Source organism: Mytilus californianus, unplaced genomic scaffold (genome assembly GCF_021869535.1).
Source record: "Mytilus californianus isolate M0D057914Y unplaced genomic scaffold, xbMytCali1.0.p SCAF_8, whole genome shotgun sequence".
NCBI lineage: Eukaryota > Metazoa > Mollusca > Bivalvia > Mytilida > Mytilidae > Mytilus > Mytilus californianus.
In genome coordinates, this window is record NW_026262734.1 from 43,050,872 (window position 1) to 43,122,960 (window position 72,089).

The 72,089-nt window shown below is 31.8% G+C and overlaps 2 long non-coding RNA genes across 4 annotated transcripts; one reads left to right on the plus strand and one right to left on the minus strand.

Annotated features, from left to right (window-relative positions):
• Positions 1-3,422: 3,422 nt before the first annotated feature.
• On the minus strand, positions 3,423-28,321 carry LOC127711051 (uncharacterized). 3 transcript variants are annotated; one of them, XR_007986452.1, is made up of 5 exons: positions 28,286-28,321; positions 12,780-12,912; positions 10,883-10,995; positions 7,121-7,175; positions 3,423-6,150 (listed from the first exon to the last, which is right to left on the minus strand). It is a non-coding gene; the product is annotated as an uncharacterized LOC127711051 (long non-coding RNA). The 3 variants fall into 3 exon arrangements; XR_007986453.1 differs by lacking the exon at positions 28,286-28,321 and adding an exon at positions 28,031-28,130; XR_007986454.1 differs by lacking the exon at positions 28,286-28,321 and adding an exon at positions 22,758-22,799.
• Positions 28,322-38,960: 10,639 nt separating this feature from the next.
• LOC127711902 (uncharacterized) lies at positions 38,961-40,695 on the plus strand. Its single transcript, XR_007986907.1, has 3 exons — positions 38,961-39,050; positions 40,187-40,270; positions 40,630-40,695. It is a non-coding gene; the product is annotated as an uncharacterized LOC127711902 (long non-coding RNA).
• Positions 40,696-72,089: the final 31,394 nt, after the last annotated feature.

Here is a 72,089-nt window from a genome sequence, read left to right on the forward strand (position 1 = left end):
AAAATCAACAAAATTTGGTATCCCGCTAATGATAATGAATCCACAATAACTTTAAATTTCTGGTTATTTACTGAACATACATGCCTACTATTGGTATCCCGCTAATGATAATGAACCCACAGTTACTTTAAATTTCTGGTTATTTACTGAACATACATGCCTATAATTGGTATCCCACGAATGATAATGAACCCACAGTAACTTTAAATTTCTGGTTATTTACTGAACATACATGCCTATAATTGGTATCCCGCTAATGATACTGAACTCACAGTAACTTTAAATTTCTAGTTATTTACTGAACATACATGCTAATAATTGGTATCCCGCTAATGATAATGAACCCACAGTTACTTTAAATTTCTGGTTATTTACTGAACAAACATGCCTATAATTGGTATCCCACGAATGATAATGAACCCACAGTAACTTTAAATTTCAGGTTATTTACTGAACATACATGCCTATAATGGTATCCCACGAATGATAATGAACCCACAGTAACTTTAAATTTCTGGTTATTTACTGAACATACATGCCTATAATTGGTATCCCACGAATGATAATGAACCCACAGTAACTTTAAATTTCTGGTTATTTACTGAACATACATGCCTATAATTGGTATCCCACTAATGATAATGAATTCACAGTAACTTTGAATTTCTAGTTATTTACTAAACATACATGCCTATAATTGTATCCAACGAATGATAATGAATTCACAGTAGCTTTAAATTTCTAGTTATTTACTGAACATACATGCCTATAATTGGTATCCCGCTAATGATACTGAACTCACAGTAACTTTAAATTTCTAGTTATTTACTAAACATACATGCCTATAATTGGTATCTCACGAATGATAATGAATTCACAGTAACTTTAAATTTCTAGTTATTTACTAAACACACATGCCTATAATTGGTATCCTACGAATGATAATTAACTCACAGTTACTTAAAATTTCTCGTTATTTACTTAACGTGTATGCATTATCATTGTCTAGATTCAGTTTACCCGAAAATGTCAGTATATAAAACTAGATGATCTAAAGAGCACGTCTCCTTCAACTGGATATAGTTGCACCTTTAACAATGGCCACTCTCCAACGTTGTTGTATATTATATAATTCTTGACTAACGTAACATTTTGTTTTGTTGATTTTGTCTTGCTGATCATTTTTGGCTGTTTTCTATACTCACCAAAGTTTTCCCCCAAATTGGATAAAATAATTAGTACAGGACAATAACTCCTATAAAGAAATGACGGAAACCTTTATATATTGTAGAGTTTGTCCTGCTAATCATTTTTGCAATTAAAGTTTCTATTTATCTATTATAGTTTACCAAGATAACAGGCGAAACATAAAAAATGGTAAATGTTATGATGTACGGGCAATAAGGAGTTGACTAATATTGTTGTACATATTGAAATGTATGTAGATCTTCTCTTGCTGATAATTTTTGTAATTTAAATTTCTTTCTACGTATTTTAGTTTTCAATATAATCATTCAATACGCTATCTATAGTTGACTTATTGATTATGGTATCCAAGAAACCGTGAACACTTAAACGAGGCAGTATCTACGAAAGTCGTGAATTTTTAAAAATCCGTGAAAATGCTGTTACATAGATATCAATGAAAACATATGTTTTGTGTACTTTTCAGGACCTTAATGATTGTAATTAAGTTTTAATGGACTTCCCTTTTTTGAAATTGCCTTGGGGTTCTGTATTTTTAATATTTTTTTGTAGACTCACAATGTCATATATTTCAGAATAGATTTAGTTATAACCACGTGCTAGTCATTATTCCGTTGCGTATGTGCTGGTGATGATTTTGTAACTTCGTTACCAATATTTTCATTGAGGCCTTTTAACTTCTCTACCGTTAACACCGATTCCATGTATTTTATCAATCAATATTACCTTGTACGCCTGTGCATTTATTAGGGTTTTCCAGGGTTATTTCAATACGGGGCGGGTGAACTAATGAATTTTGTTGAACCGATAAACGTGATAAAAAATCAGTTACCGTGAAAAGAACGCGAAGATTTGCATCAAAATAGCTTTCATTCGTATTCTATATGAAACATATACCATATTCTTGAAACAAAATTGTCAACCAATTTGTTAGTAACACAAACACAAAAAACTAACCAATGACCAATGAACCATGAAACTGAGGTCAAGGTCAGAAGAAACCTGACATACTGACATGTACACATTAAAATCATTCTTTAAACCAAAAATAGTTCGCCCTCTGCTTTTTTTTTTAGGTCGAGGTCAGGTCAATCTTATCTGACGGACCCTGCAAGGAACCCATCTACCAAATATATATATCCTATTACTTATAATAAGTGAAAGCACTGTAGGAAATTTCTTACTAGAAAATATTGCTTCCAGAATTACTTTGTTTCTCATGTATTTGCTATATGATGCCAGGTGCTCCATTGAGGCTCCGGTGAGATTCTATTTTATTTTACAAAAATAAGCGTCTATACTCGATGTGATATTTACGGAAACATTGAAAAAAAGTATATATCTAAATCAATGGTACTTAACATATTAACTTTCCTTTCACATAAAGATTTAAAATGATTATTTTGCTACCAACTTTTTTTAAACAAAATTATATCTCCACAAAAATGGCAACCCTAGTCAATTAAAATTGGAGTTGATTGTAACTTCTACAGCGGTTTACTTTCTAAAAATAATTGATTTACTCAGCTTTGCAAATGAGTTCCAGATATAGGTGATCGATCCTTTGACATACATTTTATTGAATTCTGATGAGAACTATATCATTTAGATTCCCAAGTTGCATAACTCCCTAAAACAAATAATTTGCCATTCCAAGTCTTCTTAGATTTTGTTTCTTAAACGACCGACAATTTAAGTAGGCAGGAGAGTGTTTGCAAGACTAAAAGAAAAGACAGAGAATGCATGGCAGTCTTTTTCCCTGATCTGTATTGCTGGTAGGAAATACAAAAAAAGTCTAAAATTATGGTTCATCATCATCGATTCGTTCGTGTTGTATGAACTCTGCTGACCAAACCATTGTACCAGCAAAGAGAGCTTGCGCGATAGTTTAAACCGATGCGAAAGCAATATATTCAAAAGTTACAATCATGGAGTTAATTGCTCATTTTCTCAGAATTCAATAATTTAAAATCAAATGGTGAGACGTTTATGTCTTTCCATAATTAAAAAGTGTTTTAGAACAACTTGCTCATTAATCCTTTTGTGGTAGGATTCAGCAGCCGAGGCTGAGACAACCAGTACCCCATCCTCATCATGTAATTATCTAAAATGCATGCGATTTATTTTTTGCAAATATATATATATATATAGCTATATTACGCTATTTCATCAAGTTAAAATAGATTCGACAAATATCTGATGCATACGTATACGACTATGGGTTTAATCACGTCTTTAATATATACAAACACCAGATTCAGTAATTTCAGATACCTTTGATATAATCAGCAACCTTGTCATTATCCAATATATTCATTATATAATCCAAATTTTTAATTGCCCTCATCATATATTATGAAGCTTGAAATAGTGATTCAAGTGGCTCCTCCCAACAACTCAGTACATTGTAATTGCCCCCTCCCCCCGAGACTTGCCGAAGTCCGGTGATGAACATTTTCAGTTTCATTCAATTCCCAGTCTAACAGATTGCTTTTTGCTAGGTTGGGTTCTTTGTGGCAGATTTCGGGGTTTATAAGTTCTTCATAATAAAATACAGTTGACAAGGGCGAAAATAATTGCCCTGATCTCATAAAATTAACATTTGAGATCATTTGACGTATTGACTCAACAGTTATCTCTCAATATTTATTCAACATTTTTTTTCTTTTTTTTTCATAGTCTTATAACAATATATTGCATTTTCTTTAAAGGTACATTATGACAAATTCAATATTAAAATCTAAATACTCAATTGAACACACAATGGTACTATCAATTTAACAACATTAATATTTACAAGTACACATAATGGCTATAATAATCTTACAATCTTAATATCTAAATAAAAACAAAATGGTTATGGCTATATCAATCTTACAATCTTAATAAACAAATGACCACACAATCTTAAAGTACACAGGATGGCCATATCAATCTCACATTCGTAAAACTTACAAAGAACACATATTGGCCATATCAAGCTCACAATCTTAATATTTACAAAACAATAGAATAGCCATTTCAATCTTACAATCTTAATATTTTAGATAAAAAAAAAAGGACTTCAGTAATCATGGTGATGTCCCAATAAATATATTCGAACTAACACTAAAAATATAAAAAAAACTGTTGTCATTCCACTTGCACAGATTTTACTGTTAAAGCTTTCTCGCGTTTTCAGTTTGTTTTTTTTTTCTTGCGATTTGTGCCTTCGCGCTTACACTTTATAATATTACAGGCTAAAAAGCGAAATGTCTCATCCGGCCCCTATATAACATAAACAGATCTTGGTTTATTTGAACTGAAGCATATAGTTTTGCTTCAATATTTATGTGTTCTTAATTATGACTAATTCTCTTTAAAGGATAATAATAAATAGTGTCCCACAAAATCTCCGTTCTTTCTGTCTTCTTCGTTTTAACATTTTTCTTTTTAATGTTTTTGTGACTAAACATATTTTATTTTTTTCATTAGTTAATTATTTTTATAAATTTATAAAAAAAAAATCGTATCCGTTCGATAAATGCATGTTCTTATTTGCAATCTTTATGAACAATCCGTGCAACAATTCTTTGATATTCGAAGTATCCTCTTCGCTGTACCAGTATTAATGATTTGGCTGTCTGCGACGGAAAATGCCAAATAAATGACAAACCCTTACAAAAAATCCAAAAGCAAAATACATTGGCCTTTCGAGAGGTCGCTCGAGGGGTTTCTTGACAGTTGCCTACGACAGTAGAAAACAGAACGCCGATATAGTCCTAATAATTATTTTATTCTTTTTTTGTTGTTTATGAAATGGATTATTTGACCTTTTAGGTAAGATTTTCACAGGGTACACTTTAAATGACTTCCCCAAATCAAAATATTGTTCAGGTAAACGATGAAATTTGATGTATTTTCTATTTTCTTTTTTTTTTTTCTTTTTTTCTTTTTTTTATAATTTTTTTTTTGATAATTTTTATTTTCATTCACATATATTTTATCTGTATAAAGTCTGTATCATCATTAAACATATTATAAAGAACGATTTTTTTTTTACAATTTTTACTTTTATTAGGATATACATTTGACGACCATAGTCCACATCATGTGCTGGTTATATATGTATAACCATTTTAAACTGGGTTGTACCAAACGGACTGCTCGCCATTTAAACGGACAGCTTGAACATTTATTTGAATGTTTGATGCATAGGTAATTTCGTTCGTACATTTGTTACAACCTAGTTTTGTGATCATAAGATTTTCATCCACTCCCTTTTAAATTGTAAGCTATTCAGCCGTCTATTTCTGGAGGACTGAAATAAGACAGTAGTTTGAATAAAATTATTTTCCAGTACTGTTTGAATACAATTTATACCACAAAAGACTAGAAAGTTACCATAACAGTAAATTCTACTGCCGTGCTTTAGAACAATCACTACCTGGTTTCCTCGACAACATATCCGTTTGCAATATTCGTTAATAATCAATAATTTGTTACCGGTACACAAAACATCTTCCGAGTATTTTGGAACAAATGCAATGTCCTTATAAGAATAAAAAGAATTGAAATGTTCATAAAGTTCAATAGGCAGTTGATGCAAATATATGTTGTAAATCAAAATTACATATTTCAATTTAGGATTTCTTTGAAAGGAAGTTTTTGAACATCTCTGATCTATTCTTTGAGATGCATTACAAAGTTCACATATGTATGGCAAAGTATTTTTAATTTGACTTTCGCGATCGCGAAATGCCAAACCAAAAATACCAACCTAGTGAACAAGCATCTGACAAGCAACCGCACAAGCAACGCCTCCGGATTTTCTTCTCATCTTCGTTGGAATGCTGAAGAAATACGTCATGCATGAATCAGCATTTTCGTGTGATAACCAATTATATAAATGACATTGTATCTTTTGTAGTTTCTCATCTGCCATTATGACACCCATTAAGTAATCTAAAAGTATATACATATATATTTACATATGCGAAATTATATCTATATTACTTATTATATCAAATATTTTATACTGTAGTGCAATATGTTTGTTTTCAGCAGCTATTAATTTGGGGGGTGAAGGGGGTAACAAATTCAAGAACAATATCTACACTTAAGAAACGAATGAAAGTCACTTCATAACACTTTCAAATATGTACCAGTGTTAATAGTAATTCCAATATGATGTGCTGCTTTCGCCTTGTAAACAACATCCTGATAAAATTTCAGATACATCTATAGTATCGCACGTGTGAAATTATCGGTTTTTATCTGACTGGGACCAATGTAATAATAAGGATTCAACACATTTTTCCTTGAGGTTATTTAAGAAATAGTTCATGTAAGTTTTAGATTTGTGGGACATTTTTCGTTTATCTTAAAGGAGGGGGGAATCGAAATAACTAATTCTAGTCATAGAGTTTTTATAAAAATAAGGAGATTTTGTATGATTGCCAATGAGACAACTATCCACCAAAGTTCAAATGAAGTTGTCAATTTCACATGGCCTTGACCGTTATATTCGTTAATTTTATCCCTCGCTTACGTTCGGAACAAAATTCGAAAATGGGTAAATTTACAACAAATCTATAATGACTAGCATGAATCATTTCTTAAACACAAAATGTGAATATTCATTTTGAGATCATCATCATTTTGTGAATTATTTTGAACATATGACTTCGTGTATTTGTATACTGTACAACATATTATTGTGCCTGTGCGGTTTTCAAAACTATGACAGTCATGGATTTGTTTATTTCTGTTTTACGAGGAGAATTATTTCAGAAGAGTACTTCAAGTTCAGTATTATATAGTCTTCGGATATATTGATATTGCTGCCATTGTAATTTACTCATTTATTTATCCTTCATTTATTATTCTTTGTACCAAACATATTTTAATTCCAATTCTGATTTAAAAATAATACCTTGTACATGTTTTAAGTTTCTGATGGCAAAACTTGCTTTGCATGTCTGTCTTTCCTGAAAGAGAGCAAAATTCTAGGATAAATACTCTATATCTAATTTTACGACCGCCTAGGATTATTTTAACTGATCTTCACTGATATAGGTTGAATAGTTATTGTTGCATTTTGAATAAATAGAACATCTAGATAATAGTCAACAATCATTGTGAGGAGGCGTTTGTCCAGTACAAATTTACAAATAATTGATAGTCATAAAAGAGATACAGTAGACAACACATAGTAGGGACCTTCAATATCAGAGGAGGCCGTACGCTAAGTTGTATTAATGACATGGTTCTTTACTATTTGACTCTTTGTAGAACGCACGACTTTGAATGTAGACTAATTTACAGTTTCGTGTGTAGTAACTACCACACTGTTGGCTACTTTGTCGACTGTAATGAACAGAAAACGCGTTGCAAGTACTTGGAGTTTGTTTTAAACCCTGAAAAGGCGCATTACTAACCCATTTTTAATGTTTAAATTATTTCCGAAATGTGATTTGAGAATATCCTCAATATTCAGACTTGTTTTGAAATAGGAATCATGGACTTTCTGTCAGATTTCTTTCGTTTTCAACTATTTTTACAATAGGATGAAAGAACATATTAAATGACTTGGCGACATTCTTTTCCATTTATTTTCCATGGAGAACATTGATAAACTTTCGGCGCATAAAGACGACTTTTTAGGGAACCATATAATTATATGATCATAGGGATCATATCTTAATTTTGATGTTTATAGAAGGATTATTTTTTAAACTAACTTCTGATAAAACTGATGTTTAATTAAAAATTAAACATAAAAAGAAGATGTGGTATGATTGCCAATGAAACAACTCTCCACAAGAGACCAAATGACACAGAAGTTAACAACTATAGGTCACAGTATGGCCTTCAACAATGAACAAAGCCCATACCGCATAGTCATCTATAAAAGAACCCGAAATGACAAATGTAAAACAATTCAAACGAGAAAACTAACGGCCTCATTTATGTACAAAATAATGAACGAAAAAAAAAAAAAAACATGTTACACAACAACAAACGACAACCACTGAATTACAGGCTCCTGACTTGGGACAGGCACATACAAAATGTGGCGGGGTTAAACTCGTTTGAAGGCGCCAACCCTCCCCTAACCTGGGACATACTTGTAAATTAAGAAAAAGGTTGTTGGTCATATCATTTAATCATTATATAATACTTGTTACCTATGAGATACTTTTTGTTTATTACAGTCAGTGTAATGGCATATTCAACAGTTTAGAATTTCCGTTATATGAATGGAATTTATTAGGATTTCGTTGTTTAACTGTTATCCAATTGATAAAAGCTTTTGAATACTAGTAATTTGGATCACAAGGTCAATTATGTTTTTAAAGGGAAACATCTACTGAAATGTATTCTCAATAAATGTTTTGTCCTGAAATAGTGAAATTCATCGTGTATGGTACATGTAGGTAGGTAGCTCTTGATATACATCTCATATGATAATCATTAGATTTAAAGATTACGTCTGTCGCCCGGGTATGTATTAAGGGATAAATAATAAGTGAATTCAAATGTTTTCACAACAATTTTCCTGAACATTTAAGCTATGTTCAATGTGTCTGTTAACTGAATGACAACTTTAGAGATGAATGATAACGGTTAAGCGTAACTATGTGATATGTATTAATACATCTCATTGACTTAAAACATTACTCTTTTGATTTTCTACTTAAAGCTCGTAATAATGTTATGTCTGTACTCGAAGACAGAAATAAACAAACTAGAGCGAAGGATAGCCATCCGGAATTTATCCGTCATCGGTAACACATAGAATAGATCTTTAGAAACACACGTCTTATGCAATGTAATTAAAAGCATACGTCTGCTTTACTACCATTGCTTGGGCCGGGATGTCTGCTGGTTGGGCGTAAGTCCCCAACGGTATCAAGAAGCCAGTGATTCGGAAATGGGCATCATTACAATATTATTTTTTTTTAAATATTATTTAAGCTTTAAAAATTTATTAATTGTTTTAAAACTTAAGTTGTAAACCCTGTAGCAAATTTGATTTCAGACCAACGTTCCATTTTTTCCCCTTTCAGCTTAATTGTATACAAACTTTTAATGTATTTGGTATCTGGTGTTGAGTGTGCCTGCTGTATTTGAGAAATACCTAAAATCAGCATTCCCTACATATGGATTTGAGAGAACAAGCTCGGAGGTTTTCCTTAAAGTACATATGAAACAGGTGTAGTATTCCTAAAAACTCAACAATTCATTCCCGACATTAGAAAAGGTACTTTCCCAAACAAAATAATAGAACTTAATTTTCTTCCTTAACGACTTATTTTTCAATATATTTATTGTAATATCTTTTTGAAAATCCTTATACTTGTTGACCTTGTGCGATAATGATCTAAACTCAAACACGTTTCACTTAATTACCGTTTATGCAATACCAATTAAATTATCTTAATTGCTGTTTAACCGAAAAATGAGATTTTCCTCAAATCATTCGTCTAATGTGTATTACACGTGAATGGTGAAAACGAATCTATATCCTGCAGTCTGCATGACATTTGTACTTTTTGAAATAGGATTATTCATTAACAAGTAAGTGTTTAAACAATACTTTTTTAAAATCATTATCCATCAAACCAGACAGACTTTCTCCGAAGTGTAGTCATATGTCTTATCTTTCCTGTTTCAGAATTACTACAAAATTATTATCCTTGTAATGTTCAAGCAGCCTCTTTATGCGCTAACAAGACTTGGGATGCCATTTTTATACACATGAGGACAGACGAAGCTTTTTGTATTTCCCTACCCACTCGGCAGTGTGTGAGAAGGAGGGAGTCAATAAACCCATATTGGATTTTTCCGAAAAGGTATTAACGAATAGAATGTCTGTTTCAAAGGTTTTGGTGTGAAACCATCAACTTGGGTATGACTATTATTATTATTATTATTATTATTGTTTGATCTATTTTTCAGTTAAGGAGTTACTTTATGATAATCATAGATTTCATAACGAGTGAGAATTTGGTATCGCTTGTTATCAACTCGAGTTATTTAATTTCATTATAATGTTACACGAGCCCTGGGCGAGTTTATTATTACAAATAAAATTAAATAAAGAGAGTTGATACCTCTCAGTAGTTGTGACACTTCTCTCATTTAAGGTTAACATTCTCAGTATGACGTCATATGTCGTTTTCCGTCGTCAAATTTTAAAATTAGACATTTTAAAACTTTTTGTACCTTCAGAATGTAATAAAATTGGACAAATATAAGATTATCAGATGAAAAGTGTTTGTGTTTTGTATATGTTTGTTATAGTGCAACCTGTATATATACAACACATACATATCAGTACAATATTACATTACAGCCAGCCAATGACGATGCGTTGCCAAATTGAAACACAATTATTGTATATTTTTGAAAAATAATATATCTCCATTGCCATTTAGGAAATGTACATCGTTTTGATCTACGAAAGTCATTAATGACCAAACAAATAGCCGATGGAAATGTTGCAATATCGTTTCATAATGCCGGATAAGACAACCAAATTAATGCATTTTTGGTATCACTTTTCCGTATCACAATCCGTGCAGTGTGGTACAGGAAATATAACTTCATGCAAGAAATAGATAACAGACCACCAGAGAATGTCGCATTACTCAGAAAACCGAAATAAAATGGATAAACTTTCATTTCGTACCTTATTGTTCATTTTCTGGTGTCTATTCCTGCATCGGGCAAAATGGCCTGCTCCAGGATCCCACATTTCATTTTCTTTAATGTCACACGAAACTACAGTTTTCGATGCATTTGCTGTAAAACGGTGTAGAGAAAGTTATAATAAGAAAAAAATACACCTCGTTTAGTTGAACAAGCAAGTCTTTCTGATTTAAAGTAATGCAAATTAAACATATCGCTTTTTTCTTCATCATTAATTTGATGATATAAAAATCAGAATTATAATTTGCTTTCCACCAGATTTGGAAAGACACTCCAATATAAAATTCATACCAAAATGTATATATATAAATACATGTATGCATATTCACAAATAATTTTAAAACTTTGAATGCTATATCTTTTATATCATAATTATAAATGATCATCTACACCTTTAAATTAATACAGAAGTATAAATCTCGAGTCGATTTTCTAGAGAATTTACTGACCTTATTTCAAATATTCAATCAAAACTCATTCTAAGCTAGCAAATTCTCTAAATATGTTTTAAAAGCTCGTTTGGTTGACATAAAACTATTTATAAACGTATTTTATTCTAAAACAGACCATGAAGTAATGAAAGTTTTTTTCAGTACCTTTATAGAAGTAAGGCTAACGTCCGGGCTTCTGGGCATTTTTGTTTACATTTTTGTGTTATATATTGATAGAATAATTTTGTTATGATCTTATTGAAATATAGGAAGATCTAGCTAATTGTGAAATGACCTGAATATATTTGCTAATTGTTTTCTCATGACATTTAGGTTTGGAGTGTTGACGGTCAACATAGCATTTAAGGTAAATTTATTATATTTTCATATTTTTCTTTCAAAGAAAATCAGGATCAAATCATACAAAGTCTAAAAACATCACAAGGATAAAGCTTCTAACAAAATATCTAAAAAGGAGAGCTACTAAATAAATTAAAATGATAACTGACATTCAGTTCCCAACTGATAAAAATAAGAAGATGAGAAGATGTGGTATGATTGCCAATGAGACAACTCTCCACCAGAGACACAATGACATAGAAGTAATTCATTTCTGACTTCTCCTTTAATTACTTGTTCTGCTGTAATTCAAGAAAAAGGTTGCTGTGTCATATAATTACTTATTACTATAGCCCTGATTATTACCTTTTTTAGTACAGTCTATGTATTGATATATTTAATAGTTTTGTATTTCCGTTAAATGGATTGAATTAATTGGGATTTCCGTTACTTAACTTGTATCCTATTGAAAATCGCGACACTAAAAAGTCAATTAACAAAAATACCGAACTCCAAGGAAAATTCAAATCGGAAAGTCCCTTATCAAATTGCAAAATCAAAAGCTCAAACACATCAAACGAATGAAAAACAACTGTCATATTCCTGACTTGGTACAGGCATTTCCTTATGTAGGAAATGGTGGATTAAATCTGGTTTTATAGCTAGCTAAACCTCTCACTTATATGACCGTCGCATAAAATTCCTACTCAATGTGATAAAAGGGATACAACTCAGACAAGTGAGAATTATTCTCAATCAATATTTAATCCTGAAAAAGTTTTAAATTCATCATATACTGGAGGTAGCTCTATATATACATATCATAGGGAAAATATTGAAAAAAAATTAAAAGAAACAATCTGTCGCACGAGAACGCATAGAAGAAAAAAAATAGTCAAATTAAGATGTTTTCACAACAATTTTCCAGAACATTTTATTTATGTTTAAGCAAGTTATCATGTGTGTACAACATTAAATTTTTTCAATGTGTTCTTTGAAACTAAATTAGAAATATGTGAGTTAACATTGTCATGATCATATCTACTACAAAAATAGTTTGTCTAAGTCACTCTAAAAACCTAAATATTATTTCCTAACTATCCATACCTGCAGTTTCTTGCATATTTAATATGTGTAAACCATGCAGACAAGAAATAATCTCTTTCAACCTATTTATCCTTTGTTTTTTTTGTTGATTACTTTAGATGTCTGTATTGTACGTTACCATTAAACACAAGAACTGAAATATAGATTATTAGAAATCAAAAAGGGTACAACTAGTATGATGCCGAATTGTGATTTTTTTTTACAGAATATGCCTTTTGTCTCTTTTGTTTAATGTTTCATAACACCGAATAAGCAGTATAATCTGAAAATTTATCTCTTGTGTCGTTTTCTAATGGTGACATTGTTTTACTGAATCTAGGTTTGCATTGCGAGTGATGCATGCATAAGAGAAGACCCTACTCTGACGACACTCCCAGTCTAATTACATTAGTTCTTTTTTGGGTTCTTCAGGTTTTTCCCTTTGTTGATATATTCCAAGTGATTTGAGCATTTGCTAACTACTGTTGGCTTTTATAAATCTTATACATTTCGTCTTTTATCGTTAGATCATGTTAATATCTTTTGTTATAGCCCCCATGAAAACTTAATTTGTTTAGTACTACTTGCTCAATGTCAATGCTGATGTACAATGAAATCACGAAGATCAGCTAGAATACTTACTCTTATCATTAAAAGGCGTCATCAATGAAATGGCGGTGTATTGAAAAAAATAGGGGTAAAGATACGACACACAGGCATTTCACATCCAAAATTTTTCTCATTCAGATCATCATCCTTCCTAAAATGATTTCATCTTCGCACGCTAATATGTTCTGTTCAGCTACTTGATATTAACGGTTTAGGAGACTCACAACAGCATGATATTCGTTCAAAATACATGTACAAAATCAAAAACTGTAAAACCTGTAATATTTTGATAGCAAATGCTCATTTCCACGGTAAATCAACGAACCATTTACTGTGTCATCAGCAATGCTTACCTTTTTTGTGAATTAGCCAATATCGTTTTCAGGCTAGAGTGTTACCTTTTATAGGTTAATATAAGTGTCGAAAACGAATCACAAGCTAAATAAACGGATCCGCAGGTATATATCAGGTATTGGTTACATTATTTATCAGCATTTCAATCATCCAGTTTTTTTTATGTACTGTGAAAGTACTTTTATTCTTCATGTTCTTGGGGTACCAACTTGTTTGGTTTTGGTGGATGGCTTTATCCACGAATTTAAGTGCCCGACGACATATATCAACTGTTCTCCAAATCAAGACATGGAAAGATTCCCATGTAGAAAGTAAAATAACAAATATACCGAACGCCAATGGAAATTCAAAACGGAAAGTGCTTTATAAAATGGCAAAATCAAAAGTTCAAACACTTCTAACGAATGGAAAATAACTGTCATATTCCTGACTTGGTACAGGCATTTCTTTATGTAGAAAATGGTGGGTAAACCCTGGTTTTATAGCGAACTAGGTTTGACTACATGGATACGGGCACACAATCTACTATGTATTAAGAATACATCGAATATCAGCAAACCCACTAAGAACTATATATACAAATTCAGACAGGATTATACCCATTTAATATACAAAAAAACCTAAACTGTACGACTTTTAACCTTTTCATGAAAATTTAATTTTGATGATGAAAATCAGATTTCCGGTGATGATTTGCGATGATAAAGTGTTCATTTTATCTACTCATAATTCCCATACGACAAAACAAATTAATTATTTCATAATGGGTTTTCTTTTTTATTTCATAAGAATTAAATCTTTAATTGTAAGTACATTTGTAGCATTTTTTTTTAAATGTAATCATTTTCTTTAAGTGACATGTTTATGGCCTTATTAACACCTTCTGATTACACGTGTGGAACAATTAAAATGTTTACGTTGCAATTTACTTCATTCGAGACAATTTGTAAACATAGATGAATCAGCTTATTTCCGAAGCAATTGTTTTATTGAAAAATTGATGAATATTGTCAGTATACAGAAGAAAGACGAACAAGTAAGTGAAAATGAACACCTTATTTTGCAATGTCCCACAAATTATTATAAAACAGAATGATTATTTTCAAGAATCTTCGTTTCCGATAACTTTAAATTCTTCACTCGATTTTTTTCAGAAAACTGAAATCCACGAATTTAAGAGCCCACGAACATGTAACTCAAACCACGAAAATTGATACCCAGGAATAAAAATACCTTCACAGTAAGTTCGATCATCGAAACCCTAATCAAAACCAATATAATACTGGATTCGAGAACAAGGAACTATAACACCTTATGTTTGTATTGCAAAATTTGATGACTGTATATATTCTTCTGTAGCCCAATAAATGTGATGTATGTTTTACTCTTGTTTTGGCCATTAACACAGTCATAATAATTGACCATGATCATATATGTACGCTTCAGGATGTGTCAGTAAATGACAAATTTGCACATATAAAGAAGGCTTTGGATGAACATCGTATTATCCCGAACTTTATCTTTATACGATAATTCAATGCACACATAATGTTTTTAAAAAACCTCGATGATCAATATCCGAATTCTAATTAAACTTTCAGCTATCATTTCGAACAAAGCCCATCCAGATTTTTCAGACATGCCATAATTGTTGAAGATGACACATGATGCTACTTTCTGAAAATTTCTCTTCCAACAAAGGTTCCAATGCTATTATTTACTACTTTAAAGAATACTACACTTGTTGCAAGATCTCAATATCAACGAATTAAAGTCTAAAACCGTCAATTATACATGTGCCATTCCCCAAATTTATATATAATCCGGCTGCTCACATTATATAAGGTCACATTGTCGACAAAATTTCTGAACTGGAAAAACAACTTTAAAACATGTTTGATATGATTTCAGTGCACACAACACGTTTTGTAGAATACTAGTAATCTGCATGAGTCAAATCGAGATCAAAATGATCCTTTAAGAGAGAGAGTTGTAAAATTACTGTTATAAAAATAACAATTGGTTACATAACATTTTAACTGGGAATTACAACAAAAATGTATTAACAAGTTTGAATCCTGGTAATTCCAAAGAAGAAAAGCGATGGTACCGTCGAGACCTCCATTTCACTATCAACAATACTGATCATTTTGAAGATAAATACGAATGATATACTTTCTGTGCTACATGTATTTCTTAAATAACTCTAAATAAGTAAGATCGAAACCAAAAGTTTGATAGCCAAAAATATTTATATTTGAGATTCTAAAAAGCAAATGTATCTGTAAAGGCAAAAAAAAAAAAAAAAAAAAGATACCAGGCTTATAATTTTATACGCCAGAGGCGTATTTGGTCTTCATCATACTAATCAGTGGCGCTCGAATCGAATCAGTTGAAAGGTCAATTGTAATACAAAGTTTAAAAAAACTCATCAAAGATATTAGGCTTATAATTTTGAACCCAATTCACGCGTATTATCAAAACAAGGCACCCACCATGTTGATCACGGTAAGTTAGATGGTAAGTCTCATTCGATGTTGTTATGAAAATAAGTTGATATTGGAATTAGATATTGATGGCGTGATAAAATGATTAAGTAATCAAGTATTGACAATTCACCTGGTAACCTTATTTATACTCCGTCGACGCTAACTTATGACGAAGACCCGGATATTCAAAAATATTTTTTTTTAAATCGACAGAGCCATCTTTCCATATAATACAAACAGTTAGTTGCCCACAAAATACAACATAAAACACAGAAAACTAGAACTAAACAGTGAGCAATACAACCCAATCAAATACCGGGTTAGAGTCAGAGTAAGCATTAAAAATGGAAACCTAGATCTTCCCCTTACTATACTTAATACCTAAATTACATAAGTGTCCTGACAAATGACGTTATATTCGCCAATTGTTCCACGAAACACTTTTCCAATTTACTGGCAGCGTGTCAATAAGCAATACAATGATCTTGCATAAACTTATACCCCGAACGCCAGACGTGCGCCTCTTCTTCAAAAGACTCGTCAGTGACGCTCAAATCAAAATAATTAAAAAGGCCAAATAAAGTATGAAGATGATGAGCATTGAGGACCAAAAATTCCGAAAGTAACTTTGAACCTACTTTCAATAAGTGCGCCGTGAATCAGACGTGCAATAATATAAAACAAGAGGCTGAAGTAATTCTATATCACTCAGCTGGGTAAGATCTAGAGTTACCAAAAATGCATATGAATCAGATTATGTTAAAAACGATATGGATGTCAGCAAAAAACTGTACAAGTTGCTCAAACACATTATTTACGCTCAATGGGACGGATGGACAGGTGTAAACAATATGTCATGTAGGATGTAACAAAACAATTCTTTGAAATTGCATTGGTTTTCTAGATTCATATGCACAACTTTATATCATAATAAGAAATATTGCCAATTAAGTGTGATGGTAGTTTTATGCAAGACACAGAAGTCTTAGCTTTGTCAGTATTTTGTAATTGATGGTCAGACGTATATCACAAACATAGTATATTGACTTGTCTTTGCAATAATAAACAATTCAGTAGTTTGGTTTTTATCATATTGTGTAACTTAACAATTAAAATTTCGGTTTAAAACTAGGGTTCATTCGGAATGAATATAGTACACTGATTTATTTATATGAAATAAGAATTTTTGTAGACGATTTCAATATCATTCCTATTCTGGCGATCTATCATGCAAAATATTTTTTTTTATCAAAGACGACAAATAGGTTGTCTACACAAAACATGTATTATGTTCCACATTAGGCAACATCAGAAAAGAGGCAAGAGTCTTGTAAAAGTGGAAAACGACCAAAAAATAGCCATAAAATTATCAAGTTCATTGGTGGCAAGTCAAAATCTAAAATATGACTAAATTCCACCCGAATAAAACAAAAGAGTTGTTTACACAAGATTTGTGAAAGAGGGACATTACTGTACACTGCTTAATCTGGCGGGTGGATGTATACTTGTTGATAAATATTAGCCATCTGGTTCCAGAGAAGAGAATTTAAATGTGATTTTGCATAGGCTTCAAGGGAAACATATGTGCCACAGTACCCACCATGTATGTCACACAATCAGTACCAAATGAAATATGTTTATGGAGGTTCTTCCAAATTATCAATTATACAAAGTATGAACAGATTTCGCCTTGCAGCTCCAGAGGCGAAGAAATAAAAAAAATTATGATAAATAATTGACTATTTCATAGACACCCTTGTTTCAAACATTATTCCTGCAAAATAGGGTTCAATATGACCCAATATTGGATAAAAAACAGTCGATACAAATGTCTTGTTTTTGGAAGGTATAAATCATTTGTTAAACCCCACTCTGTTCAAAACAAGAAGAGTTTAGAAACTAATTTTATGATATGTACTGACATGAGCAACACGTTGGGTACCACATGTAAAACAGGATCGTCTTACCATTTCGGAGTACCTGTGAACACTTTCGCTTTTTTGTGAGGCACAGTCTTTAGTTCTCTGTGATGTGTTTTGTATATTGTTGTTTGTCTTTTGGTAGTTTATCGGTTTTTTGCCATGGCGTTGTCAGTTTGTCCTCAACAAGTTTGAAAATATCTCTAGTAAATTCCGCCCCTCTTTTACGTCAACATGCTTAAATCATTTTTTCCTAGAACACATTTAGTTCGTTTGATGGACCTCTTTAAAAACAAAAGCAAGACAAAAACAAAAACAAAAACTAAAAATAGTTTCATGTAGCAATTAACTGAGCCCCGCTGACTTAATTCTTTAAATTATAGAATGTACAGTTCATTCATAGGCTTTAAAATTAAAAAGAAAAAGCTAGCATATTTTTGTTTGTTTGAAGTTCCGTTATATTCTTTTGCGGAAAAGTATCAAAATAAATGAAACTGAAAAGAAATCTAAATTTCCGATAATCTGAGAAATTATTTACTTATGTTAAAAAAGGGTTGTGTTGTTTTCTTTCAACTTGCCTTTGCAACATTGTCAAATAATATTCTCTCAGCTGAAAACAACAGCAAAAATCGTTATTGCACAAAGAAATAACAAAGAGACAAAAAACAACAATATAATTTGGTTATAATAAACCTTTCCGGAACCCGGGCATGGTTTAACAGCATAACATAAGAACAAACTATTTAAATCACTTTGAAAATGCTTGACTCATTAGAACTACACGAAACACAAAAACAACAAACAAAATGACAAAAGATAAAAAAGATGTCAAGTACCAATCTAAGCTGTTACTAAAAGCTTGTTCATAGTAAATAACAACTATTGAATAAATATTGTGTTTTCTAAGAATAAAATATCAATCTTGATAAAAACAGATTTAGTTGAAAGACGTCATTAGAAGTCAGAGAAAAGCAACGACATTGTGAAATGCTAAAAATATATGAATTGACCTTTTTTTTTAATTATATAGTAAAATTGAGAATGGAAACGGGGAATGTGTCAAAGAGACAACAACCCGACCAAAGTGCAGAAAACAGCCTGAGGCCACCAATGGGTCTTCAACACAGCGAGAAAATACCGCACCTTGAGGCTTGCTTCAGCTGGCCCCTAAACAAAAATGTGTACTAGTTCAGTAAAAAATGGACTTCACACTAAACTCCGAAACATATAAATGAGCTAAAATTTAAAAAAAAACATACAGGACTAACAAATCACATGGAAAATGGTTGACTCATTAGAACAACACGAAACACAAAAACAACAAAGAAAATGACAAAAGACAAAAAGATGTCAAGTACCAATCTAAGCTATATATATATTACGAGGGTAGACATATATATATATATGTATATATAAACAAGTCTAAATTGAAAACAACGTTCAAACCTATGATTGCGTTGGATAAAAACCGCAATTTTTATACGTGTGCATGCAAAACAAATTTCTTGTTAGAGGGGTCTAAATACAGCACAAACAACATTTTCCAAAAGATCAAAAAAGTGAAAAAGTATATTTTAACAAAACGCATTCGACTAACAGGTCGAACAACAAATGTTCTTAAACCCTGCTGACTGCCATTGGCGATTGCCAAATAAACGGATCACCGATGTAATAAATGGATCTTAATTATAAATTTAATACTAAACAGAAAACAATAAACTTGCGGAAATGATGGTATACCGCAAACAAAAGGTGCAAAGGTTTTTGTACACCATATCCGGATTTCGACAATTAATGTCTCTTCAGTGATGTTAGGAATCGAAACGGTATTTGGAAAGCCATACAATTTACCTCAATTTAGGATAGACTCTTGAATTTTGAGGAGTCAAAATAGGATGAACGGATCATATAAACCCGAAGGCAAATATAATACAAGCCCAAACGAAAAAATATAAAGAAGTCTAAATTGAAAACAACGTTCAAACCTATGATTGCGTTGGATAAAAACCGCAATTTTTATACGTGTGCATGCAAAATAAATTTCTTGTTAGAGGGGTCTAAATACAGCACAAACAACATTTTCCAAAAGATCAAAAAAGTGAAAAAGTATATTTTAACAAAACGAATTCGACTAACAGGTCGAACAACAAATGTTCTTACACCCTGCCGACTGCCATTGGCGATTGCCAAATAAACGGATCACCGATGTAATAAATGGATCTTACTTATAAATATGTATATATATATATACAACTCGTCTAAACATCAGCCCAACAATGTTAGATCGGTAAATTTTTTGTTCTTCCCTCATATATATATATATATATTACGAGGGTAGCTGCTCACAAAGAAACTATTTAAACAAGAGTTCCCTTCGTAAATTTTACGGACGCCCTAACGAGTTGGTTGACCGTTATGTAATATCTGTTTCACAGATGACAACGAATATGTTCCAATAGCCGTAACTACAATCCCGTCCCCTTTTCCCCAAATGTTACATACCGAATTAGACTTATCAAGTTTTTCAAATAATTGCACAGGAACAGGAGAACGAAAAAGCTCTCCAGTTTACTGCTGACAAAACAGCATACAGTGAAGATAGAATTGAGGAAGTTCTTCATTTTCTAGCATTACACGTGAATATGTGATAAGGATATCCAACTGAACTTTTACTTGAGAATCCTCCTGTAGAGGCATTGCCTCCTTTTACACAATTATGAAAACTGCTAAATTAAGAAGGTGAATTCTGCATGACGGCAATCAAATTTATGTTCGGAATGCGGTTTTTTAAGCACGTGGATACTCGTGATAATTAAAATAAAACTTTATAGTTTTAATGCGCCTGATTTCTGGATTTACCTGTATCAATGAAGCCCAGAACACAAAAAAGTGAAAAGAAGGATGTATAAGAACCGTAACACGTAAAGAGCTATCGTGATTTATAAACAGTAGACAAATTTATCTTAGTTCAACTTTGCCTGAAGGATTTGGAACCTTAGTTTCATAATTATTTCAAATTTATCCACGGAGAATTTAAGAATGGTACGATATGAATCATGTCAGTACCGCAGTTGCGGCGTATTTTGTAGATTTTTTCGATTCATTACAACTTGGTTGTTAATATTAATAAAAAATGTAAGAAAGGTAAAAACTCCTCAAAGATACCTGGCCTTTAATTGTGTACGCCAATGGCGCTTTTTGTCTACATATGACTCGTCAGTGACGCTCGATGGGAATAAAACAGTTTGCATAAGTATATGTACAGAAAATTAACATATCAATGATATTCATATTCGCAAAAAAGTGCTGACTACTACTTGTGATACCTTCTGGGACGAAACGTCCACCAACAGTGGCATCGACCTGTTTTTGAACAAGACCAATACCGGGTCTGGACCAGCGTCGCTACAAGCAATTGATTTAGGTAACATGTATAATGAAGCATAACTGATCATTCCCTTTTATTCAAGTCAAAAACAAATGTAAAAATGAGTGTTGGAAACTTTCAAAATAACAGCAAACACGAAGTGGCTGCATGGTAGATGTTGATATTGATTACTCGTTACAACTGAACATACTCAAGCTGCAGACAAAAGAAAAATCATTTCCTTCAATACGAGCCAAGAAAAGTTTGACGAAGATTTTCCTAGTATAATGAGTATTGTAAAATTTAGACTATCCGCTAACAAGAAGTGAATGCACGGCTGATGTACAAAATTCTTATTCGCTGCAACTCAATATCATCAAATTGCAGACCAAATATTAAACAGTTCGCCTTGATAATAGCTAAGAAAAGAGTGACGAAAATTTTCATTATAAAATGAGTGTTGAAAATTTCATACGATCGGCAAACAGTAAGTATATGCACTGCGGATATACAAATGGCCTTTCTCTCTACAACTCAACATTATAAAGCGGCAGACCAAATATTAAATCAATTCATTTCATAAAACCGAAGAAAAGTTTCTTCGAAAGTTTTCTACCCAAGGTCTTACGGACGGACGGACAAACGAACAGCCTAAGTTGAGCAGTTGTTAGACCTGAGTGTGACTTTGGCGACGCTTGTAAAAAGACCAAAAATCACATCATTGATTTAGGATTCATTACAAAAAAATAAAACAATAGTTAGTGCAGTCTTAGAGGGTTCTTGATAAAACCATAGTAGAATGTATTTGCTTTAAAAGAGGGACGAAAGATACTAGAGGGACAGTCAAACGATCGTTCTCCACTAGATGATCATTTAGAAAACAATTCTTGAAACTTTATTTCATTCTTTTTTTTAAGAATATGGAATATCCAAGACAGCTGTAATCAAGGATGGAGGAGATAAATTAAAATTTCTAACATGGATGGGGTTTGATTCATGATTTACGTAACTTGTCGACTGTATATTCACATTTTTAATGTTTAGTAAAACAATATCGATTATGACATATTCAAATGTTCTTAAGTAATGGAGAGATGTCGGTTCAAAATGAAAACATTTGTTGTCCTCCAACATACACTGTACCCCTGTACAACAGAATTTCGTTGTTTCCTAGTGTGGTTGTGAACAAGTAAAATATTGAAATGTAGGTAATGATTCAATGTCTCAAAAAACTTTTTATTATATTAATCATATACCTTACCTTCAAAACCAATCAATTCTTCAACACCGATCTTCTTAAAATTCCACAAAAGAGTTAATTTATTTATTTATTTATTGAAACTTTTCACATTAAAATAGTTTTTTTAAAGTCCATAACTTTTATTTTTAGATAACGACCCGGGTAGGTATATAATAAAATCAAAACTGTTTTTCAACAATTAAAATATTGTAAATGAAAATACACGTTATGAAATTCTTCCGTTCGAGTCACTTTTCTGACACGCTCAAACCTTAACATTTGAAAGCCAGGAATATATCAATACGGATAGCGTTAGGCGCTTTATATTAAAAATTGATCTAAAAAGTCATCTAGGGTCAAGTTTATCTGAGGGAGTTGAAACCTTACTTCCTCAATAATTTCTGAATTGATTTACGGGGAATTTAATTTGCATTATGACAAAAATGAGAAGTATTTTAGACTCTCACGATTTTGTCGCAAAAAGATTCCTAAACATTCTGTATGATGAAGTCAATGCAGTATAGTCAAATACCGTTTCTACCAAACTATATGCTGCTGACCATATCATCATTTTGAGTTCCAGAAATCAGATTACTGTCCTCAACAGGTTTGAGTAATTCAGAATAACATTAACGGTACCAATGTTTCTGCACCAGATAAATGTCTCTTAAGTGATGCTACAAAAAATATATTTCTGAAATTTTACCGACGGTGTCCTATATCTGATTGTTAACTTAGTGTAAATCCGCATGGCGGAGATTCATGCACAGCAGGAGACGCTTTCCCTTTCGGTGCACTTTGTCTCTCACCTTTTGGAGTTCCTGAAAATTTTTAAGTTTTTGTTTGTTACATTAATTTGTCTTTTCTTAATCGATTTGAGAGAACATCGGTGAACTACTGTCGCCTTAATAAAACCAAAGCGTGGTCAGCTGAACCTCCCGCGTACCATGTGTATGAACTCTGGTAAAATCAACAGACGTTGTTTTCATCATTAAGAATTATTTGTATACCGCGTTCAATGTTTGCTTGGTCTACCAATAACTAGTCAGAGAGCATCTCATGGTAGTAGACCTGGGATCAATTACATGCCAAGGTAATTAATTACATTTCAATTACATTGATTTTTTAATGTAATTAATTACATCAAAATCACAATGAATTTCAAATGTAATAAATTACATTACAATTACATTGCCAATGTTATTAATTACTTTTCAATTAATTACAATTACATTGTCGAAATAAATGTAAGAGCTATATTATCATGATTATATAAGATAAAAGAATAACAATGAAAACATGCTAGAATGAAACTTTTAACAGTGAAAACATTTGTACAAGTTCAAATTCCAAACATCATCATGATCATTGTAACATTTAATCATCATTAAAATTTCAATGCTGATTATTTGATTGCATTTCTTATTTTATGAAAAAAAAAACGTTTTTTAAAGATATACTAGGCAAAATATGAAACATTACATTGGTTTTTAAATTGTGTCGAACACTATTTGTAAACAAAAAATCGCATTAAAAAAATTGAAAAAGTTGCAAGTAAGTCCATGCCCCGTCTACGCCAAAATGAGAGAGAACGAGCTATTGGGATGTTGGCAGTACAGTAGGAATGACACAAATGCAGGTTGCAAATCATTTTAATGTCTCTAGAATGACTATTGCAAGGCTTAAGACTCGTCTAAGAGATACTGTCAGGACAAATGATCATCCCCGTAGTTGCAAGCCACGTGAAACGACGTTACGTCAAATCAGGCACATCCGCATTATTCATTTCAGTAATCGGTTTGTAAACTCGTCACAAACAGCACGACAAACCCACGGAAGAAATAACAACAGAAAATCTGCCCAAACAATTCGTAACCGATTGCGTCAAGTTTGTCTAAGAGCAAGTCGTCCGTTGAAGGGACCTATCCTTACGCATCATCACAGGGTGGTGCGACTTCAATATACTCGGGTACGGATTCGATGGAATAGGCTAAAATGGAGACAGGTTCTTTTTACCCATTAATCGAAATTCAACTTGAAATTTAGCGACAGCAAAGCCTGGGTCTACTGGAGGCGCAAAGAACGATTTTCTGATGCGTGCGTACAGGAAACAGATCGGTTTGGTGGTGGCAGAATTATGGTATGGGGCGGAATAACCTACCAGGAACGCACCGAGCTCAAAATCATTGATGATAACCTTAATGCAACAAGGTATAGGGACGAACTTCTGGCTCCAATTGTTCTCCCGTTTCTCCGAAGTCATCGCTTTAACCATGTTTTTCAGCAGGACAACGCCCGTTGTCATATGGCACACATTTCGATGATCTTTTTTTTGAGAATAGTCACATTCGTGAGTTGCCATGGCCAGCAATTTCTCTATATTTATCGCTAATCGAACTTCTTTGGGACGAACTTGGACGACGTTTCAGAAATAGCCAAAATCCACCGGAAACGCTCGCCCAGCTTCGAACAACTTTTCAGTGAATGGAACAACATCCCTCAAGACTTTATTCAGCGTCTAATTGATTCAATGCAACGGAGGTGTCAGGCGGTCATAAATGCAAGAGGTGGTCATACACGGTATTGACATGTTAACTTGAATTTTGAATTCGTCCTGTTAAAACTGTCCGAAAATGTGCAATATTGTTTCAAATAGAGAAAACTTGTTGTTGTTCTCTTCAAAATGATGTAAACTAACTATTCTATTAACTTATTGTTATCAATTTTTGTTATAAAAGATAAAACATGAAACGTTTCTTTTTTTGCCTAGTATATATATATATATAGACATCTTTTCCGCAAGTTTATTGCTTTCTGTTTGGTATTAGATTAATAGTTAAGATCCATCTTGTTACATCTGGTGGTACGTTTATTTGCAATCGCCAAGAACATCCGTTGTTCGACCTGCTAGTCAAATGCGTTTTGTTAAAATATACTTTTTCACTTTTTTGGTCATTAGGAAAATGTTGTTTGTGCTGTATTTAGACCCCTCTACCAGGAAATTTGTTTTGCATGCACACGTATAAAAATTGCGGTTTCTATCCAAAGCAATCATAGGTTTGAACGTCTTCTGCTATGCATACATCTCCCGCCATGCGAACTTACACTCAGTAAAAATGTGACAATCGGCAATAGGACACAGTCGGTAAAATATCTGATCGGACGACTTTACAGGTATCTGAAGATCTAAATCCGCGAAAACATTTTGCTAGTGAGTTGTGATACTGACTCGTTGTATCAGTCAACCAATTCGTACGTGATGGTGACCGTTAAATTTATGTTGTGTGGATTTTAGTCGGTCTTCCTCACAACCAAGTTGGTGCAGTTTTGTGTAAGCAGTTTATGCGATAACCTAAGTACTAGTATTTTGTTTGTTACCTTGATTTGTATCTTCTTAATCGATTTATAAGATCTGAACAGCGGCAAATTACTGTAGTCTTGGTTTGATATAACCCTATAATGTGTAGATTTTATTTGGCTCTTTACTTTAATTGACAAATAGGCATTAATTGGCTATTAAAAGTGTTGAGTAAATTGAGTAAGATTACAAACAATAAAGAAAATCTATTTTTTTTTTCATAAAAATGTACTCTAATTTTACCTCCAGATAAATAACGCATTACATACAATCATATTTTTCTAGTAAAAATTAAACGCGTTTAGAAATGCATGCATATTCAATATTTTACAAAATATGTTGCTGAATAATTTCATCACAAAATAAACCTTACAAGGAAAATTAGGGTCAGATTGAACAAAATTAAAACTACAAGATATAGCTGGTACATTTGAACAGCAACCTGCTGTGCCAGACTTGGAACCCGTTTCACAAAGAACTAATAAACGAAAAGTGTACTAAAATGTACAGATAAATTACTTTTAATTGTTTTCGTAGGTTTCCAAAAACGGAAAAGAGACACTTTATATCCATTATCTGATCAAATTAAGTACATAGAAATGTGATGAATGAGAGAACAATAACATACATCTGAATCAATCATTTGAAATAAAAAAAAACATAATACGTTTGAATTCAGATGGTTGCTTCAATAGAGCAGACTCCTAAGCCGCCTCATAAACATACATTCAAACAATAAATAATATCAGCGACTGAGAAGAAACATTTTTTTAATATGCCGAGTGTGTATTTTATAAATTTCCTCTTGTAAGTTGTCATTTAAAATCAGAACTTTGCAATTCAAATACATAATTTAACTAAAGTACGAATATATGTAATGGACATATTAAACACCTTTAAAAATTACTTATATGACTTAACAATGTAAGCACAAATATGTCGGGAAGACAAACTTATTGTTACATTGTAATATGTTAAAACAGTAATGCGGTCAGAAATATGATCCAACATGCAGATATGTGTATGATAAAAAAAAGAGTGGCCTAAAAATAAAGTTGGAATATAAATAACTAGCTATGGTAACAAATATTGATTATAATTATTAATACGTCAAAGATTTCCATGTTTTATTTTTAAATCATTGCTGATAATTACAGGTAGCTCACTAAACTTGTAAATTTTATTAATGCCACTATTCGACATTAAAAATATATTAATAAAACTCTGATACACATTAAATATCGGGATGAACAAGCATCAATTATGTTACAATCAATACATGGTAAATGCTTCTGTTATTTAAATAATTATACTAAAAAATCATCAAAGAAACCAGGCTGATAATTTGTACGCCAGACGCGCGTTTCTTTTACAAAAAAGAAAACTCATCCATAAGGCTCTAATCAAAATTAAAAAGTCAAATCAAGTACATGTCAACCAACCATTTATCAATAATTAAATCAATTGTTAAAGTTTATCATTTGCTTTTAGACGACCGTTGCCTACTTCAACGACTTATTTAGAAAAAAAATCTGAAAAAAAAAAATTTGATTCTTTCTTTTGTTTTAGAATATTAAATATCGGAGACAGCTGACAAATTTTTCTGACATGGTTGGGGTTGATTTACTTGTCTAATTAATGTTCATTCTTTTACTGTTGAGTAAAAACAATTTATTTGAGTACGTTTTAAATGTTTTTAAGTAAACGAAAAAAATCAGGAATAAATTGACACATTGGTTCTATTTCGGCATTCGCTGAATCAACATTATTTCGTTGTTTCCTAGTGGGGTTATGTAAAAAGTAAAATATTGTGCACCTCAATATGTAGGTAATGACTGCCTTATTTACATCAGATAACTTTTTATTATATTTATCACAACATTATCGGTTTTTTTTTCGTAGTTTTTCCTCAGATGTTAATCTTAAACATTCTTACCTTTGAAAATTTATCGCTACTTTCACACCGATCTTACTAATATCCAGAACATGGGCTTTTAGTAATAAACAATATTCGTACGCCTTTATGATAAAAGATATCATTTAACCTGATAATAAGATTAATTCTTGTGCATGTTAGGTTCATCTATTATATCATGTATATAGCATCACAAAATTTACAGACAAGTATTGCTTCATTTTGTTTAAATCATTTGAATTATTTGAATTATTTTGTTTAACTCATTTGAATTACCTTTTCTCAGTCATGATACGTTCTATTTTGTTGTGGAATGTTAACATCAATCACATTTACCTTAAGACAGAGATATTTATCTATTGATTTATTGAAAATTTTCAAACTAAAATAATTTGTTTAAAGTCCATGTCTTATATGTTTAGGTCACGACCCAGGTAGGCATATGAAAGAAACAAAAACAATGTTTTATCAACAGTTAAAATATTATAAATTACAATACACATTTTAATTTTTGTGCGTCTGAGTCGTCTTTCTGGAACGCTCAAACCTAAACATCTGAAAGTCAATCATGTATGCATACGGAGTCACGTTAGATTTATCTTTAAATGGACCTAAAAGAATAGCAAGTCATGTAAAAAGTAAAATAACAAAAATATACCGAACACATCAAACGAATGGAAAACAACTGTCATATTCCTGACTTGGTACAGGCATATCCTTATGTAGAAAATGGTGTATTGAACCTGGTTCTATAGCTAGCTAAACCTCTCACTTGTATGAAATTGGCATAAAATTCCATCATATTGACAACAATGTGTGAACAAAACAAACAGACATAATAGGTAAAAATGTCATAAATAGGGGTACATCAGTCAACATTGTGTTATAATCTTAATCACTATAAAAACCAACATATATGTCAACAAAGAAAAACTAAATGGCATATAGACAAAACAAATAAGCAAAAAAGGAAAGACAAGATTACAAGAAATTACCACAACACAACAACACAAAGTTGGGATGCATAAATTTCGAGTCACGCCAAAAGGATATTACCCAAAATTAACAAAACAGTAAAGGTTAATAATTTACAAAGTTAAATAAAAGAACACTATAACCCGTAATTAAGATGATAAACAACGTCAGTACCTAGAATCTATACTTCAAGACCATCATATATTACTTGTGAAGCTGATACGGTATATTTGTAATCAAGGTCTTGCTATCTTCCGATGAATATTTTTAGTAAAAGGACGAGACGTTCTTTGACATAACACTGTTCATCAACTTTCTGCTCAGCCACTGTTGACGTTTTATAAAGTCTGAGTAGCAGCTGCAAGCTCTTGAATACCGAATGAGTTTGGAAATGTATATTCCATATGCAAATGAAGTCGATATATTGCTACTAAGGTGGGGAAAATGATAATTTCAAAATTAAAATCGTCCCATTTGTCATAGATTCTGGTACTGAGATGACCGCTTATGTCAAATTCGAGGTGTAAGTCTAAAAATGAGGCAGAGGAAGCCATGTATGTTGTTTCTTTAATTCTAGTTCTGGGGGATATATTAATGGAACCCAATCAGAAAAGTTTGGATTGTTAATGGAAAGAACATCATCAATATATCTGAATGTGAAATTAAATTATTTGGCTTCTTTGATCTTCTTGTTTTTGACTAGTGTCTGAAGGAACTCCGACTCATATGAAAATAAGAAGAGGTCGGCGAGGAGAGACGCAAAGTTCGTTCCCCAAGGAATGCATAAGGTCTACTTTATCTGTTGTGCTGTTTTCTATGTCTGTTTTATATACATTAACCAATTTGCATTAATAAAAGTTTTTCAGTAAATTGAGTAAATTTGCAACAAATGAAAAAAATATCAAATCTTTTTTTGCATAAAAATGTTCTCTATATTCACATCCAATTAAATAATGTCATTACATAGACTAAAATGTTCTAGTGAAAATTAAACGAGTTTAGAAATGCATGCATATTAAATATTGTACAAAAATGTGTTGCAGAATAATTTCATCACAAAAAAACAGTTAAAATATTATAAATTTCAATACACATTATATTTTGTGTGCGTCTGAGTCGTCTTTCTGGAACCTAAACATCTGGAAGCCAGTTATGTATAAATACGGAGTAACGTTAACTTTAAATTTAAATGGACCTTAAAAGAATAGCAAGTCATGTAAGGTCAACTTTATTTCATGTGTTGTTTTCTATGTCTGTGATATATGTTTGCACAGTTTTGGCTGCAAGTTTCCTATTATTGTCAAATTAACCTATTATGTTTGTTTTGGTTGATCACCGAGTTTTGTCAATACAATGGAAATATAAACAACTGTCATATAAGTGGGAGGTTTAGCTAGCTATAAAAACAGGTTTAACCCACCATTTTCTTTTATAAATGTCTTTACCAAGTCACGATAATGACAGTTGTTTTCCACTCGTTCCGTTTGTTGATAAGATTTGATTTTGTCAGTTTTTATGGACTTCCCCCTTTTTGAATTTACATTGGAGTTCGGTATTTTTATCTGAGGGAGTTGAAACCTTACTTATTTAATAATTCGTGAATTGATTGATGGGGAATTAAATCTTATTTTAACAAAAATGAGAATTATTTTATAATCTTCATGATCTTGTTGCAAACGGTTCACTTGTGCAATAAAATTCCTAAACATTCTGTATAATGAAGTCAATGCAGTATTGTCAAATACCGTTTCTACCAAACTACATGCTGCTGATAATGTCATCATTTTAGATTCCAGCAATCAGATTACAGTCCTGGACAGATTTGAATAATTCAGAATAGCATTAACGGTACCAAACTTTCTACAACAGATGCGAATTTCGACAATAAATGTCTCTTCATTTGATGCTCTTCGGAAGTGTATACTTTTAACAATATTATTTATATTACCATAGGTCCATTACTAGGATAAGTATGTAACCTTTTTTACATATAATAAAGTAAATGACAATTAAAAAAAAATGAAATTACATTTGAACTCCGACTTAAATGTGACTCTGTGATCGATCTTAAAATCCAAATAGAAAGATTGAATACTTCTCAGAGTAATTCGTCAAGCACGTCTCGATTATTACAGCTGTTCGGACTGTCAGATGACTTTCTATGATAAGATGCTTCCAGACTAGTTGTGGGTGGACCAAATACTTGTATATAATTGGAGAAAACATTGAACGCAGTACACAAATAGTTAATTATGAAAACATCGTCTGATGCTTCTACTAGTTTTCATAGACATGGTGTGCGGGCTGTTCAGCTGACTCAGCTTGGCTTTTGATTCAGACGGCAGTAGTTTACCGATGTTCAAATCTCTCAAGTCGATTAAGAAAAGACAAATTAATGTAAAAAAAAAAACTTGAGAACTTCAGGAACTCGAAAAGGAGAGAGACCGAGTACATCGACAGGGTTAGCGTCCCCTGCTATCCACGCATCTGCCGCCATGTGAATTCACGCTCAGTCAAAATATTACTATCGTAAATAGGACACAATCGGTAAAATTTCAGATCAAACAACTATACTAGTATTGAAAAATATAAGACCCCGAAAACAAGTCGCCAGTGAGTTGATACAGACTCGTGATAACGGTCAACCAATTCATACGTGCTGGTGACCTTAAAACTTATATAGTGTGAATTTTAGTCGTTCATCTTCATGACCCTGCTGGTGCAGGTTTTGTGTCAAGATTTTATACGATTCCCTCAGTATTTGTTTTTTACCTTGAGTTGTATCTTCTTAATCGATGTATAAGACCTGAACAGCGGTAAATTACTGTAGCCTAAATCTAATGTAGCCGTAGAATGTGTAGTTACTGATTTTATTCGGTTTTTACTTAAAAGAGAGGCGAAATATAATAAAGGGAGATTCAAACTCATAAGTCGAAAATAAACTGACATCGCCATGTCAAAAAAAAAAAAGAAAAGAAAAAGACCAAAAGACAAACAATAGTATACGAAACACAACATAGAAAACTAAAGACTGAGCAACACGAACCCCACTTAAAACTGGGGGTCATCTTAGGGGATCCGGAAGGATGAACAGATCCTGCTCCACATGTGGCACCAGTCATCGTGCTCATATTAGTAACAACCCAGTGATAAGTCTCACTCGGTTGGTCACATTCGGGGAAAATGAGAATGGGATTGTGGTTACGACGATTGGAATATATTCGTCATCATCTGTGAAACTGATATTCCATTACGGTCTACCAACTCGGGATGGCGTTCATAAAATTTTCGAAGGGATGAATTCGACTTCACCACTTGGAACTCTTGGTTTAATAGTTTCATTATGAGCAGCAGCCCTAAATCAAGGAAATCATGATAGAAAACTCAAGCCCTGGAATATCGTATTAAATGGGAGATAATATACTCCATGTGTAGGCGTTGATGGAATGTTGCTACATAGGAGTAGAAAGTTCAAAATTAGGAAGCTCAAATCATCTCTTTTGTCATAATATTTTGTTCTCAACCGATCATCATTGTCATTTTTATATACATTAACCAATATGCATTTATAAGCTAACAAATTGTTCAGTCAACTGAGTAAGATTGCAACAAATGAAAAATATCAAATTGTTTTTTGCATAAAAATGTTCTCTACGTTCACACCCAAATAAATAATGTCATTACATAAACTAAAATTTTCTACTGAAAATTAAACGAGTTTATAAATACATGCATATTATATATTGTACAAAAATATTTTGCTGGATAATTTCATCACAAAAAACCTTACAAAGCATTATTAGCATCAAATTGAACAAAATTTAAAAAAAAGTATAACAAAAATACCGAACTCCAAGATTAAAATGAGAACATATAGCTTGTATATTTAAATGTAAATCCACAGTAATACAAACGGAAAGCGTACTAAAATGTACAGATAAATTACTTGAAGTGTTTTTCATGGGTTTTAAAAAACGGAAAAGACACATTTAATTCCAATTTCTGATAAAAATAAAGTATATATAAATCCGACGAATGAGGGAACAATATCAAACACTTCAATCAATTATTTGAAAAATAAACCTAATATTATTTAAATTCATATCGATGCATCGATAAAGCAGTTTCCTAGGTTAATCGGAAGTAATTAAAAATGACTGGAATAACCTAGTTTTTACATCCAAGATAATAGGTAGATGTAGATTTATTTTCTGTTGTCCTGTTAATTAGAAGAAGAAAATTGAATAGTGAGAAATGAGTGTTGGCTATTGATGTAGAAATAGCAAGAAATTTGGAGAAAGCAAGGGGTGTTCTACATTCATACTATTTCGAAAATTCTCAAACCATAGAGTACCCTAAAAAAAAATGCCCATTTTCTATAAAAAAAGCTGCGGCACCATATGTGTTTTGCTGTTTTATTTACATCCAAAGGTGTTGAAAATTCAGAATTTGGCAGTTTTTTTAACGGATTTTTTATAGTGAAAAAGCAGAACCCAAACGGGCTACCATTGTCGCCTTTGTAAATAATTTCTTCATTTTAACCCCTAAGCTGCCTCACACACAGTAATTTATTTGATAAATAATGGCAGCGGTTGAGATCCAATCTAATTAAAATTAAATCTCAGCGCTTGCTCCTCGTTGTTTATATGTCGCGCGTGGGAGATCTCCCACGCGCGACATATAAACAACGAGGAGCAAGTGCGGAGATTTATTTTAATTAGATTGGTTGAGATCATACTTATTTTAAATAAGTAGAGTGAGAATATTATAAATTTGTTTTTGCAAACGTGTCGTTTGGAATCAGTACTTCGCAATTCAAATACATGATTTAACTAACGTACAGAATGTAATGGCATGTTGGACATATAAAACTTTAAAACGTACTTATTTGACTTAACAATGTAAGCTAAAAATATGTCGGAAAAGACAAGATGATTGTAACGTTATAAAAAGACTGGCCTAAAAATAAAGTGGGAATTTAAACAGCTATTTATGGTAACAAATATTGATTATGGCTATTAATACTTTAAATGTTTCCACATTTTATTTTTAAATTATTGCTGACAATTACAAGTTCCTCACTCAGCATGACATATGTTTATTTAAGTAATGCCACTGTTCGATATTAAAAAAAAATATTAATAAAACTCTATATACACGTTAAATAAAGGAATGAACAATCAAAATGGTAGGCAGGCTTTCATTTTTTCCTTTTTTCCCCTTCAATTGACATACTTGCGAGATGAAGAGTGCATTAATAGGATCGCAATTCGATGTAATCTATAAACTAACATATTCCGTGTATGCATGCAGACATCTTATACGTTCAGGTATTTCACATCCAATCTTTTATGGTAACATTCTTAACAAAGCACAAAAATGTCGGCATTCACCTCAAAAGCTAACCAAACCTTTAAACAGACTTATTCAGAAGGGATATATAGTTACGATACTGTTGTCAGGTCATTAAAGATGACATATTTTGGTATTAATATTGATTCACGTATTGGGTCTTTGCATCGGAAATAAACACATTTATTCTAAAACCAGTTGTTGGCATAATACGGGTTATGTTCTTCTCATATGTTTTATGATGGTATAATACTAAACCCCTAACGTGAGGGATTGTGCTTGATTTTCATATGATGAAGACATAATCTTTCAATCAGTTTAATTGAGGTCTGGAGCTGGCATGTCAGTAACTGCTAGTAGTCCTTTGTTTATTTATGTATCATTGTCATTTTGCTTAGTTTCTTTTGTTACCTATTCTGACATCTACATTGGCTAGAGGTATAGGGGGAGGGTTGAGATCTCACAAAACATGTTTAACCCCGCCGCATTTTTGCGCCTGTTCCAAGTCAGGAGCCTCTAGCCTTTGTTAGTTTTGTATGTTATTTTAATTTTAGTTCATTTATATGTTAAGGAGTTTAGTATGACGTCCATTTTCACTGAACTAGTACACATTTTTGTTTAGGGGCCAGATGAAGTCCGCCTCTGGGTGCGGGATTTTCTCGCTGTGTTGAAGACCCATTGGTGGCCTTCGGCTGTTTTTTACTCTTTGGTCGGGTTGTTGTCTCTTTGACACATTTCTTATTTCCATTCTCTATTTTATGTATCGTATCTAAATTTCAAATGGCAATTAACCTATTTGTTTGCACATTTTGCATCTGAGTCCTATTTTCAATTGAGCTTTTAATATCATTCTTGGTCAATCTTTTGTCATCAAGCATTTTCGAAATACCCCAAGAAGAATACTAAGTTACAAATCATATACTTGTATATGTTGCGCAGATTTATCTTTTTCGACATAATGTGATGGAAAATTTGACGATAATGATATATTTCGTTTCCCTTGTTAACAGGTGGCCTTGCGGATAGGATGATTTAGTTTGTTTGACTATAATTGAAAAAATTAGGTACTGATTGCCGTTGACTTCCAAACAAATTCTTTGTAATATAGAAAACATGGATATTACCGACAGTTGACTTTTGGCGGCAAGTTCCTGTCCTGAAATTGTAATAGATCAATTACAATTTCGGGACAGAAACTTGCCGCCAAAAGTCAACTATCAATTACAATTTCGGGACAGAAACTTGCCGCCAAAAGTCCACTTCGGTAATATCCATGTTTTCTATATAGGCTGCGCTCTGACGTCACACTACACCACCAAATCTTACAAAAGTCGTCAGGTTGTCAATCGTCGTAGAAATCTTAGAAAACAAAACCACTTTATTTATTCGTACGAAGCGCGTTTTGGGGATTTACCTTCATCAGGATTTTTAAGTCATTTGTTTGGGTGAATTGAATGATGTCACATACTCATAAAATCAATGCAGTTATTTAGAAATTTGCTTTCTCTAATGGTAGGTGCCTGATGTCCTTTTACTTTATGAAGAAATATTTCTCGTATCACACTAAACAATGATAAAAATGTGTTAATTTGGTTGACCTACGCTGCAATGTGTTACGCAATTGTGACGTTTCCAAAGGATATTCGTTAGGTCAATGACTACTTCCAGAGGTCATTTTAGACATCTTTCCCCCGTGAGAACGGATGTTTGTGATTTCTTCAAAAATAAACAAAACGCTCACATGTTTCACCTGACAATAATCTTCTTTTTGTCAAATTTGATTCCATTCTAAATAGGCATTCCAGTAATCGCGTAAGTGGCGCTCCAAACGTACGATAACTCTATTACATTCGAGATAAATTCTAGTCTTCTGCCATGCATTTAAAAATAAACAAAAAACAAATCGATATAAAACAAGGAACAAATATTATGATGAAACGATTTTATCGATTGCTTATAGTAGACCTAAATGTTCTCCCATAGTGAAAATGAAAGACATATATTGTTATGCTAGATTTTCCCTTTTTTTTTTATCAAAAAGTAAAATAACAAAAATACCGAACTTCAATGAAAATTCAAAACGCAGAGTCCTTCATCAAAAGGCAAAATCTATAGCTCAAACACATCAAACGAATGGAAATCAAAGGTCCTATTCCTGACTTGGAACAGACATTTCCTTTTGTAGAAAATGGTGGATTAAGCCTGGTTTTAAAGCTAGCTAAACCTCTCACTTGTATGCCAGTCGCATAGAATTCCATGGTATTGACAACAATATGTGAGCAAAACAAACAGACATGATTGGTAAAAATGTCAAAATTAGAGTACAGCAGTTAATATTGTGTTATAATCTTAATCTCTATAAATACAAACAACTATGTCAACATAGAAAAACAAAACGGCATAAAGACACTCTATAGATAAAGCACATAAGCAAAAATGAACGACAAAAATACAAAAAAAATGACACAGCACAATAACACAATGGCGGGATGTATAAATACCGAGCCACGCAAAAACGATATTACCAAAAATTTACTAATCAGTAAAGGTTAGAAATATACAAAGACAAATAAAAAGAACACTAAAGCACATAATTAAGATGATAAACAACGCTAATACCTAGAATCTATACTTCAAGAATATCATGTATTATTTGTAAAGTTGATATACTATATGGTATATAAACGGAATATTTATCAACAAGGTCTTTTTATCTTCCGATGACTCTTTTAGAAAAAGGACGAGACGTTCTTTGACATTACCGTGGTTAATCAATTTTCTGCTCAGACACTGGTGACGTTTTATAAAGTCTGAGTAGCAGCTGCAAACTCTTGAATACCGAATGAGTTGGGAAATGTATATCCCATATGCAGGTGAAGTTGGTATATTGCTGCTAATATTGAAGGAATTTAAAATATCAAAATCAAAATCGTCTCGTTTGTCATAGATGGTGGTATTGATTATGTCAAATTCGAGGTATATGTCTAGAAATGAAGCGGAGGAACCCGTGTCTGTTGTTTCCTTAATTTCTAGTTCTGGAGGATATATTAATGAAACCCAATCAGAAAAAGATTGTTAATTGAAAGAACATCAGCAATATATCTGAATGTGAAATTAAATGATCTGGCTTCTTTGATCTTCTTGTTTTTCACAGGTGTCCGAAGGAAGTCCGATTCATATGAAAAGAAGAAGAGGTCGGCAAGGAGAGGCGCACAGCTATTTGGGTAACTTCAGAATTTAGTTCGAATGCCCATACAAAAAGTTTTAACACGTCCAATGTGATGGTTGCCACCGGAAGCATGACTTAATACTGTTTTGGTACAGTAGACAAGAACAATGTTTCCTGAAATTTTCTTTTATTACGCAAATATAACTTTTAACCATAAAAGAAATAGGGTTAGCACCTCGTGAGAATTTGGAAATTGCCTGATATTCACTGTCGTTATTATTATATTGAAATTGAATAACTCGAAGTGAAATCAAGTCATATTCAAACCTCACTCGTTATTAAACCTATGAATAGTATTCAATTGGCTGAAAACTGAAATGAATATTTTACCACAACTTGTCTTTTTAATTTCATAAGTTGGAAAAATTGTACTAAATATTAAATTCTTCTATCGCACTTTCTTTGATTAATAGGAAATTATTCTATATCAGAAAAAGTCAAAATTAATTTTAATTCAAGATATGACAAAAGAAGTGTATGTAACTTCCTAACAATTAAAAGCTGGATATACTTAATATCTAAGACTAAAACTAATCCATAAACTGTAAAATAATATCTTGTTGGGCAGACGTCATGATAAATTGGTTGATTATTGGGTAAATGTGTTGCTCATTGATCATTTTAACAAAAACTAAATTTAAATTTATCGATTGTGTCAAATACGTGATATATGACAGAAATGACACACACACAAATATCTATGTTATATATATTGCAGATAGATCATTTATCAAAATTCTACACTAAAGTGACATGATTTACTATGTTATTCATTGATCAATCGGATTAACAAAAGTATGAACCAGGAAACACACGACGTCCTTGCGACGTTATGTATTGGTTGCTGGAAGGTCATGACTGACGTTACGTTAGTACGACGTTGTTGCAACGTTGTGAGAATGTAATTTTACGTCACGTCAGATACGACATAGAAGAGACGTCAGGACAACGTTGTTATTGTTTTTAATAACGTCCATCTTACGTTGTTGCAATGTCATATTGCGACGCATCTGTCACGTAACTGTAACGTTATAGCAACGTCGTCATATTTTTGGTCGATTAAATATTAAGTTGATTTTTACGCTGTTATTAAAGAGGAACTATGTATTTGTCATCAATAATACATTGCAATAATAAAAAAATAAGAAATAAATAACTGCAATATGTACTGTATCCGATCAAATACATCACGTTATTAAAACGTTGTTGCGACGTAATTATCCACATTCCTAAAATTTACAATAGCAAAATTTCTTCTTTTACTGTTTTTTTTTCTTTTGTTGTACTCGATATAAATTTCACTTTTTTCTGTTCTTTTATTGAACTATTGAACGATATTGATTAGTTTTAAATCTATATATATATATATGCGCATCTGTTTTGAATTTTGACCCAGATAATGGGTGCGACTGTGTCACGATTGTGTATGAAATTTTAGCGCCATTCAGCAAGCCACGTCTCTTTCGAACTGCACTCAGATTCAATGTTAGTAAATTTATCTTTGTATTGTTTCACTGTTGTTTTTTCTCTCACTTTTTAGAAAGTTTCTATTATATAGGAACAGAATAATTAATATATACTACATGATAAACATTTATCTACTATCGTATATAAATGAACAATAAACTATTCAAAACTGAACCCATCTTAAATGTATCTGACCTACATTGTTCTGGTTTTACACGTGCATGATGTAATGTCTAAAGCCATTTTAGAAAATAGGAATTTAATTGTGTTTTACATATATATCTTGCTTTATATTATAATTTTATTAGTGTAACACTCAACATTTATTCATTAACTTTTGTAAATTTCGTCTGCAGAAACCTTATACACGTGCAGCTAATTTGTTTCTAATTGAGGTCAGGATAGCAAGCTATCACAGTGTTATTTATTTGTCAGGTCATGTTTCCTTTGTAACATGTATAAACAGACACAGTGTATTTACAAGATAGGTTTATCTTATGCATTGAACTCTTAAAGGATCGATAAAAATTTAGAATGAAGGAACACAAAACATAAATGTTCCCTTAAGAGACTTTATGAAACTGATAATAGCAACCTGACTTATTTTTTTATAAAATCAACATTATATTTTTGGCAAGTGACAATGTAATTTACAAAAAATTAATACCGCTGCTCCTCTTATTATCATATGGCAAATTTGTAAATGTAAAACGTACATTTATTGATCTTAGTTTTCAATTATATTTAAATTCTTATACTTTGGCAGTGACTATTTTGCCGGCGAAACATTAATTATGATTTGATTATAATATTTTTTTTTTATTAAAAGTGAGCTATAAATAGCATCATTCAATAGCAATTGTTATTTTTCCGTCGCCGGCTTTATTGTGAATTTGTTATTTTGCCGGTTTTTTGTAAAGTTTATATATATATAGTATATCTGATATATCACATTGACGCTGGGACTATTGGTATAATAGTACCAGATTGACGGTCCTTAATGTATATAAGAATAACTGCTGTTTATTTTATTAAAAGTATTTACTTATATTACCAATAAATAAATATATTTTGTTGTTATAATTGATAAGGTTGGTTTTTTTAAATTATGTTAAATATCATTATGTAAATTTTATCAATGTCAATTTTTGTAGAGGCTTACATGAAGAACTACCCCTCAGCAAGGGCATCAGATGTCGAGGAATTGATTGGGGAAACCAGGCGGAACACGCTATAAGGTAAGAATGCCCTCATTTACCCCGTATAATAGTGCAACCTTCAATTTGGGATTATGTTGAAAATTACAGTTGGTTATTTTTGAATTCAGTACGAAATTGTTATTATAAATATGTATTTGTAACTAGTATTGTGAAGATCAAGACGTTCTTTTTAGACAATAAAGGGTAACATTAAACGCACACGACGAATTTAACTGAATATATAATTATGTGGTTTATGTGTTCTTCAAAGAGATTTGGAAAGCCACGTCTGACACACAGCTACATCTAGTATTTATTTGCATTGATGTTACTAGACCTATAGAATAATTACAATTTCATTTTTTTGTACAAATAAGTTTTTTTTATTGTCATTGCAGGAAATTGCTATGAGGGTACAAGAAGCAGTGCCGGACATGCAATGGACCCAAAAGCAACGTTCAGTAGTTTAGAATAAACAAAGTTAACAATCATTTCTTCACTTTTTGATATAATTTAGTACATGCATCTTTTATTTTTTATTTTTATTTTTTTTTTATAAAACTTTCATGGGTGGGTGTTTAGCTAGTCAGATACATATTCAGAACGTGAACATGCTAAATGAGAAATTGATACTAATCAAAGGCGGGTTTAGGGGGACAGGGGGAACATCCCATTTATAGAGTAACATATATGACAAATGCATATAATTTTTACAAGCATGAACTACCAAGAACTGCATACGAACAGGCAGTCAGCTATGGATGGCCCCAAAACACAATACAATTCCTTTCTGTAATATCCAAATTACTGAAACAGTAATCCGATGAAAGCTACACAAAAAAAATTGTTTTGCTTATAATACAATAAAAACAGATGATGATAATGCCGGATATACAAATTCCTTCTGAGAATTGACACCAACATGTATCATCCTGCAGAGGTCACCTCATGGTCACAAACACAGTTGATACTATGTATGTATATAGATGATCATTTTTGGGCCAATTATATAGTATAATATAAAAGTGCAAGTATATTACGTCGATATAACGTGATATGAACGTTGTTGTCAGGAATAACGTTGTAAAAACGTGATTTTACGTCATCACAACGTTGATGTATGACGTTGTGACAACGTCAAGAAAACCATACACTTTTACGTAAATACAACGTAATAACCTGACGTCAATGCGACGAAAAAATTACATTGTCACGACGTAATAATGACGTAATATTGTTTGCTGGGATATATATATATATATATAATTAATTTATTACTAGATAAGGATTTTACTATTCTATCACCTTTGAGGGCAAAATATTAAGATTTGTTAAAATCGTGCTTTTTTCATATTTTCGCTGTTTAGACCTTTTATAATGTGATTATCTCATACACTTATATCGCTCCCTATACGTTTGGTCTACAACAGCTGATGACAGTGATTCGAAACCATGGGCCTGCGCAGTGAAAGCAGTACCATAGGTATATCCCAAATCCACTCCTTTCCTCCAGACTGTCATTATTCTCAGTCGTCAACTTCAGTCAAGGTTACTCGTGACTAGTGCCATTTTCAAGTGAAAAGGAAACACATCAGTCGATTATTATTTTTTTTATTATGATTATTGATACGTTAAATGTTTCCAAATTTTGTTTTTAAAACTAAAATATAATTCTCACCCTGTAATTTAACATGATTTAACGTTAAGTTAATAAATAAATTTTGCAACTCCATCTGGCCTAAACTTTAGACTGTATCAATTTGACTACATAACATATGCGCATTTCGGACCGAGTTTGGCGATGTGCTGGGCCAAAACTCCAAATGTTGTACAATGAAAACAACAATTATGAAAACGTCTAGTCCTACATCCTGTCGATATAACGTACTTATATTTTGACATTGCACATGGTAATGCTTTTCTCAGACTGCTTTTGCCCTCTTTACTAAATTCCTCAGATATGTATTGGTTGATACTTAAGTCTAGGAAAGCATGATTTAATTATTAGTAGTTATTGGCTTTGAACTATCTTTCATTAACGGCGAGTACTCTTAGATTGGTAATTTTTGTCTTAAGGTTTTGTGTATATATATTTTTTGTGCATTCTGTATGTGCTTGTCCCAAGTCATCAACCTGTAAATCAGTGGTTTTCGTTGGCTGCTGTCTGTTATATCTGTTTTTCTTTCATTTAATGTTTTTGTTCATAAATCAGGCCGTTGGTTTTTTCGTTTAAATTCTTTCACATTTTGTCATTTCGGACCCTTTGATAGTTGACTATACGGTTTGGGCTTTACTCAATGTTGAAGGCCGTATGGTGACCAATAATTGCTTAAACCATGTAATTTGGGCTCTATCGGGTAGTTGTCTTATTGGCAATCATGCCATATCTCCTTATTTATACTTAAAAATTTGCTGCGTCCTAGACACTTTTCTAGATATCCCTTCACCAGGAACGCTCTAATGAAAACAATTGAAAAGTTAAAAAAAAGCTGAACACGTCAAGAGCTATATGCCTAAAGGGGGTGTAAAAAGAATAGTCAAGTACATATATATATACGGTCCACATTCTAAGAGGAAGTTGGAACCTATATATCTTAATAAAGTATAAATTTATCCACAGAAAAGAGAATTAAATATTACATGAAATAAAAGTCTAAGTTTGTATGTCGATGCATGCGAATTGAGAAAATGACAAATAATGAAGTTATGTGAAGAAAAATAAGAATTTCTAAATCACATTTCATTTTTTGGGCTGGTTGATCTACTTGAAAAAAGAATAATTCAGGTATTTGTTACAAATAAAAAAACAATGACAATTTTCGCTTCCGTTGTTAGAAATTCCTGTAAATATTTAGCTGTTACATAATAGTATATTAAGTAGATACTGATCGCATTTAAATTTGACTCTGATTGACAAATTACGCAGATAACAAGACAAAATCCGGTCCAATTTCCAAGCTTACATTTAACTGCCGAAATGAAAGTGATAAATAAGGCAAGATTCATGTTCACCGGTATTGCCCTTTAAACGCAATTTTTGGTCGATTTTTTCACATTTTAATCTTGTTTGTAACCACTCAGCATATTTAACCAAATTCGGCAGGACAGATTTTAATCTTTGTTTCATTGTAATATGTAAGGGAATTAATGTGTTATTGGTTACATGGCTAAAGCCCAACTGGGTAGATATATTATTATTAACAATAATACAGAAAAATATGCCGCGTCTGTCTTTGACACAAAATCGCCACTGGCCAATCGATAGAACGACATTTACATCGCTGTTCCTCACTTTAAAGTGAAAGCGAGGCCTGAATCATTTGATAATGAAATGTTGAAAAACTGTAAAAAAAAAAAAAAAAAGGGTTACCAAATATCGAAATAAAGAATAGATTCAGGACTGTTTAGTGCTTGGCATATTGAGTAGATACGTATAACCTTCAATTGTTGAAGCTTTTATGTTTCCCAAAGGTTATTTTTTTTGTTGTGTTGATGTCTTATCGACGACTCCACATCTTCCTTTTAATCACAGCCAAAAACATCATTAAGGTAGTTCGGGGCTTTAAGTTTTCGCGCCGTCTGCGCAGTGATATCGTAAGTCATGCGTATTGTCGTAACTTGCCATAACAATAAAATTTGATTATTTAGATACATTGAGGAAGATTTGGACAATTGAAAACTGCAATTTCATAACTTTATAAAGTTTATTGTTGCAGTTTTCATTGTTGCAAATGTTCTTCCGTTCTGGAAATATGGAGTTTTTTCTTGACGTCGGAGAAGAGAGAAAGACAATATAATTCATAATAATCGAACACGTGAACTGCTTTTCATAAATACTGTAATGCAGATCGAAAATCATATATAACGATCTTCATTTTGGTAGCTTATGAAGCAGTTTCACCCTTGTCTTACACTAGAAAAGGTCCTGCAAATATGCGAAAGATGGATGTAACTTTGTAGACAAATATGAAAAGGGGAAAACTATAAAGTCTATAAACCGTCTGCTAATGAGTTGAATACATGTGCTCAAAGAGCGATTCATGACCCATGAAAAACCATTTGTATGCGTAAAATTCGTGGAAATGATTTCACAGCAAAACCCGTGAACAACAAAACAATGACCCCCCCCCCCCCCCCTTTCCCTGAGTCTGAAATCACGGATTTGTATAGCTGTTACTTATCCTATTTCTTTCAATACTTGTGGAAACGTACCCACGTACAGTCAGAAAAAGATAAAAGATGTCTTCTGTGATAGATGACACGGTATCACAAGTCTCTCTTTTCATGATAATGTCTGTATAAAAGTAACCATGAATAATTCAATGGTTGACTCTTAGAGAGGCTGTTATGATAGAGAGCTGGCACCATCATAAAGGTTGACCTATTAATTTACACACAATTGTTTCAAGCTCTCTGACAAGAAAGAAAAATGTATCACTTGGTTTCTGAAGACCCCAACTGTCCTGTTTGTTAAACCATTTCCCATATGCATTTACAAATGTAATGTTATTAGTCAGTTCAAAAATTTGCTTACAGCGGATAATTTATTACTGGAAACACTGAGTACTGCCTTTATAATGTAACCGGCTATAAAATACAAGATGGACTGGTCATTTGTACTTAGATTTGACTGTTGTGTGTCAGATTCATGCTGATAGTTTCGGAAGAAGCAAATTTGCATATAGCAATAATGTCATCATTTACAAGAAAGGGATCTTTTTTCAATATTTTGACATTTGATTGAAATTAAAAATTAACAGAAGTTAACTTTAAAAAAAACCAAACTTTAATTACGCTTTTTCATCAAAAGTAAACACTTTAAAGACGCTTTCTCGTCAAAAGTAAGTGGGAATCAATAATAATTACATTTACGATTGATTGAGGAATGAATACTTTATTTAATTTAAAACAAAGATAATGTCCCTTACTATCACAAACCTGTCTTATACGTAACAAAAACAAGTAAATAACTCGATACATGTGTACAAAAAGATATCGAATATGTTCCGATATCGTAAGTGGCAAGTTGCAGTGGCGAGTAGCGCGAAGTCACGCCGCGTAAGATAAAACGATAAACCACGAGATTCCAATCTTTCTTACTATACAAATCCTTGCTGGAATATACATGTAACCATAGCTCATGGTACTTCACTCCTTGTAATTTATTTGATAATTTGTGGACCTTAGAGTTCAGGTGTGTTTACATCTCTATAGCCCTAGGGGGAGGACCATTTGGGTTTCTGGGAGAAAAGTTTATGTAAGTAGGAGGTTTTTTGTAAACATAATTTTAATTTTTTTTTTTCATGTTGCAAACCTGGAATATACAAATGCGGGTGATTTTGCCTCAACTCCAGTCGTCACATGGATTTGTTTCTCAAATAATGTTGTTTTTTTTCGAACCAATTCCTGTTTACTGGGTCATTTCACAGAGATGTTATATAATGAAATTAGAAATGTATGTTAATTGGCCAAGAACATGAACTTGTTAAAACACATTTTATGGAAGCACCTGCATCTAGTCCAGACATATTTTTGGTTAAGCATACACACTGTTAAAGTTTAGAACATTTTCCTATATAGGCTGTATAAATTATTTTTAAAAAATCATTTCACAAAACTACCTTTCCTATCTGATGGTCTAGATGGAGGCTCCTTCATTTCTTTCTTCTCTGATTTTTTATACCATTTTTCGTTATTCTTTATTTTGTTTTTTCCCATTTTCCTGTATTCTTATAATTTAATACCCCATTATTCTTTATACTTTTATCTATTTTTCTATCTTCTTTATTTATTGTGCACATTACATGCATTAATCTCTATTCTTTAAAACTAATCTAGACCCTCCTATTTGATCCTGTAGAATTTTCATGAGGGAAAAACTAAACTGTTTCACTTCCAAGCAGGAAAACCTGTCTTGTCATAAAATGTTTTTTTAATTTTTATAGGTTATTAGGCCTCTTTTCATGATATTGCTGTTGACTGGTCAGCATTTGGTTATGATCCTGGGAAACAAGTATAAATTCTTAATTATAATTACCGGTAGTCGTTTAAAACTAGACACATGTCAAGCGGTGTAGAATATTATAATGTAGGATGAAGTTTCATATAAAACAATAAATTTTAAACAATTTACTATTTGATTGAAATTTTATTCACTTTGAAGAATAAATTATAATTAAAAAAGTTAAACATGTACCAGTATGTGTTTTACTAGCACAGTACACTTTTCATAGACAGAATTAAAAAAGTCTACAATGAAGATTAATTCTAATCAGGTTATGCTAAAACAATTCGGATTGACAAATAGTTCTTATACAATAAAAGTTATATTTTTACCCTAAATGGCAAAATGTTATTTGGTACAAAAATTTCTTCTTCACACATTGAATGTACTTTTAACATAAAAAAAGCATGTAGCAACAGAGAAATTATGTGGTAAACCAGTCAATAAAGGCCATTATAAAGGATTCATAAAATTGTGGGGAGGAGGGGGGGGGGGAAGGAAATACAAACATACATCATGGCCTATTCATGAGAAGTGAAAGTTTGTGCTATTTCGACATTTAATTACATATACCATCTCACATACAATGTACATTCATTATTGTTCAGGGGCCTCTGAAGCTCGCATCCGGGTGTGGGATTTTCTTTCAGCGTTGAAGACCAATTGGTGGCGTTGGGATGTTTTCTGCTCTTTGGTCGGGTAGTTGACACATTCACCATTTCCATTCTCAATTTTATTATGGATGTGCATAATGTAGGATCCTTATGTCACTAATTTCTATTTTGATAGATTAATGTTTTTTTTAAAGTAAATCAAACAATAGAAAAACTGGTATCTCAAATCTCCTAATTAAAGAAATAAGATACCAGTTTTTTTAAAAGTTTATATGACATGTCGACTGAATAATCTGACAAATGGACTTAAATATCTCATTTAGTGGACCTAAATATCTGCAATGTCCTCCTAAATGTAAGAAGTGTTAAAAAGTTTTTTTTTCTTCACCTGTTTACTTTAAATATCAACCAGAGACCAAAGAACAATGATGTTATACACTACAAGTCACCCTTAGGCCTTCAACAGTTAGCAATGTCTATACTGTAAAGTCAGCTAAACAAGGCATGTGCATGACACAATGTGAAGCATTTAAAAATTTAAACAAATGGCCTGAAATCTCATTGGAAAAGCTTCACGCTGTGGAATATTAGGAAATCCAGGTACTACATTGTTTATGTTGTGAAAAAGCATTGTAGGAAATTTAGAGATTCCGTCAGCTATATGAATAAGTAGTTACATGTGTACATCTGTTACGAAGACGTATAGATATATGTTTTATATATAAAGACATTTTTTTAATCAATTTTTTGCAGCAAATATTTACTAGTGAATCGAAAATTCACATTTAATATACAAGTGTATACTCTTTTGGAGAATTTAAAATCTGAGATATTATTGATGCACACATTTCTATGGCAAAGGTTTTTAAGACTTAAAATTGTGGTACTTCATGTCTCTAAATGAGAAATGTCTATCATTCATTTCTTACTAAAAATATGACTGGTAGAGAAAAAGGAGTAATTGTCCCTCCATATCTAAACAAAAGAAGCTAAAACATTTTTTTTTCTGGAGTTAATATTTTTTTTAAATGGCCGGTAACGGGTAACCCCAAATTTTTTGTCTATATGTTTTTGATGGACATATTGCTGGGATCAACTGTGCAAAGTTTTAAGAAGCTATCATTTTTATTAACACCCCCATACCATTTTGGGGGTATGATAACTATTTTTCATTTATCTTTGCAATTTACAACCCAGATGCAAAAATCTATCCATTGCAAAACAAGCTATGTTTGTTAATTTGCACAAAAGAGAAACGAAATGTATGGAGACTGCCTCCACAGATTATGTTAATCAATGGTGGAATCTTTAAAATTAATAATTAAAAAAATAAGTGAAGTCATATGGAAGCTGCATATAGGAGATATGAGAATTATGACAAATTTCAATTGTAGAAATGGTTTTGTCCATGCTTTACCATACAAACTATGAAAACTTTATAATATATGTGTTATGGAAGGCTCTATGGGGGTAGGAAGGGGAGGTGTCTTATTTGTAATGAATTGTAGGAGGAGTCTGTGGAATTTGTAAATGTTTCAAGTTTGATAATATATAAGGGACTTGTCAAAACATTTAGATAAAATATTTGATTACATTGTTGATTATATCGTAAGTATCTGAAACTAGGTAAAAAAGTATGATAGAGTATGTTTTTTTAAATATTCAAAATATATGAAAATATATGATGACGCGTCTGTTATCATTCCGCGTATCTCATGGTGCTACTCCTTAGAAAGGAGATATATATACAGTACACATAAATATCTAAGTCCTTGTTTTACCATAAAAGACCACAAAGTCAGTTTGGTAAATAAAAAATAAGTTACTCTTAGGCTATTTGCATATCAACAAATGATAATTAAGATAAACCTTTAAAGTTTTGATTAATTCTTACTAATGGAAATTGCAAGCAACATGTTGATGACATTTGAAATGGAGTAATGGCCCTAAAATCAACTTTTGCTTCTGCAAATAGTACGTAATTACCCTTCGAAATTTTATTGAATTCCTATGGAAACTTTTGAAAAAATGTTGATATAAAACTTCTCCATTCATAGAAATTGCCTATTTTCTGAATCAGTGTCACTTTTAGTCTGTTTCTTTGGTAAGCCAGTCATAAAGAATAACTTATTTTTCTTATATTGGCGGTGACCCCCAAATTTTATTCCAATTTTATACAATAGAGTCATCCAGCTTTTCAGTATGAAGACATGAGCAACTTCTGTCATTTCTTTTTTTGCTGTGAATAAACATTCAAGGAGGTTTTATGTCCATTTCCCTATATATCCTTTGGCAAATTAGCCTATTTGCACTCATTTTCAGAGGTCAAAAAATCTCTTGGATGGCCGGTGACCCACAATATTTTTTTTCTATTTTGTCAATAACCATGCAACAAAGTTTAAGTCTACAAAGTATAAGAAAATTCTGTCATTTTTTTCTATACCCCCGAACTTCCTTAAAGACGACATAACTTAATTTTTGATATAATTGAATTATTAAAATATAATCAATTATAATTTTTTACTGAAAATTCGAATAAAATATTTGACGTAGACACACAAGGCTGATATTTGACGTAGACACACAAGGCTGATATTTGACGTAGACACACAAGGCAGATATTTGACGTAGACACATAAGGCTGATATTTGACTTAGACACATAAGACTGATATTTGACGTAAACACAAAATGGTCTTTCGAGACATAATCTCGCCTATGTAATCTTAGCAATTGACATTTCTAAAGATTTAGCAACAGATGAAAATGAATATTCCATTTGCAATCCTTGAATAAGAATATTGTTCTATTTCACATATACCATATTCTTTCAGTGACAGTCAAATTCAACGGCCTTGGTCCAAATCGCACCACTATGCGGAGCCTAGGTATTAAATATATTATGGTTAATAAAGTTTCGTCCTTAAGATACATGAAACATTTGGCACTGGGTGTAAAACAAACAATAAATCAATCAATAAATATGTAGTGAGAACAAAACAGTCGAAATACATCTCATTGATCCCTTATAGTACCAAACGACTTATCTTTCCTAGACCAAGTCGTGTTGATTTCAATGATAGTGATAGTCAATTTATTAAAATAAGAAAATGAAAAACAGTTTGATGCCGGTTTGAATTTTAAAAAGTGTTGAGGTGACAGAAATTTAACTGGTGTTGTATTTTCACTGACCAAATAAACAAGAGTTATGTATTATGGTTCATTTGCAGTTGACAATAACCATTTCTAGAAGATAAACTATATCTGCAATCGTTGATCAAAATGAAATTCATTAAATTAAACTTCCAATTCGAAACACAAATCTATTCGCCATTAATTGATTTGATCAGAGAACAGATTTTTTTTTTACTTTATGAAGTTTTGATTTTTTTCAAAATATTTAACACGTTTCCATCTTTTCAAATTTTGACTCTTCAACTGAATTTTACAAATAACAAAATTTCTGAAACTTAACAACCTTTTTTTCAATTTTTATGCAGTACACCAATATTCTAAAAAAAATATAAAAAGATGTTTACCTTTTAGCTTAAATCCGAAAAGTCAAAACCATTATAAAATTAATGACTTTTTAACCGTTATACAAACATATAAATCGGATATTTTATTTACGAATAGAAATATATATATATGTTGGGTACGTATTTTAAAAATACTAATCAAAGCTTCTTCTTTAAATCTATATATTTCATTCAGTAAATGATAAAACTAAGTTGTATGCTTCGATTTTCTCAATAATAGTGTTCAATTTCATAAACAAATATTGAAACTGTGGGTGGTTATGGTCCGATGAATTCTATCAGTTTTGTCTATAAAGATACGAGTATAACAGTTCAGATTCAGAAAAAAACTAAGTAAGTACATTATTTGTTTTATTAATATTTATTGATGAATGTAGGTTTTTATATTTGATTAAATTATCCTCGCTATGGCTTTTTGTTTCCGACAATATTTTGTACACGACTATTTTTCTTTCATTTAGGCACTAAACTTATTTTAAAAATTGAATATAGAATCAAACCAAAATTGTTATCCTTTTATAAAACTGATTTTCTCTTATGATTTTACAACAATTATATAAATACGAGTTAAAATTATCATGTGGCCCGAGAACCCAGTTATTTCGTAGTGCATTTCTTTTACACAAAAAATACAAATTAAAAACATCCCACTGTTCTATTCTAATAAGATTTTTACAATGTAGTAATTTGGCACAAATTATATCAAAATTATAAAAAAAGTCTATCTGCTCTAACTCAAAATATGGACACTTTTATGTTAAGGGGTCTATAATTCAGTTTTACAGCTTCAGACATATTAATCTTTTACCCTTTCCAAATGGACCAAATCACCACTTTACCTAACAATTCATGCCCCAATTTTTGTTTACATGTAATTACATCCCCTTAATTACTATTTTATGCATACAATATAAAGAAATATATTTGGAAGGTGAATGAAAAATATTTGCAAGTTATACACTATCCACATTAAGGACTATATTTGTAGACAAGACAACGAAAGAAAGATGATAACTGTGTCCCGAACCATGTATCCATACACTTTTTAAAACATTTCATGATTCTCAACATAAGTTCAGTGTTTTAGTTTAAAGTGGATGATACTATTTGAGGACCAATTAAGATGGATTTTTATTGAATTTGTGTCGTATGTATTCTGTCTAATTTACGTTGACTAACTTTTATTCAGCTAATTTATATCAACTCGTTTGGCTGTGCGGGATGTATAAATACGTTACCACATCCCGTTGGAATATTGATGTTAAATGCGATTCCTCTGGTATGATGAGTGCCACGCTCTCTGTGCGTTAAGCAAAGTCGCAACAACTCTCTGACCAGTCCGTATTGTCCTGTTGCAATGTAACGTTTCTGTTCTAATCAATATATTTCAGTCGATCTACCTTTCAGCTGAACTTACCTTTTGTATGAATCGTTAATTTGTTCTTGTTCTGAATATGTATGAAATATTTGCAACTGGACATAAAAAAAGCGGCAAACAATTAACATTTCTTCGATTTACTGAATTGAATTTTCAATCTAAGTGAATTAATAAAACAATAATTTTTTTAAAGGTATTTTCAATACTGGAACACGGGTTTTACAGCCATGACATGATAGAAAATTGTATTAAATGGCGAACTGTAACAAATTTTGATCGTTTGACGCACATATTGCAGTATAAGGAATACCACCCTTTTTTTCAGAGTAGTGAATGTATAAATATTTCCCTTCCAGGCTATCAATACAATGTACTGTAAACGTATTGTTTACTGGTGATGTCTAAACGTCTTGATTAATTAGGCATAACCTTTATTGATCAATTATATCAAAATCATTGGTCAGTGAAATTAAATTTGACAAGATAAGTTTAATATCATAACTTAAAATCTTTATTTGATTAAACAATCATAAGTCAAAGAAAATGGTTCACTGAAAGCTATGAAGACGAAAGAGACGAGACATATTTGTCTTCCTAAATTAGGCGTTACATTGAGTCCAAAGCAAGTAATTGAAAGTACAACTAAAGGAGAGTGTGGATAGGGTTAACAGAATAGGGAAAAAGGCCCCAAAAAAATAAAGAAAAGAGAAAAATGATCAAAAAAAAAGAATAAAGAATAACTGTGGTAAATAATTGAATTAGGTAATTAAATACTGATAACAGAAATGGACAATTTACAGAATAAAGAAATCAAATAGTTATAGATAAATTTAATAGTCAAATATTTTTTTCATGAGAATTTTACAAATTGAGCGTTATTTGTAAAGATAAAGAAACATGCACCAAAATTTTAAGAAAACAAAAATGAAGAACCCCCTATCCAGACCCTCCTAAAGTTCAGAAGAATATTTAGATATGAAAAAAAACCTTACAATGTTTATCTGAAAGCAATTGTTACATTTCATATTTGACCCTTTGTAGAATGACAAATGGAAAAAACAGCAAACTATTAGACGTCTTGGTAGAAATTGAGGAAGATGAGAGAATTAAACGAATTCCGGTTGCCGTTTTTATTGGAATTTTAACCATAGTCGGTGTCCTTGGAAACTTTAATATACTTGTTATATTTTCTAGAAACTCGAAACAACACAGTACTTATCATGTCTTGGTGTCCGCCTTAGCAATGTCCGACTTTGTAGTGTGTATTACTCATCTTCCTGTAGAAATAGTAATGGTGATGAAGCCTTTGTCGTTTGATTTCGACTTCGTTTGTCGCCTAGTTATGATGAACAGTTACGTGTGAGGATGCTGGACCGTGTTTTTAATTCTACTGATAGCAATAGAACGATACAGACACATTTGCTATCCTTACATCCTATTAAATATTTAGCAGTTCAACCTTTAGAAGTAGTAAATAAGCAGCCTGGTGAATCTCATTCAAAGTTTGTACGATCGCGGAAAATAATTGAATTAAATTGGATTAAAAAATTACAGACAGTCTACCCTCTCGGTCTTAATGATAATATCATGGGAATTGGTAATATATCAAGAACCGATTCTGTTAACATTTTGGATATAGTTTCTAAAACTGTTCGTAAAAACCGTTCTCATGGTCGTAGAAAAAATCGCAATCAAAGAAAATTTCGGACCAATCATACCAATATTTCGGACCTAATTTCTATTTCAAAAAACAACGGCAGACATTATCTGTTAACAAAGCTCTGTTCATTACCGGTTAATAAGTTAAATAAAATTTTAGAGGATTGCAACACAATTTCATATAGCAGTCTTAAGTATGAAATCGTTCAAATTATAATGGCATATTGTTATTCTAAACTGTTTCCCAAAATTGATCGCCCTGAAGATCATAAAAAACAGTTTATTAAAATAAAGTATGTCAATAAAGGTTTTGATTTTGTAAATATTGCCGGTATTTTTAACGACCATTCTGTTAAAGAACAAATTCCGGGATATTTTGATAATACTGAGCTCCCTCTTATTTGTTATATTTACAAGAAATCTACCCGGAAATTTGTGTTTAATTATAGCCAATTGTGTAAAGATGTTTATATCAGTAAAAATACACCTACTTCATGTAATTGCAGTAATTCCGAATACATTTATGGACCCATTTCCCATGTTATAACAGGAGATCTTAACATCGTTCAAGACCGAGAGTTAAAATCATTCCTCAGTAAAGGACCTAAATATCGTCCCCCGTCAATTATTAATTGGAATGAGTGTCGTAATATCATCCACGACTCACTCAATACTTACTGTTTGAAATGGATAAAACGGGAAAAAGCTGACAAAAAATCTTTGGACTCTTTTTTTAAATCAGTAATGAACATAGTTGATATACGTATTCAACATTTTAAAGAACATTTTACTCCTAACAATAACCACAATAAACCTATTTCTCGTATCAAACATAAACTAAAAGAACTAGCCAAGGAATTTGTTTTTGTCCCGGCCGATAAAGCTGCTAATAATATTATTATTGTTTGACGTAAATTTTACATTGAGGTTCTGAAAAAAGAAATCACCAATTCACCAACATTCCAACTGACTCCATTTTCAGAAAACGACATCTGTAACAAACATAAACTTTTAGCTACCGCTTTACAAGCAGAACCAAATACAATGAAAGTCCCAACTATGTATTGGCTTCCGAAGCTACACAAAACACCTTACAAATATAGATTCATTTCGTCTTCAAGCCATTGTTCCACTACTAAATTGTCTATTCTTCTTACCAGTACACTTGGTACAATCAAAAACCTGATAATAAATTGTTCAAATAAGGCCTTCGAAAATAGTGGAATTAATTACTTTTGGAGTGTCAAGAACTCGTTGGAAGTACTTGATAAATTGCATGCATATATTGGTGATTTTGAATCTGTTCAAAGTTTTGATTTTTCTACCCTATATACCACATTGCCTCACATTCTCATTAAGAAAAAAATCACACACCTAATTAAATGGGCATTTAAAAAGTCAGAATGTGAATATATATGTTCAAACTCTTTTAGGTCATTTTTTAGTAGCAATAAACAAAAAAACTATGTCAATTGGACATGCTTTGATACTATATATGCCCTTGAATTTTTACTAGATAACATTTTTGTTCGCTTTGGAGATTCCGTATATCGTCAGGTTATCGGAATTCCAATGGGGACTAACTGTGCACCACTTATTGCGGACTTTTTTTTGTATTGCTATGAGTTACAATTTATGACAAAAATCAGTAAAGACCCATCGAAACAACATCTGATACACAAATTTAATAATACTTTTAGATATTTGGATGATATTTTGGCTCTCAATAATGACGACTTCAGTATGTATACTAAAGAAATTTATCCTGTTGAACTTACTTTAAATAAAGCTAATACTAACAATGACCACTGCCCTTTCCTCGATCTTGATATCTATATCATTAACGGAAAGCTTAATACTAAAATATATGATAAAAGAGATGATTTTTCATTTCCTATCGTTAATTATCCATTTTTAGATGGTGACGTTCCCTTGTCACCATCTTACGGTGTTTATATATCTCAACTTGTACGATTCGCTCGTGTATGTAAAAATGTTTTAGATTTTAACGAGAGAAATTTATGTATTACTGAAAAATTATTACACCAGGGTTTTCGATATCACAAACTAGTCAAAACATTTACTAAATTTTATCATCGGTATAAGGACATCATTCGTAAATATAGCTCAACATGCAGACTTCTTATACGTTCAGGTATTTCACATCCAATTTTTTATGGAAATATTCTTTATAAAGCACAAAAATGTCAGTATTCACCTCTGAAACTAACAAAACCTTTAAATAGACTTACTAAGAAGGGATATAGTTACGATACTGTTGTCAGGTCATTAAAGATTGCATATTTTGGCGTTAATATTGATTCACTTATAGGGTCTTTGCATCGGCACTAAACACATTTATTTAAAAACCAGTTGTTGGCATGACACGGGTTATGTTCTTCTCATATATGTTATGATGGTATGATACTAAACCCCTAACGGGAAGGATTGTGCCTGATATTCATATGATGAAGACATAATCTTTCAATCAGTTTAATTGAAGTCTGGAGCTGGCATGTCAGTTAACTGCTAGTAGTCTGTTGTTATTTATGTATTATTGTCATTTTGTTTATTTTCTTTGGTTACATCTTCTGACATCAGACTCGGACTTCTCTTGAACTGAATTTTTATGTGCGTATTGTTATGCGTTTACTTTTCTACATTGGCTAGAGGTATAGGGGGAGGGTTGAGATCTCATAAACATGTTTAACCCCGCCGCATTTTTGCGCCTGTCCCAAGTCAGGAGCCTCTAGCCTTTGTAAGTCTTGTATTATTTTTAATTTTAGTTTCTTGTGTACAATTTGGAGTTTAGTATGGCGTTCATTATCACTGAACTAGTATATATATTTGTTTAGGGGCCAGCTGAAGGACGCCTCCGGGTGCGGGAATTTCTCGCTGCATTGAAGACCTGTTGGTGGCCTTCTGCTGTTGTCTGTTCTGTGGTCGGGTTGTTGTCTCTTTGACACATTCCCCATTTCCATTCTCAATTTTAATTTTAAAGATCAAGTTTCCTGTGCTCATGCTAGGAAGCTTTGTTTTATACTGTTTGTACTTGCCGCCATTAATGCCACACCAATGGGATACATATCTGGTACTCATTCATTTCCTCTATCAAATGTAACAAATGGTTTTGAATGTTTCGTTAATGACAGTCTAAAGGATTCATATTTTCCAGTGACATACTTCATTATTTTACTAATTGAAGTTGTTTTAATAGGAATTGCCATTTTCTGCTTGTATATCCCCGTTAGAAGTAAAATAATAAAAAGTAATATTATTAGAAAACAAATGACGAATAGAAATGTATTCAAAAAGACTCTTAAGGAGGAAGTTTCATGTACAAGCATTACCAATTGCTCATTCATGGAGCCAGCTGAAAAGCTTTGTCAAGGTGATAGACAAATCTTCAAATCATCATCTGATTCCGGCCTTAAATCAATGTCGACACATTACAACAACAAACAGAAATCTTTAGACACATCTTCGAATAGAAATGACTTAGATAAAACCGAGATCATCAGTCCTAGCAATCTGTTACCTAATCCAAACGGTTTACACAACATATTGTGTTTTGCGTCATCAGTTGATAGTATGGATTCAAGTATTTTACAGATAGCTCAAAGATCGTCTGCTAAAATGCTTTTCACTAAGAACAAATATGAAATCACCAGCAACGTAACTAGAGTAACAATAGGTCTGGTTGTTATCCCAGTAATATTCTTTGTTACACTGATCACGTTCATGGTATTGACTTTGATAAGGATAGTTGATCAGGAAGCTCCCAATAAAATGTCACCAACTGAGGCGTACATATTCCTTTTTGGCTTTGAGTTGGGATATTTGAATCATGTTGTTAACAGTTTTATATATTTTTATAATGACAGATGATTTCGAAATGAATTAAAGTCTCTTTATTCATTTAAAAGAAGACAAAATGAACATAGAATAGAGTTGAAATAAATTTTGATTATTGATACGTCTTCTTACATGTGTTTTAACAACAAATTATACCTTCTATCTAAGCCAGATGCTAAATCCAATACATTAGATCAGATTGCAACCATAATTGGATATATAAAGTCGCTATTACGAGAAAAAAAAACAGTTTTGTTAGGTCACTACGTCAAAAGTCAAGATCAAAGATACTAAAAATAAAAAAACGTGGTTTAAGGATTCAAAATCAAATACCACATATACGATTGCAACATTACACGGAGATATTGTCACATATCATTAGAGGAAGAACCTAATTGATTTCGAGAACACAACATTTAATGCCAAAGTCATGATAAAATAGACCAAAATGTGTGCAGAAAAGTGGGTTTCAGATGCTTAAGGTGGTACCAAACACCTTGACTAAAATTAATTTGGCTCATTAAATTTTCATAAAATTTTGACAAAATATTTACTTTGACCCTTTGACAAAAATATAAAAATTTTAAAAAACTTGAACCACACACTTTATCGGAAAAATGTCATTGGATATATAGTAGTTTGACAAACACTAATTTTGGTCATTGAGAAGCTTCATATTTCCTTAACAATAGAACGTGATTAAAACGTTCAGCTGATTTTTACAGACTTATCTCCTTGTAGTGTTATGTACCACCTTAATAAGATACTACATGTATATTGCACCCTTAATTGGATATATGGTCACATAAACAATTGTCAATTGCACTTAGTTCAAGGTCATAGTTACTAAAAATGGATTTGTGTAACATTTCTATCTGAAATCATTATTGGAAAGAATCATCTCTTAAAGTAAACATAATAAATTATGCTAGAGGATGTGAGGTTTGTTATATTAAAATGAGATAATGTGGTATGTTGGACGATAAGATAACTATCTACCAGAGTTTAATGATGTGGTAGTAAGTCATTATAGGCCACTATAGGGCCTTCAAAATTGAGAAAAATCCATACCGTATAGTCGGCTATTAAAGGCCTTAGTGTGAAAATGTGAAACAATTCAAACGAGAAAACTAACGGCCTAATTTATAACAAAACAATTTAAGAAAAACAAACTTAATAGGTATGAACCAACGACAACCATTATACTACAGGCTCCTGACTTGGGACAGGCACAAGAAAAATGTGACGGGATTCAACATGTGTTCACATATGTAACAGCACAACATTAGAACAAACTGTAAAAAATCAGTTGCAATTGGCTTAACTCTAAGGTCGTTACGAGACGCAAAAACCACTAACATAAAAACATTAGAGTTGACCCTAAGCACTGAAATAAAAATACTCGCAGTAGCTGAAAGCTAGTTCAAAGCTAATTAAACCTTATAAATATATCATGTTCTCCATGACTAAAGTATCAAACAGTACGCATTCAACAGGAGCTTGCACACTTAAAGTTATTTGATTGAATAAGTTATTCAATTCCCTTTCAGTAGCAAAAAAGCAAATGATATGATTTCATTGCGCAAAAAGTGTAGCAGGAATGCTCTTCATCAGGTGCGTTCTTGATAACAACTTTAACAACCAATAACATAAAAATTTTGAAAGCTTTTAAAAAGATTGAAATGGCCTAAATAGAACGATTACGACCAAAATCGTAAATTATTCAATATTACTTGAGGGAGTTGCAGCCTTAGTTTTGACAACTATACAATTTTAGAAGCACGGAATTTATCAAAACAATGTATCGTATAATCAGGCCAAAAGAAAAACATAGAAACTGCACTGTTGTTGTCTTATGAGACTGATAGTTTACATGCTGCGGTACTGAACGAGTGGTAGTTAACTGAATCTTTTTTTATGTCCCAACTGACCGGCAGTCTTATTATAAATCATTAATTCACAATTTGTTTAGACGTGGGACGATTTAGAGTTTGGCGTATCGCAAAGAAGACAACAGTTGTCTATTGTTCAAGATTGTGTTTTGGACTCTATAGATATTCAATTTATTTTTGTCTGGTTTACTGTATCTTTGGTATGTGTCCCACATCTCGTTTCATTCAAAATTGCTAGAAAATAATTAAACATGAACACTCTTTAATCAACTATTCTAGTATCAAGATATTAAACTTTATTTTAAATTTTAAGTTATTCAGTCGCAGATATTTATAATATATTTTTTTTTCACTTACTGAATTATTATGGAAAGGAAAGGTAATACAGATAAAAATGTAATGGTACAAAGGCTTACAATTACAATTATTATACTTTCTTTCACAAAGCAATTATTTTGTTGGATTCTTAATTACTTTTATTTTATTTCAAACCAATTGGCGTCTATATATATCTTATAAATTTTTAAAAATAAAATGATTTTATATACCAATTTTAATTTATTGTCTATTTCAAACCTACGAATGGCTTAAATGTTTCATCTACACGAGTACCATTATATAAAATTAATAAAACTAAGCTGAGAGGGTGATAGAGTAGATTGTTACCCCGCGAAAACATTGTAAATAAATAGTAGTATACCGCTGTTCAATAAATCGATTTAACTGAAATAAATCCGAGGCAAAGTCAAGGTTAAAAATATTTGTTTTCATGGGATAACAATCTGATCAACCACCCTCCCATTTTTGTGTTATTTAATTTATTATTCTGAATATTCAGTTATAATTGTCTTTTAAATTTTAGATTGAAAGTTATAAACTAAATAACAACGTTACAGGTATTGGAAAAACTAACAACTGTGAAGCAAGACAAGTATATCTATGTTGACCGTCTGTGAAAATAGGCAAGGCGTGAAGCGCTTATTTTCGATTCCATACGTCATCAATTATGCATACCTTCTTATTTAAAATTCAAACCGTAATTTCAGTTCGTCATGGAAAAACCTGCAGAGGGTTGACGCTCTCAAACATGTTTAACCTCGCCACATTCTGTATGTGCCTGTCTCAAATCAGGAACCTGTAATTCAGTGGTTGTCGTTTGTTGCTGTTATCATATTTTGTGTATCGTTCATTGTTTTGTACAATAAATCCAGCTATCTGTTTTCTCATTTGAATTGTTTCACATTTGTCATTGTGGGCCTTTTATAGCTGAATATGCGGTACTGGTTTTGCTCATTATTGAAGGCCGTACAATGACCTATAGTTATTATCTTCTTTGTCATTTGGTCTCTGGTGGAGAACTGATTATTTGCAATTATACCACATCCTCTTATTTTTATTTATAGTTTGTAGAAGGACCTTTTAGTTGAATTTGTGTACATCACTCAGCGTATTACTAAAATTTGTGTGGTTGGTTGTTTTATATGAATTTAAATAAAAACGATTGCTAGTCTTATATTTTTGCAGTAAATATAGGCAAATTTAGCTTCGGTAACACGTGTATGATACTCACCGTGTGTACTAGACAACGAACATGACTTTGTGATATATGTAGATTGATGGTTTGCTGCTGTTGAGGGCTAGCATTTCATTTGATCAGCGCGGTATGCAGTAGTCTAATAAGCGAACTTCACAACACTTGTATTGAATCCAGTTTAAATTATCTTTTGCTACTGCATGTGTAAACAATAATACGATTCACTAAATAATTTTAATCTTTTTAATCATTGCTGATGAACTACTATATTTATTTTTTGTTTCTTTTTTGCTTTGTTTGTTTTTTTTGACATAATTCAACCCGTTTAATTTGCTATTTCAATTTTTAATTTTTACATTTTGCAAACACTTGTCTCTGAAAAAAAATAACCTTTATACTTTTATATAACATAAACTACACATCTCGCTTTTTTGAACAATGACACTTGGTCGCTAACTATCGTTATTTATCGATTCCGCGGTAAATAATATAAAATCTACAAAATGGTATACAACACGACTACCTTCGTTGTCGGAATCATTCGTAGCAGGCCTTTTAAGTAACTCTACTGTAATCATTCCTTCATATCTCACATCAAAATGGCAATGTTTGCCCAGCAAAAATGCGAGATGTGTACCTTGTGATATATAAAGTTGTATAGAGGTAAAACAAAGTTCCATAGACAAGTGCCCTTTTAAAGCTAACTATATGGTATGAGTTTTGCTCATTGCTGAAGACTGTAAAGTGATCTTTAGTTGCTGACATCTACATCATTTTATTTGTGGTTGGTAGTTGTCACATTGACGATCATACCACTTTTATTTTATTCTTATTTTGAACAACATAAAAAAATATTTTATCATGAGAAAGACCTATTTCTACGATTCAAGTATAAATGCTGCTACATTTGCTTAAATTTTCCCAATATTATCACAGTTTAAATGATTGCTACAGACTAGAATCAATCAGGGTATTTGTACATACTAAATAAAAACATAAGCCGCAGTTTTTTCATCGACTATCTTCGGTCTATAAATCACGTTTGATGTAAATCGAACAAAGTCTGCTTTTTGCAATCTAGCGTTATATTTGATTGGGTTTGTCTTTCACTGACATTGGTATTGATAGTATGTTTTTTTTTTTGGTAGTCACTATTTAATCATACTTGTATGTAGTATTCAATATATCATCTGAAACAATAAATGTCTGCTGGGTTCTTCCTCCATTTTAATTTCGATCAGTGGAATAAAGAAAGATACAATAAAATAAGTTTAGTATTCATCCCTATAATACCCGTAATATAGGTAAAAAAAGTACAAGTACATGTTAAACATTGATAATTAATTACGTATAAAATACTCAAAATAATAATAATCTGTGAGGTACGCATAAATACTCAGCCACGTCCTTTAGAATGAGAATGTTTAATCGTATAACTCGTATACAGCGAATACCTCATTCTCTTAATTATTTTCAATTGTTTTATTTTTCCGTTACGGTACGAGTCATTGCTTACTCCTTAAACCCTTTTGGTAATAGTAGACATCTCCTTTAGTCCTTGGAAAGTAACAATTTCATTGAAAATATTACAAGCTCTCATTATTTTCATATCATATTAAACACGCGAAGTTTCAATTTGAAGCTTTTCAATATAATCAACTACAAAATATCAAAAGCGATGTTAAACAGTAATGACTATATAGTTTTGTTTCTAATTTATTAAAATAAAAATATTTCATTGTGTAGACCAAAGCGAATATTTCAATTTTTCGGAACGTTCTTCATAGAGATTTTAGTTCAAGTAACTTACCATACAAAGATAATGGTAAAACAAAATAAGGTTTTCAAAAGCTTTTTGTTCAAAATGTTTAGATAACCAGTTACCTGTTTCTCTATATTTGGATTTGATACCTAAAAATTGTAGCAAAATACTGCAAAAATGAAAATATGAAGGTTTAAGTAAAAAATTTCGTATCTAACTTGTCTTGAATGCATTATGAACTAATTTATTCTTAACGAGAGCTATGTATAATAGTGCCGATTTATACCATTATATATTTAAATATTATGTTACCTATCTATTTAAAGTTCAATGTTATGGGATTGGTCAGTATATTCGGAAAAAGAAACCAAAATAAATATTACCAGGTAATCAATAAGGAAGTATCTTCTTTTGTCAGGTATCATTTTTGAAAAGAAAAATAACGAATAACTAAAGATTTTACAACAAAGCTAATAATCAGGATAAACTAATATGCAAATTAATGCCAAGCTGTTTCACGTGTGGCATACCTATTACTGCTCATGGTTATACAATAAAACACCATAAAGACAATTAAAAGTGTATCTGTTTAATATCTAACGCATAATGTCGTATTGGTAAATAAGTCCATAAAAACTAATATCAAACGTTTGATCATATCAACCAACGGAACAATTGTAAAACGACTGTCATATTTCTGACCTGGTACAGAAATGTTCCGAAGAAAATGCTGAGTTAAACCTGGTTTTATAGATAGCTAAATCTTCCACTTGTATGACAGTTGTTTATAGATCCGTTATATTGACAAAATTGGGCGTTAACAGTAGACATGTTTTCTGGTACTTGGTAGGTAACTTGTTTTATTGACAATTTTATAACCACTCTTATTTTCATGTCGTATTTCAATATCAAGTTGTAACATACTAGCATGTGTACTCTAGCGTTTTAACAAAATCAGCTGCAAAAATATCAAAAGCGATATTTTAAAACAGTTAGTGACAATACAGTTTTGTGTCTAATCTATATAAATATAGTTTGTTTTTGTGTGGACAATGTTTTAATTTTTATTGAATTTTCTTTTTTGTGTTTTTAGTTCCAAATACTGATGTGAATCAGGTTTAAAACAAAAAGCTATTTTCAGCATGTTTTTAAGAGATAGAACTTTTTCTCTAAATTCGATATTGATGCGACATATTGTTGTAAAATACTGCAATATCTCCAGAAATTTTCAATATTCATTTTTAATGCATTATTAACACAATTATTCTTAACGCGAGCTATTCACACTATTACCGATTTAAACCATTATTTAATCAACCTATATTACCTATCTATTTAAAGTTCAAGGTTTTGGGATTGGTCAGTATACATTACCAGGTATTCAACAAGGAAGTATCTGCTATTGTCAGGTGCCATTTTTTGAAAACGAATAAATATAGTTCTTACTCCTGTCCTACATTTACTCTACATATATAAACCCTTTTCCCCGATATCATAATCAGGTACTTCTCTGTTTTATAAGACTGGTAACTTTTAGTTGTATCCACAGTCGCCTTATTCCAATAGCTTTTGCTCTAGGCTTTCGGGACATAGACGTGAAGAAAACGGGCGTATCATGCACAGTTCCAAACCATGCAAATGCTCGTTTGATGTATTACTTGAATTGTATGTGCACTGCTTTAGAATTGAGCCGTACACGTCAAAACCTTCGGAGACTTCGTGATTACCAGAACTATTTCTCGCTGAGTTCTAACGAGACAAAAGAGCTTATAGTACTTTGCACTCTGCTGAATCCGATCATGTTAACCAATAAATGTATTTTTCATTCTGAGGAAGCATGTGGTGATTCAAGTAATGAATATTACGAAATCAATTCAAGGAGGACAACGTTTGCTGCCGTACAGTCAGTGATGATTGGATCAGTACGTGCTAATGTGTCGAAAATTATGTGTTACCAAATGAGCTGGTTAAAAAAGAATTACATTGAACCGATGCAAAATTTGGTCAGTTAGTACAACAATATAAAAAATGTCTGAAAACAACATTTGACTCTTATCATAATTAATATCTTGCACCGCAACTTAGTGTTAACAATATATAAGCCATTAAGAATTATCATGTTTCTTGTTTCTGATATTTGTTTGATTTTAGTTTTCTTGACACTTTTGTTTTATTATATTTTCTATTTTTTATTAAATCATACTACAAAATGTGGGACAGGACTTGTGATTGAACTAAATGTGTTTCTATCTTTCATTATCATGTCAAAATCTATTTCTACCTTAATAATTAAACTACCGTAATATATTATTCCCATGCAAACATAACATTGTATCTTTTTTTATCTTATATTCTGTAGATGTATTGGTGTTATTATCATTATCTTTATATTCTGTTTTGTTTCTATTAAATTTGTTGTCGTTTTGTTGTAAATAAGAAGGATACAATACCGTGTTCACTTTTTCAAAAGAGGACAAAGAGATAAACAACGATCAAAATAAAGCTTAGGCAACAAAACAGTCGTACAAGCAAAAAAGACACATCGGCATACTGAACATTACAATACTAAATCATTGGAAGTGATGCATCAAAAGGGTAAACACTATCATACTTTCATGCGACACACATAGCAACTATTGTTTTTTTTTTTATGTTAAATTAAAACTTGCAAGAATTTAGCATGTAATGTGGGTCTGAATTCGGCTGTAATCCTTCTGTATACTGTATGTGACCCAACAGTGTTTTTGTTTTGTTTCAAAATATGTTCGTTAAGATAGCTGGAGGTCTCGGTTTAATGTTTGTCGTAAGGCATCTGTCCAAAAAGCGGAGTGCAAACGCAATGCAAATTTTCTATAGGCTCGTATGCAGAGTTTAGCAAAACCACGAAATCAAACTATCACGAAAGTATATTTTTTTCTTAATTCACGAAAATGTATACCCACGACAATAAATGAGTCCATAGTATATGAAATGAGTAATGCCATATACCATGAAATGGCACACAAAGAAGGTGTGTCAACGTGGATAGGTTATCCTTGTATAGAATATAGAAATAAGAAGATATGGTAGGATTGCCAATGAGACAACTATCCACCAGAGACAAAATGATGTATATGTAATCTGCTAAAGGTCGTCGTACAACCTTTAATAATGAAAAGCAAACTTCATACCGTATAGTTATAGTAAGACCCCTACATGACAAAATATATTACAGTTCAACGAAAAAACAAAATATCTGATTTGTTTGTTCCTATGATTTGTCGCTTCCTCATCAATTTACGAGATTTGAAAACAATAAATTACTGTCACCTTATTTTATGTGCAAGACAATAAGCGGCAAGCAAATATTGTAGACAGGAACCATCGACTAAATAACACACTCCGGACATGGAAGAGGCACATACATGATCTCTGATTAATCATGTTAGCGAGTGATCAACCCTCCCTAGTTACCTTACAATTTAAATTATATATACACGAAATATATGAATTTGTGTATTAGTTAACGTTACTCAAAACTTTGACTGTATCCCTAAGTTCCATAAAAAGTCCTAAAACAGAGACTAAACTGATTTTAGCTTTCAAACAATTGGATATTTAGAAAATAAAATCTGGAACAAAATGTTCACACCTTGCTCTTGTTCTAATCTTAAGTCGGATTTGTCTTTACTTTCTTGTCTTTATTTTGTGACAGTAATTTGATATAAGTGTAAGGTTTCTGATTTACAGATGTGTCGACTTCCAGAAACACTTTTCCCGTCAAAATACTATCCATGACAAAACAAATCAATATATAAATATAACAAATATGTGTACGTAACGATCGTAAATTAAAAAAAAAATATATTGATAAAAAAACTTAAATATCTTTAAAATAAATTATATTGTGTATGGATTAAAAGAAAAGGGGAAAATTACATCGATCAGCAGAAAAATAAATATGAACCAACAACGCCATGACAAAAAGAAAGAAGAACGAAAACAAAAAAATAAAACCCAGATAAACTCATTGAAAATTTAAGCAGTTCCTACAGTTTCATCTGACATATAGTTGATTATTATAAGCTATCCGATTTTATAATGGGTTCTTTTTGAAGGTTCTATATATGATTTTTTTTTTATTTTGAGTAAAAGGGATTTTTTTGTAAATATTCTTAGTATTAATATTTAACTTCATACATTGTAATTCATCCATTATCACGAAGCAAACTGGAATGTTGGTTCCTCAATGCTCTTCAACTTCTCACTTTATTTGGCCTTTTAACTTCTTTTATTAGAGCGTCACTGATGAGTCTTTTGAAGACGAAACGCGCGTTTGTCGTGCCAAATTAAAAGCTTGGTATCATTGATGAGGTTTTTTATTACGCATTTAATTTTCATATAGAATTTTTGCAATCCACTTTATTGCCCATTTAGACAGGAATCATCGATAACCACTGAATGTCAAGCTCCTGACATGGAAGAGGCACATACATGATCTCGGATTAAACATGTTACCGAGTGCTCAACCCTCCCTAGTTACTTACGGCAATTTAAATTATCTATACGGGAAATAGATGAACCTTCGTATTTGTTAACGTAACTCAAAACTTAGGCTGTATCCCTAAGTTCCATAAAAAGTCCTACAACAGATACTAAACTGATTTTAGCTTCTAAACTATTGGATATAGTTTGAAAAAAAAATTCTTGAACAAAATGGTCACACCTTGCTCTTGTTCTAATCTTAAGTCGGATTTGTCTTTACTTTCTTGTCTTTTTTTGTGACAGTTATTTGATATAAGTGTAAAGTTTCTGATTTACAGATGTGTCGACTTCCAGAAACACTTATCCCGTCTAAATATTATCCATGACAAAAGAAATCTATGTATAAATATAACAAATATGTGTACGTAACGAACGTAAATTTAAAAAATAATGATAAAAAAACTAAAATTTCTTTAAAATAAATTATATTGTTTATGGTTTCAAAGAAAAATGATCGATGTGGGGGAGTAGTAGGAATAGGAGTAGGAGTAGTTGTAGGAGTAGGAGTAGGAGTAGGAGTAGAAGTAGGAGTAGGAGTAGGAGTAGGAGTAGGAGTAGGAGTAGGAGTAGGAGTAGGAGTAGGAGTAGTAGTAGGAGTAGGAATGGTTGTAGCAGTAGAAGTAGGAGTAGGAGTAGTTGTAGTAGTAGGAGTAGGAGTAGTAGTAGGAGTAGGAGTAGTTGTAGGAGTAGGAGTAGGAGTAGGAGTAGTTGTAGTTGTAGTAGTAGGAGTAGTTGTAGTAGTAGGAATAAGGAGTAGGAGTAGTAGAAGTAGGAGTAGTAGGAGTAAAAGTAGTAGGAGTACTAGGAGGAGGAAAAGTAGTAGTAGTAGTAGAAGTAGTAGTTGGATAAGGCGTAGGAGACGAAGGAGGAGGAGTAGGAGTAGTAGGAGGAGGGGGAGTAGGAGGAGCAGCAGTAGCAGCAGCAGCAGCACATCTGTTGATATATCCGGATCAGAAGTAAGTATGTATGTCGTTACTGTAAAAAGCAAATTAAAGTCGTTTTCTTGATTTTAATATATCAAATAGCCTTATCATGTTGTACGCAAGGAATTGCTTCATTTTTATTTTAGCGATTATTCATAACTTTTTAAACTTCGAATTCTTTACTTGGAGAGAAACTGAAAAATTATCTAAAACAAGACGAAGTATCCATAATGAGGAGAACAAGAGACAGAAGATTGCAAAGGAACAATGATGTATTAATAGTCGAAGTAAGAAAATGCACAAATCATTGGCAAAAAATTAACATATCAAAGACAAACATTCCACAAAACAGTACACACTAAACTATTACTTAAAATACGAATCACACTATAAACCGAGAGAACTCTGGAAGGGTTAGCAGTTCCTGCTCCATAAAATGGATTCTCCGTGTTGCTCATGGTAAGTAAAAAGTCGTCGATGGGTTGCTTTCGATGCTTTTTTTTATGTCACAATCGAGGAAAAGTGTACAATATTGTAAATACAACACACTTATCATATCTGTGGTAAACGATTCTGTAAGGGTTACAATCATTTTTCAGTTACTTGATTGATTTATTGTTGTCTGCTTAATGTCCAGCGCAAATATTGCAACTCCAAGGTCAAAAATAAAAAAGGAAGGGAAAACCACAATAACAAAACATTACATAGTTAACTTAAGACTGCGCAAAACAAACCTCACCGACAACCCGGGATGAGATCATTTGTTTCGCAAAGGTAAGAAGCCTAATCCAAAGTGGCATTGTCATATTGATCAAGCAAGTAAAAGTCCGGTAATTAATCGCTTCCGGTAATGTCACTGTCCAGATGTAGACAAAAAGAAAAACAACACTAGTCTATAAATTGCATACGTCTAAAGCGCTTTTCTGAATTTACCTTCATCAGGAACGCTAAATGACGAATATTTGAAAGCTATGGGTGTATAAGAACTATAAAAGCTGGAGAGCTATTTGATCAAAAAGGACCAAAAAATAATAAATAAATTCATCGAAAAGACGAGATTTTTAATACGACAAGTGGATCATATGGGTCAATATACTAATGCGCCTCAACTATTGATAGAAATAAAACAAATCTGTATGCAATGATATTGGACACGATGCTATTTTTAGTGATTGACTGAGTTTAACCATTGGTGCTTTTTGAAGAACAAAAGACTGTACAATATAGTTGTAAAAATTTTGGAGTAATAAAAATTTGTAAAGAACTGAATTTTCACATAATTAAACTGTGTGAAAATATGGACTGTTTACTTCACGAAGCTGCATCAAACGAGTCCTCTCGGGGTTTCCTAGTTTGTTAAAATTTAATCTCACTTGGTACCCCGAAAATTTAACCACATTTATGAAAATGTTTTAGCTTCGAAATGAGGCATCATATATATCCAAGTTTACGATATGGACAAAGAAATGGAAGAAAAGGTTATCAGTGTTCCCTTCTTGAAATGAATTACGCACCCTTACCTTATTTCTGTGTCAATAAAGTGTTCAGACTATACTCACCTGTTTATTTATCAAACTAATTAGCATACTACTAAAAGTCTTGAATATTTTCAATATATTTGCAAGGGGCAATTAAGGTCCTTATCATACCTCCTTTGCAATTTCTAAAATATCAAAGTTTAAGCATAACGTTTATATGATTGTTTGATATATTTTAATATATAAGTTAACTATATATTTAAAGTTCAAGGTTGTGTTTTCGGTCAGTAAATCTCGTGAAAAGGAACTAAATGAATATTACCAGGTATTCAACAAGAATGTATCTGTTTTTGTCAGGTACCATTCTTTGAAAACGAATAAATATAGATCACAAGTATTGTCCTAAATGTACTCTCCATATATAAACCCTTTCCTTACAATATCTTTTTTAGTTAATATTTTCCTGTAGTTGCTGTCGATCTGCAAAATAATGGCATTTGCTTCGGGACATCGACGTGATGAAAACTGGTGTAACAGTCACAGTTCCAAACCACGCAAAAGCTCGAGTGATGTATTACTTGAATTGTATGTGTAATGTATTAGATTTAAGCCGTACAAGTCAAAACCTTCGCCGACTTCGTGATTGTGACAGTCTCAACTTTTTTATGCTGTTTGGTTATGACAACTCTTTAACTTTAATGTAAGTTTTCGGATTTAAAGGTGTATTGACTCCTAGAAACACTTATCCCGTGTAAATGCTATATATGCCTAAATAAATCAGTATATAGATATAAAACATATGTGTATGTAACAAGTGTAAATTCAATTTTGCATATAATGATAAAAAAGTTTAAATTTCTTCCCATTGAATTATATTAGTAATTGTTTTAAAGAAAGGAGAAACAATTAAAAGGTCATCAGAAATATTGATATGAGCCGATAACGCTATGGCAGAAAGAAAGAAGAAAGCCAAATAGAATAAACCGGATAAACTCATATGTATTGAAAAGCCAAGTTCTACCGGTAGCATTCGACATATTGCATGTATTGTCCGTTGTTAAAAGCTATACGATGATATGTTTAGAAAGATTGCCATACAGACAAGTTAACACATCATATCTGTTTTAATCACTGTTTCTGAATCCGATGTTTTGTATCGGTGAACTAATTTCATCAATACCAAGGGGTTGGTCATTTACATATATGCATATGAAGTTTTTTTCATTTTGAGTCAAAGGGATTATTTTATTTGTACTGTTTTAGTACTAATACTTGAAAAAAATTCCTACTTGGTAATTTATCAATTTTCCCAAAGCAAACTGTACGCAATGACTCTTCAATTAGAATTTTAGCTATTCGCTTTGTTTCCCTAATTAATCATATTAATCCACAAACCAAATATAATAGAATTCAAACATCGTTGTTATGCTATAATTTATTCGCAGAGAGTGTTGCATGAAAGTACATCTATTTTTCTTTTGAAGACTTTCGTAATAACACAGCCTATAAATGGTCATAAATGAAAGGGTTTTTTTTTTGATAAACAACAAAACAGAAATATACTAAAATTTCAAAAATATAATTTTGTTTGAATTACCATCAGTAATATAAACTATACGAATTTTAATTAAAAATTTTGAAAATATCTAAATCTAGTTAAGGATGTTCGCTACTCTTGTTTTTGACTATTTGTCAGATATTCTGAATCCTCTAGTTTTATCCATGTAGTGACAATAAAAATGTTGCCCACTGACCTCTACTTTTCTTTTCAGAATTTTATTGCATATAGTTTTTAAAAGCCATTTTTGAAAATTTTATAAAATCCTTGTTATTTTTTCATAGTTTTTGAAAGAATAAATGTGCCAATGTTACATGTTTGAAAAATCTAGTGAGAATCATTTCCCGCCAATTTTTTCAATGGCTTATATCTCGAAAACAAATTCACGGACCCTTCATTTTTTTCTGCTTTTTTAGTTTCATTATTTATATACTATCAAATAATAACAGTCTTTTAAAAAGCTTGTTATTTTGAAACAGAGTGGCGAACATCCTTAATGGGCTGGTGAAGAGTTTGTTTTAGACGAATATATCGCTGACTAAAAAGTATTTACGGAAATCATTGTTATTTTTAAAGAAATTTTTACATTTAGCATTGACTCTAAAAAGGCCAATTAAATTTAAATCATTTGAGGATATATCGCGTCCAGAAGTTATAATGTCGATACTCTCACAAAATATATAATATACCACAGGCTTTGCATATTTTTGAGTTTATATCATTTAAGGTGGAAAATTATTACTTTTATTATCATTATCATTATTATTAGTATTATTATTATCATTATCATTATTATTAGTATTATTATTATCATTATCGATATTATTTCCGTTAAAAGACCTATTGATTTTGTTCTGATTATTATTAGGTTTTTACAGATTTCTTATTCTTTTTATTATTACTATTAATACTTTACTGTTTTCACGGATCGATATGTGCTGATTTTTTTTTTCAAACATTGCTTTAATAAGAAATAGTTTTTTTATTCATGTCCTGTATATATGTTTGTTTTATTTATACAGTAGCTCAGAAAAATGCAATCCGTTTATTTGCTTTTAATTTAATCTTAGGGAGTGGTGCTTGTAAATTTATTTTTCCTTCAAAGACTTTCGTTACAACAAAGTTTGAATATGAAACAA